General features: G+C 38.9%; 2 protein-coding genes across 5 annotated transcripts in view; one reads left to right on the forward strand and one right to left on the reverse strand.

The window, feature by feature from the left end:
- Window positions 1–14017: 14017 nt before the first annotated feature.
- Window positions 14018–54859, forward strand: LOC142839754 (zinc finger protein 431-like). Of its 4 annotated transcripts, XM_075956041.1 has the most exons (8): window positions 14018–14134; window positions 17675–17837; window positions 35642–35765; window positions 35963–36023; window positions 37290–37591; window positions 41716–43380; window positions 45693–45882; window positions 54778–54859. In XM_075956041.1, exons 2-6 carry the CDS (start codon window positions 17820–17822, stop codon window positions 41787–41789), a joined length of 579 nt encoding a protein of 192 aa, XP_075812156.1. In that variant the 5' UTR covers window positions 14018–14134; window positions 17675–17819; the 3' UTR covers window positions 41790–43380; window positions 45693–45882; window positions 54778–54859. The 4 variants fall into 4 exon arrangements, with proteins under 4 accessions (XP_075812156.1, XP_075812154.1, XP_075812155.1 ...); XM_075956042.1 differs by lacking the exons at window positions 37290–37591; window positions 41716–43380 and having other exon boundaries at window positions 14030–14134; XM_075956039.1 differs by lacking the exons at window positions 41716–43380; window positions 45693–45882; window positions 54778–54859 and having other exon boundaries at window positions 37290–41184.
- Window positions 54860–68272: 13413 nt separating this feature from the next.
- The window catches only part of LOC142839759 (uncharacterized), a 16165-nt gene continuing 12348 nt past the window's right edge, over window positions 68273–72089 (reverse strand). Inside the window, exons 2-6 of the mRNA XM_075956051.1 lie at window positions 71158–71284; window positions 70895–70955; window positions 68693–69419; window positions 68482–68608; window positions 68273–68313 (exon numbers count right to left, since the gene is read on the reverse strand). Coding sequence (XP_075812166.1) covers window positions 68273–68313; window positions 68482–68608; window positions 68693–69419; window positions 70895–70955; window positions 71158–71284 — 1083 coding nt within the window. The remainder of the gene's footprint in view (window positions 68314–68481; window positions 68609–68692; window positions 69420–70894; window positions 70956–71157; window positions 71285–72089) is intronic.

The following is a 72089-nucleotide window of genomic DNA, read 5'->3' on the forward strand; positions in this document are numbered from 1 at the left end:
ATTGTCTAACTTGCAGGGATTAGTGCATAAAAATAAGGTCCAATCTTCAGCAAAATTTTGCAACCAAGTTATTTCTGCCTGGGTATATGGTGTAATAACCTTATCAGGTAACATTCCAAAAGTTTGCAAACTAAGCTTATACCCTTTCTGAATAACACGTAGCACAGCTGACGGATATGTGATAACAATTTTTACAGGTGACACATGTTCATGTACCCACAGGATGGGTCCTTGCTGCCAAAAAACTCCAGTAGGACTATGCTTGGAGGGGGAAATTATCAACAGCAGTGGCTGACTATAGTCAATATAATTAATATGAGCAGAGGCAACCTTTTCTTCAATTAAAGTAATACATTGCCTTGCTTGAGGTGTTAACTCACCAAAGGAGGTTGGGTCTGGATTCCCCTGCAGAATGTCAAAAAGTGGTTTTAAGTCTCCAGTAGTAATTCCCAGACTGGGCCAGACCCAATTTATGGCTCCAAGCAATTTTTGAAAATCATTCAAAGTTTGTAGTTTATCTAGGTGAAGAGTAACTTTCTGCGGTTTTACTCCTGTCTGCAACAGCTGATGCCCCAAGTATTGCTATGGAAACTGTTGTTGTACTTTTTCAGAAGCAATAATTAACCCAGCATGTGCTAGGCATTCTTGCAAGTCAGCAAAAGCCTCAAGGACTATTTCTGGGTCCTGTCCAGCTAACAGGATGTCATCCAAATAATGACTTATATACAGTTGAGAATATTTATACCTTATAGGGGCAATAACCTGTACCACAAACATTTGGCAAATTACATAACTATTGGCCATACCCTGGGGCAATGTTACCCATTGGTAGCACTTGTATGGTTCTTTGAAATTTATAGACAGTACACTGAAAGCAAATTTATCAGAGTCTTTTGGATGCAAGGGAATGGTGAAAAAACAATCCTTCAGGTCAATAACTAAAAGATGATATCCTGCAGGAATACCCACAGGCTGAGGCAACCCAGGTTGAGTTGTCCCTATAATTTCCATACAATCATTTACTGCTCTAAGATCTTGTAGCAACCTCCATTTACCAGACTTTTTCTTAATACCAAAGATAGGAGTATTCCAGGGAGAAGTGGATGGCACTATGTGTCCTGCCTCTAGCTGTTCCTGGACTAGAGTACAAGCAGCCTGTAATTTCTCCTTAGTCAGGGGCCATTGTTCTATCCAAACAGGCTTTTCAGTTTTCCATTTTATAGGAATGCTTTCTGGCTGCTCTGCAATGGTCCCTAGGAAAAGTTTCCTAACCCTGCATGCTGTCCAGGTGACTGTTGTATTATTTTCTTGTCTGCTAAAATCTGCACATCCCCCTGCAGATTTTTGCCCAAACCCTGACCAGGGACAAAGCCCTGCTTTGATAGCATACACTGCACAGGTTCAGTGGTCAGAACTGCTCCCATAGCTTGCAAAACATCTCTTCCCCACAAATTAAGAGGAAGGTGTTCCAGGACAAATGGTTTAAAAATGCCCTTATGGCCATCTTCGTCCTCCCAATCTAAATATTGAGTACCGCACTCTGGAGAACTGGCCGTTCCTACTCCCTGCAAGGTCGTTGAGGCTGGCTGTAGAGCCCAGGTTGCAGGCCAGTGCTTTTTAGCAATCACTGAAGAATCAGCCCCTGTATCAGGAAGGCCTTGGAACCTTTTCCCATTGACTGTTAAAGTAAGTGTGGGGCGGTTCTCTAAACTAGAAACCCAAAAAGCTCCAGGGGATCCTGTGGAGCCAAATCCCTTGTCCCCTCGTTCTTCTTTAAAGAAAGGATTAGTAGAGAGAAACATGGGCAAAAGCACTAATTGAGCTATTCTTGCTCCTTGAGGGATGAGAAGGACTCCCATACCAGCTTCAATCATACTTTTAATTTCTCCGGTATAATCACAGTCTATAATTCCTGGTAAAATTTTGATTCCTTTGAGCGCAGAACTACTTCACTGCTCAGACTGTAACACTGAGGAACATAGTCAATGTTCTAGAAAACCTGCAAGGTAATTTTCTTGTGCAAGTTCATAACAATGTGCCTCTGAGTAGTTTGTAATATGTCCTGGAACAATTAATCAGAAGCAACAGTGTAAATAAGCACAGCTTTAAATGCATTGATGGTTATTAAATTCTCACAAATTCATATACCTCAATTTCTCGATTGTGAATTGCATTTGCATGGCATTAATTTAAGAAAAAGTCAAGGAAACAATGACTAAACAGATATCACCACATGAGAGCTATGTAGTAGATCTGCCAGTCCATTTGTTTCTTGCTACTTATGACAAAAATGTATACACATTTCAGTGATGAGTATAGCTGCAAACTTTCTCCTAAATCAATAGCCCATGGTAAGACTTGGATTACTCATAGACTTGTTGTGACTTGCTAAGTTTAGTGAAAGTGGCAGTTAGAGTCAAGGGTCAAGGGGCAGTTGTTGTGGAGAAGACTTAATATCTATACCACAAGTCTATGAGGAACAGCAAGTCAAACCATGAGGATTCAATGTGGAAATCTTTTATTCACTATTCTTTCTTTACTATGTATATCATGTTACTCTTGACACAAGCGTATGAGAATATGGATATGGAAAAATGTAGCATACATCTCATTAAGAACAATTAGAAGGTAAGCTATAGTTCCCATGTAGAGTATACTTGTTCAATTAAATCCAAGTATACAAGTAATTGATTTTCTACCTTCATTGTTAATACATAAACAAACTCACATTACAAAAAAGCCCCATGAGTTCTATTTCTGTGAAAATACTTCTTGGTGTCTTAGTTCACTTAGCCAATGTATTGAATGCAGTGAAGTTGGTAAAGCACTCAGTGTATGCAGTTCTTTTAAAAAATGTGAAAAATATCATAGAAAAAATTATAGGGATAGGTATAGATGAAATGGTAAACCATGACACAAAGGAATTTATCATCATAAATATTTTAACCAAAAGCAGTTATTGTATAGAAAAGAATTTTATAGTGTCAACAATTTGTTCAAGCAGCATGGTACCTCTTTTTATTTTAGTTTGATGTAGCAAACTAATGGACAAACATTTTATGAAGCATTATTGGTTGGAGAAAGGGTATTCAAAGAAATATACATTGCTCCTGAAACCAGAGCTAAAAGAAAGCACCTTGTCTCTGAATCTAGAAGTAATTAAAGAAACAACATCTCTCTGAAAAGAGCTAACACATTACAAGGGGCCAACAAAGAAACAATTTGGCTCTCAAACCAGAACCATAAAAAAAACTCTATCTTTCTCCATCTGAGCACAAAAACAACCAATCCCTCAGCATAAAACCAAGCCCATAGCTGAGCTTTTTCAGGATCAGGGATTGAAATCCAGCAAATTCCCACCATCAAAATCTCCTTTGCTCTCTGTTATTAAGAAGTCCTATTTGAGCCATATGCTCATTCAGTATACATCTGCCCCTTTCCACACTTTGCAGAGGTATTCATACTCATGTTTTCTTCCTTCTCAAATAAATCTGATTCAAGATCTATGTGAATACCTCTTTTACTGGAATGTTTCAGAAACTCCTGGAGTTGAGCCAAGATACAATTGATACCTCTGTTTGGGAACTTACTTAGTTCAGAAGATGACAGAAGAATTGGACATATATTATGAAATGTTCCCTTGGGAGTGGAGGAGATCAGCACCAGATATTTCTACTGGGAAACTTTCTTTTTTTCATTTTTGTTTTTGTTTTTTTTTTCTTCTGTTTTTTTTTTTTTTAACAGGGTTTCTCTGTAGCTTTGGGGCCTGTCCTGGAACTAGCTCTTGTAGACCAGGCTGATCTCTAACTCACAGAGATCCACCTGCCTCTGCCTCTGCCTCCCAAGTGCTGGGATTAAAGGTGTGCACCACAACTACCGGGCCTGGAAAACTTTCTTAGAAGAATTAATTTCTTTTACTTCAAGTCTAAGTTTGTTTTATCTTTACAAGAACCAATTTACTGTGTAAGTAAGCTGTAAAATGACTATCTGCTCCTCTTTTACAGAAATGAACGTTTACAGGAGAAAAGTGTTCATGGGTGAAAAACTGTCTTAAAAGTTGTTTTAATTGTAATTATGTCATGTATGTGTGTGTCTCTGTCTCTGTGTGTATTTGAATGTGCATTCTGTATCCACATAAAGATAATACCTTGGATATTATTGCAGAAGAAATTACAGGAAGCTGTCAAGCATCTGACATTAGTTCTCACCTAGGCATGACTCTAGTGCCTTAAATATTTTAAGTCTATTTATATCTTTTTGTAGTCTGGAAATAGGAACACACTCTTAGAAAAAAGAAAGTTCAATTCATGACAACAATTGGTTAATTTCTTTATACATCTCAGTTTTCTTTAGCTTTAAGTAAAATTTTTTTATCATAGCCTTGAAGGAAGTAAATTACATACCATGATTAATCAAGACTGATGATCATTGCATTGTGGTTTCTACATTGAAATATTTGAGGTACATACTAAAGTGAGCTATATGTGCGGCAAATCCATTTAGTGAATTCTATTTTGTAGTCTTTATATTACTTCTATGGATTTTGTTCATCATTTATTGTGCCTTTACCAAGTGATGGGTATTTTTCTGCTATAATGTGTAGAATGGTAAACCCATCATACTTGTGTCCCATTGGTTATTGAAGTGTCAGGCCATGTGGGAACATACTTTTCAAGTAAATGTTTTGGGTTGTTTCTGGTTTTGATTTTTATCTTTTAAAAAATTCCCTTCAGCTTTTGTTTGTTATTAATCCTAGCGTGGATGTCAGTAAAAATTCAGGGATTATTTTGAACTCATGATGCTCATATGTCTGTCCCCTGTATAGAAGTCGATGATGAACTCCAAATGTGTGTGGTTTTTCAACAGAATTTGACAATATTCACATTAAAATGACCGATAAAATAAATAATAAGAAACATTAAATACCTTATGTGTATTCACAGAAGTATTTTCATTTATCTTTTATAGATGTAATGAAGTCATATAATCAGCAATCAACTGTTTATCTGACACTATAACTTAATGTTCTTTTCTTTTAAATTTTTTTGATCTTTATTGAGCTCTACATTTTTCGCTGCTTCCCTCCTGCCTCTTTCCTTCCCTTCAGACCTCCCACAAGGTCCCATGCACCCAATTTACTCAGAAGATCTTGTCTTTTTCCAATTCCCATGTATATTAGAACTTCATATGTCTCCTTAATGTCCTCATGTTGTCTAAGTTCTCTGGTACTGTGATTTGTAGGCTGGTTTTCTTTGCTTTATGATTAAAACCCACTTAATGACTGAGTACATGTGATAATTGTCTTCTGTGTCTGGGTTACCTCACTCAAAATGATGTTTTCTAGCTCCATCCATTTTCCTGAAAAATTCAAGATGTAATTGAGGTTGGGATTCTAGTCTTGCCCATAAGAGTCCTTTCCCACTGAGTCATCTCATTGGTGCTCAAATTCAATTAGAAGAAGTATTACATGAAAGTCTTGTTTTCTTTTCAAATTGTAAGTGTAATTTCATACAAGAATAGAGGACTATGGGACAATTTGAATAGTCAATCCGCAATGCATGTGAAAATATTCTTACCAGCACAGATTTTTTAATTTCTTCATTCTGAGAACAAGACATGTATTTATACTTTCTCAGAACCAAAATCACATGCCAGAAAATTGCATCATTTATTAAAGTTCATTGCCTCTAAGTCTGATAACCTGGTTTCTATATCTTGTTTACCCTAATACTCTTACAAATTTTTTCATATTTGTTGACTTCATCAGTTACTTATACACACTCCTACATCATCTCATTCACAAATAATTTTTAAACCAAAGGACGTGTCTTTGAGTGTATTTACAGTCAAATGACTCCCTAGGTTTAAGGACTAAAACTCACAAAGTGGAAGTAGATCACAGACCCCTGTTAGTTTTCCTGTCTGTGCTACATACACAGCATGGCACAGGTGTATTCACAAAAACACACTTCAAACATTTTTAAATGGATGGAATTGACAATGCAATAAAAAACTCATTATTGTGAACATATGAAATGATTTTTTCATTTAAATTATACAATTTGAAGAAATATTGTTATTTATCAAAACAATGATGTTCCCTTTTAAGTCTTTCATTATGGTTTTTTGACTCAATAAGTCCTTTACAAACATTTCAGCTCAACATAGAGGTGCATGTCTCTAATCACAGAACACGGGAGTGTGAGTGGGTCTAATCTCAGTGAGTTTGAGGCCAGTTGTACCACATAATGCATAACTGGCATCAATGGCTATATGGACACATCCTATCTCAAAAAGATTACAAAAGACAGCCTATCCCAGGTTAAGGAAATTTTCCTAATTAAATCTAGCTGGAGTCAAATGGATTTCAACTAACCTTTAAATGTTCCCTCACATAGAAAGAGCTCTCTTAACAATGAAAATAAGAAGCAATATACAAATTCCATTCACATTCTATCCATGGAATCTTTGACAACCATCTAGAATGGACTTTGTCCTTCAAGTGATAAGAGACAGAAGGAACAGTGTGACTCCTCTACCTTAAGAATTATGACACATGTGGGACCTGGAGAGTTGTCTCAGGAGTACTGCTCCTCTTGGGTACCCAAGTTTGATTCATAGCACCATATCTGATAAGACAGAACTCCCTGTAATTGGAGGTTCTGAAGATTGGGTGCATCCTTCTGGCCTTTTAGCGTGCAAAATGTGCAAATACTGAAAAGACAGATCTGTATTTGATTCTATATTTTAACTAGGCTTTCTTCATGTGTCTGTTACCTTAAAAAGGAATGAAATCCAATTTAGATGTAGGAATTTGACCAGTGAGTGTAGCAAGTGTATCTCAGGTACAAGTGATGACCAGAAGACAGTGTCTACTCTCCTGTGACTGGAGGTACAGACAGCTGTGAACTGTCTTGTGGGTGCTGGGTATCAAAGATTCTCTGGATGAGTCACCAATGTTCTAAGTGCTGAGCCTTCTTTTCAGCCTCATGAACCTGTCATTAATAGCAGTAAGGTATAAAAGGCTGATCTAAGTTTATCTTAACTCAGCCTTGACCCAGAAGAAATAAAGGATTGATAGTATTGGAAACTAACATAGTCTTGGTTCTTAAAGAATTCCTGAGCCCAAATCTTCCTCAAATGAGGGAAAAGTACAAAAAAAAATCAGGAAACAAGCTGAAAATGTAAGTCTTTAACAGATATTTTGCTATTTAACCAAAGCAATTGACCATAATTGGAACATAAAAACTCACTTATCAGGTGTACCCTTGATTGAGTTAATTCTACAAGGTTGTGGATCATTCTTGGCTGGCCAGAAAGAGCAATCATGTTGTTTTCATTTATTGGTGGCACCTGCTACTAATGACAGTAAACACATCACTTTTGTATTCACAGTTTAAAATTTTCTCTTATCCTTACTTTTGTTTGTATACCATAATCAATCATCATGCATTTAGATAACTCAAAAATCTGAACTATCAAGGAATTGGACACAGAATTAAAAATGGGGAAAATACCATTCCGCAGTAGAAGTCAGCAATCATATCTTTGAACACAGAACTTTATGGTAAATTTCTATATGATATAGTGCACAGTAGCAAAGGAGATCAGTGTACTGACTAAGAAAGGACATTTCTGTGAAGGTGTTGAAGGTAATTCCCAATAATGCTGTCTAGAAATTATTCAAGATGTAGTCATGTCGAATAAAAGACCAAAGGTGGGCTTCAGCCACAAACACTTGACCTTAACACCTGAGCATGTCTGTCCTGGAGAATCAAGTCAGGGCTCCACACATTCTTTGATTTTCTTTTTATTTGCAGAAATACAGAGGTGTGGCCAACAGGTTCATAACCTAGGCTCTCAGGTCAGCAAGCGAAAGACGACACCGTATGAGTAAACTTGATGTCTCTTTAAAGAACTGCCTATTTTCTGCAAACGCTGATTCAGAAAGCCATCTGTAACAGGAGGCAAGCCTCTGATCACTGATCTCTAACATAGCCCACCAAAGAAAAGGCAGTTACCAAGAAGCTGCATTTGCCTATGTAGTTTTGTGTTTGATTACTTTTCCATGGTATTTCAGATTTTATGTGAAAATTTCGGCCACACATAGGAATGCCAATTCTAAACAGTCATTTCTTTCCTACATACCAGTTCAGAGTAACTACATCGAGGCTTTTAATAATTGAAAATACTTGACCAATATATCAGGCTTATTACTAACTGCCTGTGACATTTTTAAGTTAACACATATTCTCCACATAGTAGAACATTTATTAGCATTACACAATCTAGACATGCTCCCTCTGTCTCATGCCTATCTGCTGGCCAGTCATTGTTTTATTAAAGCAAATTGAGTGACAAATCTTCAGAGTATACAACAGAATAATCACTCCACCACAGATGTTCCTTGTACATGGGATTTGCTTTGCAAAATATTCAAAACCTGTCACGAAGCTGATATCTTTTTTACATCAGACCTACTCAATAGCTGAGAATGTGTGTGTTACAAATATAAACCAGCATAAATAACCATAGAAAGACACAATCAGAGCTAGCAATGAATTGTATGTACTATTGTATGAATTTGTATTGCTATTGTACAACTGTGTGTGTATGTTTGGGCATTCTGTATGTATATACTTGTGGAAATATAAGTATGTGATTGTATATATGTGTGTGTGTATATTTGAAGGACAGAAGTAAATCTCTGGTTTCAGGCCTTTGATTTCACCAAACTTTTATTTTCTATTTCTTTTCAGATCGGGTCTCTGATTGCTTTGTAACTTTCCAAGTAGACTAGGCTAGCTGACCAACAAGCCCCAGGTACTCATTTGTCTCCATGTCCCTTTCCCATTACTGGTGTGAAAAGTCCTTGTGACCATACCTTTTTTCGTTTTCTCTTCAGCATGGATTCCTGGGCTCAACCTGAGTTCCTTCTTCTCACAAGAAAAGCTCACCTGTCTTCTCAGGCCCTCTCAACTACAGATATTCTGTCAGCATTGTTTAGTTTTGGTTTAGTTTGCCAGATAGTTCCATGTAGTCTTTAGATTGGACCCCAAGTGCTTTATCTACCTACCTATCTGTGTACCTATCAGTCTGTCTTTCTAATTTTTTTGAGACAGTATTTCAAAGTGGAGCGCTCAAATTCTCCTACTCTAGCTAATCAAATAAATCCCAGGAATCTTCTTGTCTGCTTCTTCCCCTGACCTGGAATTACAGGCATAGGCATCCAGAACCTGACATTTTATGTGGGTGCTGGGAACCAAAATCAGGTATCTAATTCTTGCACTAAGGACTTTAACATCCCCCCATGCCCCACTGCCATCTCCTAGAAAGCAGGTTATGAAAATAGTGTGAACAGATAGATAGATATTAGATAAACAGATGACACAGAATGTCTATCAATTGTGAAGTCTAGCTTTAGTGTTTAGGAGTTCATTGCCATGGTTAGAGTTTGAAAATGAAATGAGCCCATAGTTCATATGCTTATTGACTTGTTTCCCAGATGGTGGCACCATTTGGGGTTAGTGTGATCTTTAGAGTATAGTTGGAGGAAGTAGGTCACAGGAGATGTGTCGTGACACTTAAGGTCACGCTCAACCTCCTTAGTGATCAGGGGAATGCAAATCAAAACAACTTTGAGATACCATCTTACACCTGTCAGAATGGCTAAAATCAAAAACACCAATGATAGCCTATGCTGGAGAGAATGTGGAGTAAGGGAAACACTCATCCATTGCTGGTGGGAATGTAAACTTGTGCAACCACTTTGGAAATCAGTGTGGCAGTTTCTCAGGAAATTCAGGATCAACCTACCCCAGGACCTAGCAATACCACTCTTGGGAATATACCCAAGAAAGGCCCTATCATATGACAAAAGCATTTGTTCAACTATTTCATAGCAGCATTATTTGTAATAACCAGAACCTGGAAACAATCCAGATGCCTCTCAATGGAAGAATGGATGAAGAAAGTGTGGAATATATACATATTAGAGTAATACTCAGGGGTGAAAACAATGACATCTTGAAAAAAAACAATGACATCTTGAATATTGCATGCAAATGGATGGAAATAGAAAACACTATCCTGAGTGAGGTAACCCAGATCCAAATGATGAACATGGGATGTACTCACTCATAATTGGTTTCTAGCCATAAATAAAAGACATTGAGCCTATAATAATTTGTGATCCTATAGAAGCTAAATAAGAAGGTGAACCCAAATAAAAACATAAAATTATCTTCCTGGATATTAGAAGTAGACAAGATTGCTGGGCAAAAATTGAAAACTTGGGGGTAGGGTGGAATGGGGGTAAGGGGAAATGGGGAGAGAAAAGTGAGAGGGGGAGCATAGGGAGAGCTTGGGCAAATGGGATGGTTGGGATAAAGGAAGGGTTGATACAGGAGCAGGGAAGTATATATCTTATATAAGGGAGCCATTTTAGGGTTGGTAAGAGACTTGACTCTAGAGGGGTTCCCAGGTGTCCAGGGAGATGTCCCCAGCTAGTTCCTTTGGCAGCTGAGGATAGGGAACCTGAAATGGCCCTGTCCTGTAGCCATACTGATGAATATCTTGCATATCACCATAGAACCTTCATCTGGTGATGGATGGAAATAGAGACAGAGACCCACATTGGAGAACCGGACTGAACTCCCAAGGTCCAAATGAGGAGCAGAAGGAGGGAGAACATGAGCAAGGGAGTCAGGACTGCGAGGGGCGCACCCACCCACTGAGACAGTGGGGCCGATCTATTGGGAGCTCACCAAGGCCAGCTGGACTGGGACTGAAAAAGCATGGGATAAAATGGGACTATCTGAGCATGGTGGACAAGGAGGGCTGATTAGAAGCCAAGGACAATGGCACTGGGTTTTGATCCTGCTGCATGTACTGGCTTTGTGGGAGCCTAGCCTGTTTGGATGCTCACCTTACTAGACCTGGATGGAGTAGTGAGGTCCTTGAACTTCCCACAGGGTGGGGAACCCTGACTGCTCTTTGGTTGGTGAGGGAGGAGGAGGTGAGTGGGGGGAGGGGGAGGGAGGTGGGAAGTGGGGAGGAAGCAGAAATTTTTTCAATAAAAAAAGGAAAAAAAATACTAGTTAATAACCAATCATCCTCAAAGTACTAATATAATTGCAGGGATAAGCCTTATTTAGTCCCCTATATATGTTTCAAAGCTTAAAACAAGTAATTTAAAATAAAGTCTGTCTAATCAGAGATACCTAAACAGCCCTAAATACTTCAGAGATCTATAAAAGTGGCATTTAAAATAAAATTTAAAAAGCTTGTATCAGACAGAAACCCTGAGATCCTAACCGTGATCCAACGTCTCCAAAGAAGACTATGGGACACCACAATATCTCCACCTGGGTAACAACAATGCTGACCACTGGGAACGATAACCCCAGTACAGCACTGGCTGCCAGGACCTAGCCCAGATTGTGAACAAACACTAGGATCTTGGAGAATTGATTGCACTTTTGGCTAGACAAAATAAGGTCAGTCTTTTCCACGTCCCTCTTCCACAGAAACCAATCACCTTATAGGTCTGGTAAAGCCTGCTGTTCTGATACTTCTGCTTCCAATGCTATGATGACCTGGGTATGACTGTATATGGGCTGGTCTCTGTCATTTTTCTGTTTTGTCTGAACTTAAGTATAAATTATTTATCCTTCTAAGATTTCTGTATTAATGGCTAGGCCAGCTATAATACCAATTTAAGAGCAAAAACGATATCCAGATCCTTACACAAAGCTATAGCCAGCTTGTTAGCTCATTATATATAAAATCTGAGGATATAAAAGTTCAAAAACAATAAAACAATGACTATATACTACTTAGGTTACAAGCTCAGGATTTTCTGTGTTTTTGCTGGGACTCAAAGTCTATTTTTACTGTTTTATAGTTATGTGTTATTTGCTATTTCTATAATATGAATTTTAATATGGGCCTAAAAGTTTCAAACGTATTAACTTCTGTTCCTAGTTTAAATTTGTTTTAACAGGTTTTGCCTTGGTTGGTGGATAAAAACAAGCATCAATTGCTGACTACAACCTGCTCCAAATAACTGTGGACCATGAACTTGTTAAAAACTGATGTGGACCAGTCTAGTCAAAGTAAATGCTCCCTGGCTCTTCAACAAAGTCCACAAACCAAACGTTCTTAAAATTTTCTCTTTTTGATTAGCATTTTATCTTTGTTAGCCATTGACAACAATGCCCTAAAATCAGCTAGAAGCAGTTAAAAGAATATATCATCCAATCATCTCTGGTAAAAATGCTAAGTTAAAAAAACATAAAAATGATTCTGTAATTGTAAAAGACAATTTGGCCAATGTTAGCAAAGCCAGCTCATGATTGAGCTTAGGACAAAAAGGAATGGGGAATGTGGAACCCTCACCCCTCATTCTCAAAGGGGAAAGAAGAAATTTCCTAGCAGAATGTTTTCCCAGGAAGATAGTGGCCTTCCCCTCTCCCACCCAGGAGATTCTGAGCACAAGGTCACTTAGGTCAGCCCAGCCAGCCTCCTGGTACAGGCTGTTAAAGATGGCCTAACTCAAGGACAGTGACCTTGCTCTAAGAACAAGGAGAAAGCTGACTTAACAGAATGGGAGGGAGCAAAAGTCCTTGTACCCTTGCCAAAGCAGCATCAAAGATTCTCTTTGTAGTTATTTCTTTAAAAGCTTACCCCACAGAGGAGATACAACTCCTCTCTACCTTGCTGTAAGGGGGATAGAGATGAGTTCCAAACATGTTTGCATTATGCTGATTAAACCTTGCTTATTACAGTCTGGACCTATCTGGTGGTCTCTCTCTGGTGGTCATAATCTGGGCACAAGAGTCACTGGGATTTTCTGAGTTTGAGACCAGTCTGGCCTACCGAATGAGTTTCAAACCTACACAGAAAAATTCTGTCTTGAAATCACCAAAACAAGAAAATCTGAATCAAACAAGACTATGATCTAGCTTTAACCTTCTCACCTTCTGGTAGCAGCAGTTACACAGAAAGTATATTGAAGTAGAAAAGTCTCTTTTTTATCAACTTGCTCTGGCTACCAAGCTCATTCCTTTACTAGTACTAGAGACTACTTCTTTGAAATTTTTGGTGAATACTTAAAGCCAGCGAAGACATAAAGCCTCATGGGCTGAACAACTATTGGATTCTTCACTTGATCTTTGGGAAAAGGGTGAGAAGCAATTTACTGGATTCTTCAATTGTCATTTATAAGTAGCTATTTTTAGACAACCTGAAACACAGCTTGTGAGACATTCTAATAAGCCCACTTTTTACATACATGTTGGAATTTATTCTACCTTTCCTGTTCATGTAGAGAATCTTGAATACTACAGTTGTATATTTTATCCACCTGACCATGGAGGAAGATGTGCTTGCTAACAATAGTACTCATGAAGACATTCCTTCTAGCTCCATTATTCTCTATGTATTCACATTACCATGAACACTACTCTTTTTATTATCATTCATTTTTCTGGAGTTTGGTTTGAATTTCAGTAATAAAACCCGTAAAGCAATGGAGCCATCATCCAGCCTTCTGATGGGGGAAAGACCAGTCATCTTGTTTGAGATCTGGCTCCTGCTTTTCTCTTTTCTGTTGTGTGAATCCCTGTGAAAACCATGTAAAAAGTACCTTCAGTTCATCTGACCTCAGCATGAAGCCAAACATCTCCTTTTGTGACCTTAAAATTCTCCTTAGCTGTTTATATTCTGGGCATTCTTCCCGCTGTAGGACAGGAAATCCCTGGACCCACCTAGCACAGCACAGTGCACTGTACAAGCTAACTGGCCAGGTCGTATTCTGGAGGTAAAATGGAAAGTTCCTATGGAGTGCAAGATTATGATGACTCAGGTGGATGGAATGTCCCCAAATCTCTGTTCTGTCTCTTTAAGCACACTTCAGTCTTGTGGGAGGTGTTCTTGTCACTCAGGCCTCGCTAGCCAATCAGGCCCTCCAGGAGACCTGCCTGTCAGCTGTTGCAGGGCTCTTCCGGGCTTCCGCATTCAGTCTCGACTTTGCAGAGGAGCTGGCACCATTGGTTTCCTGTGCTGCGGTAAAGTTGCTGCTGCAGGGAGTTGATAAACTGAGAGCTTTGGCGAGCTGAGAAATGACAACATGGTGAGCGGGGGAATGTTGTCTCCAGATGGGGAGGAGCAGAGGGTGACGTGCGGGAGACAGGACGTTGTGTCCTTTCGGGATCCGGGTGGAAACCTGACGCCATATTTCCTGTGTTGTGAAGTCCCATGCTGTCCTGTTAATTCCTAGACCTAGGGACAGACCTCTGAATAGCTGTGCACTTTGGGTTTAATCCGCTTAGAGAATTGGGAGCAGGGTTCTGTGTGTACAAACTTGTCAACTTCAATATGCCAAAGTCAGGGAAGCCTCGTTTCTTCAGCATCTACATATTGAGCACTTTGCATATAATCTTTACATACAATCTCCATTTATATTTAACTATGTGGACGGTATCAAGGCATCTCACCTATTGGGTAGCACTGCACTTCCAAGCTGCAACCTAGAAGAGGAGAATTGCTGATACAAAGGATTCGCCAATGCCTTGGAAATAGTTCAGCCTCCCAAAGTAGAATTTAGCTGAGGGAGGACTGCCTCTAAATCACCCAAAAGATAAATGTATTTTAATCAGGGCTGTTAGAGTTTAGGATGCTAGGGTACACATTGTTCAACTGGATTGTCCAGATATTTGGCTACAAACCATTACAAAAAATCCACTGTTGATTTAAAACCAGACACCAGGCACATCCCCATATCAAAAAACAACCTCTATCAAGCGTTTCAAGGAGGCATTACAGTTTGGCACCGTCAGTGTTCGAAGTGATTTCTCAATGAAAGTTATATTAATTCTAGAACAGCTGTATTTCCATCCTCTTAGAAAAATAGTTTCTGAGACAAGTTCTCTTATGTTGACTCAGGTGGCCTTGGTCTGCTGCTGTCCAGGGCAATGACCTTGCTGTCCTGTACACTAGACTTTCAAAGCTCCTTTAAAAATGATTGTACAACCTCACCGTTTTAAAATTATGCATGTGAGTCATGTAGTTGACTCTGCATTGCAGTTGCAGGGAAAGATTTGCATGTGGAGCATTCCTTCTGTCCTCAGACTACAGTAGGAGGAAGAGTTTATTGAAGCTGGTGGAGACACAGTGCAGAAAAGGAGAGGCTGGACTGAGGCTGAAAACTTTCCCCCTTCATAAGTGGTTGAGATTAGCTCTGTGTTTTCAGGTAGGCAATTGTAAATGCTCTATGAATGTCCTGATTGACCATTGTTTGCAGTCCACAGACCAATGCAAAAAGGAATCTGGGAAAGGGACTGACCTTATCTTTAAACCTAATTGCTATATTTACAGTAGTTCATCTACAATAGAAGATCTGGGTAAAATGTTGTGGCCCTACTTAACAGGACTTTTCTCTATTAATACATTTATCTTTAGAGAAAATACATGAAAAATTTTTACTTGCTCTAATACAAATCCCTTGTCTCTGGAGTACATGACCATAAAGTCTGTCTCACGTTTTCAAAATAGTTTTTGAGATGACAACTTCATCATATTTACATTCTCCTTGCTGCCTCCAAGCCCTAAGATCCCTGGATTGTTTTCTAATTCCTGGTCTGTTCTTCTTTAACAACAGTTACAAAGTAACCACAGTTACACAGTAACAGTAGTTACTTTATCAATGTGACCTGTTTGTCTGCAGGATTTCCCATCTCTGAGGCAATGGGATGCTGAACTGGAAAGTGAGTATGTAATGGAATGTGCACACAGAGGACCCTGTGCTTTAGATGAGGAAGAGGATGTGCTCTAGTAGAGTGGGAAAATGTGTACTAAATACAAACTGTCTGAACTGGGGCCCTGTCTGCTGGGCTGGGAGGGCAGCACTGGAAGGATTGTGCTGTCTGAGTCATTTGATCTCTGATCCTCCTATATAGGAGCTGCTAATATTGAGAGGCCCAGCTGGGTGGCCCTAGCTAGTGAGGGATTCTGGGAAGGGTTAGAAATCAAGAGTACTAGTGGCAGACAGTTTGTGAGTTCTTTTCATGATTCTCTTCTGTCTCTGCTGTAGGGGGTGGTAAGGAAGACCATAAGCTATCCCATAATGAGTGGGGGGTGTTCAGAGCAGGTCTGTTGAAATGTCATTTCTGCTGATACTTGGAAGTACCATGAGCTAGACTTTAGTTATGTTGGTCCATGTGGTTCATGTAGGCAGTGGCCCTTGTTCTCTGAGCCTCTTTTTGTATGGAAATACTGGGAAGGGGAGACTCTGCAGCCCTGCAATGGAAGGAAATGATGCTGCTTCTATCTCTGTCCAGAGTACACACATGGGCACTGCTTTTGTTGTACAGTGGGAAGAGAGATTAGAAAACTGGGGGTTAAGTTTCTAGAAGTTCTGAATATTGCATTCCAATTTCAGGTTTTAAACCCACTGCCATTGTTCTTGAGTTCTCAGTAGTCCTCATTGTCCGCTATGTTCAGAGAGTCCGGTTTTATCCCATGCTTTTTCAGACCCAGGCCAGCTGGCCTTGGTGAGTTCCCGATAAAACATCCCCATTGTCTCAGTGTGTGGGTGTACCCCTCGTGGTCCTGAGTTCCTTGCTCGTGCTCCCTCTCCTTCTGCTCCTGATTCGGACCTTGAGATTTCTGTCCGGTGCTCCAATGTGGGTCTCTGTCTCTGTCTCATTTCATCGCCTGATGAAGGTTAATATTCAGGAGGATGACTATATGTTTGTCTTTGGATTCACCTTCCTATTTAGCTTCTCTAGGAACATGACTTATAAGCTCAATGTCCTTTATTTATGGCTAGAAACCAAATATGAGTGAGTACATCCCATGTTCCTCTTTTTGGGTCTGGCTTACCTCACTCAGGATAGTGTTTTCTATTTCCATCCATTTGTATGCAAAATTCAAGAAGTCCTTGTTTTTTACTGCTGAGTAATACTTTAATATGTATATATTCCATACTTTATTCATCCATTCTTCCATTGAAGGGCATCTAGGTTGTTTCCAGGTTCTGGCTATTACAAACAATGCTGCTATGAACATAGTTGAGCATATACTTTTGTTGTATGATAGGGCCTCTCTTGGGTATATTCCCAAGAGTGGTATTGCTGGGTCCAGGGGTAGGTTGATCCCGAATTTCCTGAGAAACCGCCACACTGCTTTCCAGAGTGGTTGCACAGGACCAGATGGTTTCAATGCAGAATTCTACCAGAACCTCCAAGAAGAACTAATACCTATACTCCTTAATGTATTTCACAATATAGAAACAGAAGAGTCATTGCCAAATTCCTTATATGAAGCTACATTTTGTAACTTTAAAACTCTCTTTAGTTGTTAGTGTTCTAGGCATCCTTACCCCTGTGGCACAGGAAATTGCTCCACCTACCTTGCACAGTGCACCATACAAATCACCTTAGTGTGATGGAAAAAAAGAGAAAGTTCCTCTGGAGTACAAGAAGATAACATTGACTGCTTTTGTAGCCAGGGGCAAGTGCTATTGAAATGTATATATTCTCAGATCTGGAGAAGTTCTCTGTTGGGGTGAATGGATTGGACAGGAACCAGTATTCTGTCTCTTTAAGCACACTATAGCCCTATGTGAGGTGCTCTTGTCACTCAGGACTCACTAGCCAATCATGCACTCCAGGTGACCTGCCATTCAGAAGCAGTGCAGGCCTCTTCCGGGCATCTGCCTTCAGTCTTGGCTTTGAAGAGGAGCCGGCACCAGTGGATTCCTGTTCTTGGGTGCAGTTGCTGTTGCAGGGAGGCGATGAGCTGAGAACTTTGGCAAAATGGAGAAGCACAACATGGTGAGTGAGGGAACGCTGTCTCCTGATGTGGAGGAGCAGAGGGTGAGGTGCGGAAAACACTATAGTGTTTTCTCCATGGGTCTGGGTGGGAACCTGTCACCATATTCCCTGTATGTGAAGTCCCTCATTGTCCCTGCTAACTCCGGAACCTAGGGGCAGGCCTCTGAATAACTTTGCTCTGTGGCTTCATCTCCTTAGAGTATTGGGCACGGGAAGCTGTGTTTAAAAACACTTTCCTAGTCAACTTCAACAGGGTTGATGCATTCATGGAAATAAGTTGCCGAACTCAGAGAAACCTAATTTCTCCAATATCTTCTCGATATGGAGCACTTTGCATTTAAGCTTTAAATATAATCTGAATCTATATTTAAATTTGTGGAGGTTATCAAAGGCATCTCACGTGTTGTGTAGCTTTCCACTATTGTACCATAATGTTGAAGAGTAGAATTGGTGATACAATAGATTGACCAATGCTTAAAAAATAATTAAGTCTCACAAAGTAGAATTTAGCGGAGGGAGAACTGCATCTAAAACACCCAGACTTTAAGCATATGCTAATTAGGGCTGGAAGAGATTAGACTGCCCGGGTACACATTGTTCACCAGGATTGTCCAGATATTTGACTCCAAACCATTTCAAAGAAGCCACCACTGATTTAAAAATAAAAACTCACTGCCGGGTGGTGGTGGTGCATGCCTTTAATTCCCACACTCTAGAGGCAGAAGCTGGTGGATTTCTTTGAATTCAAGGCCAACCTGATATATGAGAGTTCGAGGACTGGCTCCAAAGCTACTGAGAAACCCAGTCTCAAAAAATCCCGTGTGATCTTCACCTTAGAACCCTGTCAGTGAAGAATGACCTGCTGTAACTGGTCACTGGCGTACTTAAGACAATATTCTGAGAATAATTTTGCCTAAATATTTAGACTCTCAAGTTGCCTGTTTCTATTTCAATTGTTCAAAGTTTAATCTTGACCATTATCCTAAGGGATACTTATGGATAAGAGCATATATTGAATGCAAAATCTGTCTAACCTAGCTCCCCTTGAGCATTGAACAGAGATCAATGCATAACATCATTTTAGAGACTTCTCTTTATTAATCTTCTAAATGTGGATTGTGATTTCTCAGTGGAAAGGCATATTAATTCTAGAAGAGCTGCATTTCCATCCCAATAGAAATATTTTTTCTGAGACAACTTCTGTTATGTTGACTCAGGTGGCCTTGGTCCCTGTCTGTTGCTTTCCTGGGCAACCTTGAGTGTCCTCTATATTATACCTGCAAAATTCTTAAATGACTGTACCAATTCACAGTTTTAAAATTATGTATTTTCCTGGCAGTGGTGGTGCACACCTTTAATCCAAGCACTCAGAAGGTAGAGGCATGCAGGTCTCTATGAGTTTGAAGCCAGCATAGTCTACAAGAACTAGTTCCTGGACAGGCACCAAAGCTACAGAGATACCATGTCTCAAACAAAACCAATAAATTAAAATAAGACAATGCATTTGAGCCATGTAGTTGATTGCCCAATGCAGTTGCAGGAAAAAGATTTGCATATGGAGCATTTCTTCTGTCCTCAGACCACAATAGGAAGAATAGATTATTGTGTGCACTGCGGGAGCACAGCATAGGCAATCAGCTGTTGCAGCCACCACTATGAAAAAGGGCCTGACTGTGGTAGCAGGAGAGATTTGTAATTGCCCAGCATGTGTAAATTAATGTCATGTGAATGAACACAGACCAGATTGTGTGGGTGTCCAGATTAGGAAGGTTATCTTGAGTCAAGGAACATTGAATTTGCAATTAGGGAACTATCCTCTGCAGATATGATTGATCTTTTTTTTTTATCGATATTTACTGAGCTCTACAATTTCTTTGCTTCACTCCCTGCCTCTCCACTCCCCATTCAACCCTATCCCAAGGTCCCCATGCACCCAATTTACTCAGGAGATTCTGTCTTTTTATACTTTATACTTCCCATGTAGATTAGAACTCTGTAAGTCTCTCTTAGCATCCTCATTTTTGTCTAAGATCTGGGATTGTGGTTTGTAGGCTAGCTTTCTTTGCTTTATGCTTGTAAACCACCTATGAGTGAGTACATGTGATAATTATCTTTCTGGGTCTGGTTTACCTCACTCAAAATAATGTTTTCTAGCTCCACCCATTTTCCTGCAAAATTCAAGATGTCATTATTTTTTTTATGCTGTGTAGTACTCCATTGTGTAAATGTACCACACTTTTCTTATTCATTCTACTATGGAGGGGCATTTAGGTTGTTTCCACATTCTGGCTATGACAAACAAAGCTGCTATGAACATAGTTGAGCACATGTTCTTGATTATATATGAAAGTGGTATTACTGAGTCTTGAGAAAGGCTGTTTCCTAATTTTCTGAGAAATTGCCACACTGACATCCAAAGGGACTGTATCAGCTTGTATTCCCACCAGCAATGCAGAAGTGTTTCCATTTCCCTACAACTTCTCCAGCATAAGTTGTCATCAGTGTTTTTAATCCTGGCCATTCTTTCAGGTGTTAGATGGACTCTCAGAGTTGTTTTGATTTGCATTTCTGATTAACGATATTGAACATTTCCTTAACTGTCTTTCAGGTATTTTAGATTCCTCTGTTGAAAGTTCTCTGTTTAGGTCTTTACTCCAATTTTTTTATTGGATTATGAGTTCTTCTTGTGTCTAATATCTTGAGTTCTTTGTATATTTTGGAGATCAGACCTTTGTCTGATATGGGGTTAGTGATGATATTTTCCCATTCTGAAGGCTGTCGTTTTGCCTTGCTGATCATGTCCTTTGCTTTACAGAAGCTTTTTAGTTTCAGGGCATACCACTTAATTGTTTCTCTCAGTGTCTGTGCTACTGCAGTTATATTTAGGAAGTGGTTCCTTGTGTCAGTGCCTTTAAGTGCACTTCCCACTTTTTCTTGTATAATTTTCACTGTGGCTAGCTTTATGTTGAGGTCTTTGATCCATTTGGACTTGAGTTTTGTGCATGGTGATAGATATGGATCTATTTTCATTTTTCTACATGCTGATATCCAGTTATGCCAGCACCACTAGTTCAATATGCTTTCTTTTTTCCATTTGATATTTTTTGCTTTCCTATCAAATATCAAGTGTTCAGAAATATGTGGATTAATATCCAGGTCTTCTATTCAGCTTCATTGGTCCTCCTGTCTGTTCTTATGACAATACCAGGCTGTTTTCAGTGCTGTAGCTCTGTAGTAAAGATTGAAGACAGGGATTCTGATGCTTCCAGAAGTTCTTTTATTGTATAGGATTGTTTTGGATATCCTGGGTTTTTTGTTTTTCAAATGAATTTGAGTGCTGTTCTTTCGAAGTCCTTGAAGAATTTTGCTGCAATTTTAATGGGCATTGTATTCAATCTGTAGATTGCTTTTGGTAAGAAATATGATCGATCTTGCTTGACAGAGTTATGTCAGCTCGGAGATTTGAAAAACAGGCCATTGACTAACTCTATGTATGCGGTTACAAATTTCAGCAGTCAACATTGTATATGGGTACTATCAATCTATCTCTTGTTAATGACATCCCCTCTCCTAGGGAAGGGCCTGCTCTTTTTTTAAGTCAATATATAAAATTTTATTTAATCTTAAAAGTGCATTTTTTGGTGTATTGAGACAGGGTTGGTTTCTCTGTAGCTTTGGAGCCTGTCCTGGACCTGTCATAGACCACGCTGGTCTCAAACTCACAAAGATCCAATTTCTTCTGCCTCCTGAGTGCTGGGATTAAAGGCGTGTACCCCCACTGCCCATCTAAAAGTGCATTATTATCATCACTTTAAAAATCACTTTTTGGTATCAGTTTCAAATACTTTCTTTAAGTGTATTGCTTCTGTTATTACTATTTGTTTCTGTTCTCCAATATTTCTAAGTCATTGAGAGTTTCATTTCATTTCTTTCAAGTTATGTTGATTTCTATGTAGAGCAATGTTTCCTATACTTTAGGCTTGCCTCATGTTATGTAATTGAGAATTATTTTGAACACCTAATCCTGCCTCTGCTGCCCAGTTCTGGAAAGACAGTCCTGCAACTCCTTCCAGGTTTGTCCTTCACTAGTCAGTGAAAAAGAAAAATAGAACAGTTAATGAGTGTCTGCTAATCATTCTGGCTTTTATTGAGGACTTAGAAATGAAGAGCGATTGGTATAAGAATTGAACACATTGACCACTTTGAAGCTGGTGGAGACACAGTGCAGGAAGTGAGAAGTTGGCTTGAGGGTAAGAGCTTTCCTCCTTCAACTGAGATTACTTATGTGTAATCAGGTAGTCAATTGTGATGCTGTATGATTTTCCTGATTGACCATTGTTTGCAGTCCCCAGAGAATGGCAATTTAGGTATGGGACTGACCTTATCTTGAAATCTAATTGCGATATTTACAGTAGTTCATCAAAAATAGATGATCTGGGTAAAATGTTGTGGCCCTGCTTAACAGGACTGTTACTTTTCTGGTATAAGATCTTCATCTTTAGGGAGAATCCATGAGTGATATTTATTGTGCTCTGATACAAATCCTTAGTCTCTGGAGCACATGACCATAAAGTGTGTTTCAAGTTTTCAAAATAATTTTTGAGATTTAAACTGCATCATATCCACATTTTTTATGGCTCCCTCCGAGCTATCACATGATCCTGATTGTTTTCTAATTCATGGTCTGTTTTTGTTTAACAACAGTTACAAATTAACCACAGTTACACAGGAACAGTGATTCCTTTATGAATGTGACCTGTGCTTGTCTTCAGGATTTCCCATCTCTGAGGCAATGGGATGGCTGCACTGGAAAGTGAGTGTGCAATGGAATGTGCACACAAAGGCCCCTGTGCTTTGGATGAGGAACAGGATGTGCTATAGGGGAGTGGAATAATGTGGACTAAATACAAACGTTCTAAACTGGGCCCCTGTCTGGTGGGCTGGGAGGGCAGAACTGGAAGGACTGTGCTGTCCGAGTCTTTTGATCTCTGATCCTCTTGTAGAGGAGCTGCAAATATTGTGAGGCCCAGCTAGGTGGCCCTAACCAGTGAGGAATTCTGGGAAGGGTTAGCCATGGGGAGTACTAGTAGCAGACAGTTCTTTCCATGGGTTCTTTCCATGATTCTCTTCTGCCTCTGCTGTAAGAAATAGTAAGGAAGATCACAAGCTATACCGTGGTGAGTGTTGGGTGTTGAGGTCTGTTGAACTGTCATTTCTGCTGTGACTTGGACTGATCATGAGCCACCCTGTAGTTGTGTTAGTCCATGTGGTTCATGTTGGCAGTGGCCCTTGTCTTCTGAGTCTCCCTATGTATGAATTTACTGGGGCAGGGGAGACTCTGGAACTGGAGGATATGATGCTGATTGTCCAGAGCACACACATGGACACTGCTCTAGGTGTGCAGTGGGAAGAGAGATTAGAAAACTGAAGGTCTAGATTCCAGAAGTTCTCAATATTGCATTTTAATTTCAGGTTTGTTTTATAAAGATTACAAATAGTTTAGGAACTGGAGGAAATGATGATATTGATCTTCTAGCAATGCATGTTCAGAATGCTTTTAATGTGATGCTGCCAGTAGCTGCAATGGTGTGATCCTTTAAAACTTAGTTCCAGGGGACAAAGGAGTTTCTGATCTGCAGACATTTCTCAGATGTGCCTTGTGTTAGGCAGGTAGATAGAGCATAGTCCACATCTTGGGCCGTAATCCATGTAGGAGAAAATAAATTTTAAATCATTTTTCTTTTTTTCATAAACAACTTTCCTCATGACACATTATTTTAAAAAACACATCCCTTGTGATTGAGTTTAAAAAATAAACAAAATCCAGCTCCCCCTCCTTATTCCCACTTCTTCCCATTACCTCCAAATAAAAGGGAAAAATATAAAGAAAATATAACACAAAAAAGAACACCTGATAAACAACAACAACGACAACAAAAAAAACTACAGTGCAAAACTTCCCAAAACAAAGTAGTGTATTTCCCCAGGGGTAAGTGGAATTTACACTGAATCCACTGGGAGTGAGTTCTTTCTGCTACAAAAATCTGCAAAGAAAGACATTCAAGACAGAAAAATAAACAAAAAGGAACCAAAAAAAATTCACCAGACAAACTGGAGAGGCAGGAGCCCCGAGGAAAGAAGGGTAGCGTGTGCCTAGACCTGGGAAATCAGGAGCAGGCAGAGACTGCAAAAGGCAGAGAGAAGATAATAGAGGAAGGAAACAAGCTGAACAGATTGGTGCCCTCCAGAGCTCTAGGTAAAAAAAAAAAAGGCCTCCTATCATCTGAGCCCACCTACACTTGAGCAGGCCCAAAGAGAGTTAAGTGGAGCAGGCAAACAGGGAGCAGCTTTTACATTTGAGAAGTGTCCACATCGAATCTCCAGAGGGAATGTGTCACTCCCTGGGCCTGCCCTACTGCCCAGAGCAGGTCCCTCCTTAGTATATCCCTTCCACAGTATATCTTTCTTAAAAAATAAATTTCCACCTTCTGTTTTTCTTTCTTTTTTTTAAATTCTTTTTTTGATCCAAGGGCCAGCTGTTTAAACCATTGTAGAATCAAGATTGGAAGCTGTTGTAATTGGTAGTCCAGGCACGGTATCAGGCACATGAGAAACCCATCTGTTGTGCTGATGGGAATCACCTTGATCTGTCTCTCCCTAAATGGGGAATTATCTAAAGCCAGGGAAGTCCTCACTGACTCTTTGTCTAAGAATTCTATATATACAAACCCTATGGCAGGACCACTGAATTTGACACAGACTGTAGTAACACAGTTGACTGAACCACATCCATGAACGTGAGCTTCCAGCTCTTCTGCTGTTGCACATAGTCCACATTGCCAACATAGATGGAACTGGCATCAGCCTCCATCTTCTCCTCAAGAGTCTTGATCACTGAGCCAGCATTGCCTGGGGTTGTACTCTTAGTCATCTGCTTCTCTATCTCATTTTGTAGCTCCTTTAATTTCTCATTCTCTTCTTCTATTTCCCTGAGTCCCTGAAGCTTTGATCACTTCTAGCAATCATACAGAGAATATCATACACAAAAATACACAAACATACACAAAAATAGCAGTAACCTTACTTTCAAAAGTGCTTGGAACTCCAAGTAGTTGGAGTAAATCAAGTTGATTTACATGTACACTGATTCTTTAAAAATCTGTTTTCTTGAAATTCCATTTAAAAATATTTCATTTCCTCACTGTGATGCTTACTTTGATTTTATCACCAATTGTAGGAAACAACATGGTAAGTGATCCTAACAGACATCGTTTTCAAAAAAGAATGAAATGCTTTCAGTAAACATCAGAAGACTTCAAATGAATATTTTAAATTTTGGTGAAACAGCCCTTCTCACCAAACCCATTTTCTATTATTGGTAAAGGAGAGAACAGGAGTGTACAGGATGTGTGATGGCCAGTTATTCAGTGATTTTGATTAGAACCTTGTTGTTCTTCTTTAAGAAACAGTAATATATATATATATATATATATATATATATATATATATACACACACACACACACACTCACACATATATGTGTGAGTGTGTGTGTGTGTGTGTAGATTTGTGTTTTTCCCTTGTTTTGTCAATGGTGTCATCTATATTGTTGATTTTGTGAACCATAATTTAATTATATCATTCATTGTTTGTGAAAACGATGGACCTTCTCCAGTTTGTACTCAGAATATTTTTTATATTCTTTGGTGATTAACAGTTTTACTTTTCTCTTCTAGATCTCAGATGCTTGCTTCTAATTATTTAATTTTATTTTTTCATTTATATTTTAACAATAAAGCTTGCCTGAAGATCATAAAGTAAACAGATGCCATGGTTGCCTTACACCCCAGGCAATACTGACACACACTTTTAATCCCAGTAGTCACACTAGTTTATTGTAGAGTCAATGCTGGTGTCTCACATCTTTAATCCTATCACTAAGGAGTTGCAGATAGGAAGTGGCGTGCCTGGGCAGAGAGAGGAATATAAGGTGGTAAGAGAGAGGAGCTGAGGATTGAGTGTTTTGTAGAAACAGCATTCACTCTGAGGACTTATAGAGACGGGATACCCCATTTGGTGAGTCTAACAACATTTATTTAGGGCTTCCCTTGGAGGGAATGCTGAGACTAAGGGAAAGTTAGATTAAGAGAAATGAAGACAGGATCATAGGTTGGACTTAGAGGATGAAAGGTCAATAGAAAGCAGCCTGAGTTTATTTCTCAGCCAGCATATATACTAAACACAGTCAAAAGGCAGATCAAAAAGCAGTACAGTCAGCTCTCCACCTTCCTGCACTGTGCTTGGAGGCAGCTCTAACTTGGGCATTATCTGATCCAGCTAAGCAGCTTCTAATCACTAACAAGGAGTGCCCCTGGCTGGCCTACACTAGCCCAAATCTTAATAGAAAAAATGGGCTCTTTGAGCTGGGAAAAATACTTTTTCTGTTGGCTAATGCAGATGTTATTCACAGCCCTCAAGGTTACTAGAAGAAGAACAGCAGGCATGCTTGGACTCAAATAGAATCTTTAAGCCTGAAATGACTCCAGATGGAAACTGAGTCACACGTGGGCTCCCACATTGGACTGGGAACTTTATAGAGCTAAGATCTAGTGGCTGGATGTTATGCTTCTCTGATCTTTCAGCTTTCAGCCCTACTAACTGACTACAGGATTTATGAATAAGATCAGTTTGCAGTACATCTAAAATCTAATTTCAATAAAAGGTTTCTTTTTAATTCCTGTTCATGATTTTGGGTCTAAATCTCTATCAAGTAACTTAAAATTAAGTTTTTGAATTCTGTATATAAATAAAAAACTATGCTCCTTTAACCGCTTTGTGCTTTACTACATATAGCACTTAAAAGGTTTTCTACATTTGAAAGACCCTCGGAGAGGACCTTCCCACCTACGAAGACCCCAGAACCAGGACACTCCAAGACCAGACCACAGGATGCAATTAGCAAGAGGTTTATTAAATAAACACAGGTACCTGTGGGCGGCAAAGTCTTTCAGAGGACTTGCGCACCTGCAGACTGGTGCAAAAGCAAATTACAGAAGCAGATACGTGGTTAGTGGTCGGTTGGAATGAGGCAAGGGGCATAAGTGGTTCTTCCTTTCCCAGTACAGATGTATGGCAACAGATATCCTGTTCCTATTTTTGGTTTTTCCTTTCCCAGCACAGATGTATGGCAACAGATATCCTGTTGTATAGATGTCCTATTTTATAGATATCCTGCTTTGCAGCCAGGTACCCTGACCTCACTCTGCATTTACATCTGTTTGTCAAAAGCCTTGCGAAATGACGTTACAGCAGCTAAGCTGGGATCTTTCATAGGGGGAATTGTTTCTTTTGTGAACTGCTGATATTCTAAGTTGGGCACATGTGCTGACTATAGGCATCCTGTTTCCCTAAGCAAACAGGATGTTCTCATGAGAGCCGGCTAGCTGCAGGTCCTGAGAGGGTCCTGAGGGTCTCAAGCGAACAGGATGTTCTCATGGGAGCAGGCCAGTTGTGGGTTCTGGGGTGGGGTGTCCAGACGGTCTTTCAGATATAGATGTAACTGTTGCTTGGTTGGCGTTTCAGTCCCAACATTGAATACTTCGCCTGGTTAGAAAAGACTCCACAGGCTTCTTATCCCTCTTTCCTAAAAATCCTTGCTAGTGGCATTTTCATACAATCTAATGAGTATTTACTGTATTGGTACCATACCAACTCCTAAATGTGCCCCAATTCCTGTAGTCTTTCCTTATTCTCCCTACATCCAAACACCCTGATCCTGATTTCTCCTGTTTCCATACCCTACTACCGCCATTCAATTCAGAAGACCTATTCTAGTGCCCCTTTCAGGGAGATCAATGTATCCCTCCCTTGATCCTTTGTTGTTAACTAACTCTCTCTGTGTCTGTGGATTGTAGCATGAATATCCTTTACTTTACAACCTATATTGATGTATAACGGAGTTCACACCATTGTCATTTGTATTGCTGGGTCTTTAGGTAGGTTGAATCCTAATTTTCAGAGAAACTGTTATACTGTTTTCCAGAGTGGTTGTACAATTTGCATTTCCACCAGCAATGGAAGAGTCTTCCCCTTACTCCCACATCCTCTCCAGCATAAGCAGTCATTGGTGTTTTTTATCTTAGCCATTCTGACAGGTGGAAGGTGGTATTGCAGAGTCATTTTGATTTGCATTTCCCTGATGGCTAAGGATGTTGAACATTTCCTTAAGTGTCTGTAGTAATAAGGAGCGGCGGGGCTGGGTCCCCAAATCCCCAGCCGCCTGGCTCGGCTAGCTTATGCCCCAAATAATTACACGGACACTGTATTCTTTTAAACACTGCTCTGGCCCATTTCTAATCATCTGTGTAGCGCCCCTAGGTGCGCTTACCGGGAAGATTCTAGCCTAAGTCCATCCTGGGTCGGAGCTGGGGCATGGTGTGCGTCTTCCCTGGAGCAGGCAGCATGGCGTCTCTCCTGCGTCTGCTCCGGAGAGCGGAGCTGTGGAGTCTGACCTCACTTCCTCTTCCTCCCAGCGTTCTGCTCTGTTTCCTCCACCCACCTAAGGGTGGGCCTATCAAATGGGCCTAGCAGCTTCTTTTATTGCTTAACCAATGAAATCAACAAATTGATATGACACTCCCCCATCACTTCCCCTTTTTCGGTTTAAACAAAAAAAAAAAAGGCTTTAACTTTAACATAGCAAAATTACATATAACAAAACAGTTATCAAGTAAAAGCTACATCAGAAACATTTATACATATAACAAAATTGACCTTAAATCTCTATCAATGCAAATTATTCATACCTATATCATTTCCCCCTTTAAATGTAAAAGAACATTTATAAACCATATTTGGGAACATGGGCGCAGTTTTTTCTCTCCAAACTGCTTCCTGCTGAATGGGGGCGTCGTTAATTAGGTCTTTCATGGTATAACCTGTGCGCTAGTTTCATCTCAGTTGGCAGTTGAGCAAAGCAATTTTCTGAAGATGTTCACAGCAACCCTTCAGGAGGACGTGGTCCATCATACCAAATCGGAATAGAAGAAATCCATAGAGTCTCATCCTCTGTGAAAACAAAAGAAGACTCTCTCCAAAGCATCATATCCTTAGACCCAAATTCTGAAATCGTAATACCCTTATATCCATTCTGGTTTAGCTTGGCAGCCCATGTAATGAAATGTCTCTTTGTACTTAGCTCCTTCACAGTCAAAAATTTTAAAGAAAACACAATGTACATAATCCAGACTCTCTGTGAATTTTCCATCTTTACGCGGCTTATTTTTATTTATATCTATAACTATCTGTACTCTGTCTCTTTAAAGACTTTACTTTTACTTTTTTCTTTTTAAACCATTAACTTTATTCTCTATATTCTTTTTCTTCTCTCTCCCAAGCCTACGTACATTCATCCAACAGTGTGACTCGTTTAGCGGTCTGAATCTGTCCTATTGTGAATCTGCAATTTTTTACTATCCAGGAGCACTTTTGATTTGCGCCTTTAAATCATTAGGCGCTTAAGAATCTAAGCTGAGACATTCCTAAGTTAACTTTTTGCTTTTTGAGCGCACATCTTTGACCAGGCTGTCTTTGAACTCTCAGAGATCCGCCTGTCTCTGCCTCCCAGGCATTGGGATTAAAGGCGTGTGCTACTACACCTTGAACTCACAGAGATCTGTTTATCTCTGCCTTCTAAGCACTGGGATTAAAGGCGTGTGCTACCACACCTTGAAGTCACAGAAGTTTGCTTTAAGAATTTTAACTTTTAGTCTGCATATATTTTCAACACACTTTAAACCATTCAGAAATTTTCTGTCTTTGAATCTCTCTTTACTGTATATCTCTCTTTTTCTGATGACAAGAGCCTTTAATTTGCCAAGCAATATCAGTAGGACTAAAGGCGTGGCTTTGCCAGCTAGATCCAGTCCATTCCTTAGCTTTCCAGCCTCATGGCTGAGGTACAGGCTGCAAGGTCCCTGCCAGCCAGCGAGCTACAACAGACAACACTCAAATCCTCTCTCGGTAGCCGGCCCTCCTGCCTCAAACAGTCAGAGTTTGCCCTGGCAGGACAGCCCAGAAAGCCGGCATTTTTAAACGGCACAGCTTTTTTCCTGCAACGGCTGAAAACCGAAAAGCATGTGTTCAGCTTTTCATCAACACTGTTTAAGTGTTTTGTGGCAGGACCTCTTAATGAGCTGCAGGGTTTTGCAGCTGAAGCTGAGTCAGGAAGCCTCTTGGGGCTACCAGGTAGGAGCGGCACTCAGCACTTTAATTCTGAGACTGAGCGTGCAGCACAGAAATTCTTTTCATCCAAGTAACATCCAAATCTGACAGGCAGAGCACTGCGCAGTCTGAAAACACGTCCCTGTATGGCGGCAGGAATCCGCCATGCTCTTCTGCCTGCCTAAGCCTGATTTTGCCTTCTGCCCAGGAGCAGGCGGGGAGCTCTGAGTCATCATCACAGTCTCAGAGCACTCTCCTTCTGATCCCAAGCGGGAACACAAACATAAAGCCAGAGTTTGCACTGGCGGCACAGCCCCAGGAAGCCACGCTTTGAAATGACACAGCGTTTTTTCTGCTGCTGTTGCCGAATCAGGAAATCTCTCTACAGCACGCCACCAACAAACAGCAAAAATCTGTGTTAAATGTTCTCTCCCTTATTTTTAAGCCTTCTCAGGTTTTTTAAGTGGGTTTAGTTAGCCACACGTCTGGGCGTCATTTGTAGTAATATGGGGCGGCAGGGTTGCGTCCCCAATACCCCAGCCGCCCGGCTCCGGATAGCTTACGCCCCGAAATAATTACACGGACACTGTATTCTTTTAAACACTGCTCTGGCCCATTTCTAATCATCTGTGTAGCGCCCCTAGGTGCGCTTACCGGGAAGATTCTAGCCTAAGTCCATCCTGGGTCGGAGCTGGGGCATGGTGTGCGTCTTCCCTGGAGCAGGCAGCATGGCGTCTCTCCTGCGTCTGCTCCGGAGAGCGGAGCTGTGGAGTCTGACCTCACTTCCTCTTCCTCCCAGCGTTCTGCTCTGTTTCCTCCACCCACCTAAGGGTGGGCCTATCAAATGGGCCTAGCAGCTTCTTTTATTGCTTAACCAATGAAATCAACAAATTGATATGACACTCCCCCATCAAGTGTCTTTTGGCCATTTGAGATTATTCTATAGAAAATTCTCTGTTTAGTTATGTACCCCATTTTTAATTGAATTATTTGAAATTTTGATGTTTAATTTCTTGAGTTCTTTATATATTTTGGAGATCAGTCCTCTATATTATATGGGATTGGAAATTTATTTTCCCATTCAATAAGCTGCCTTATTGTGTTATTGACTGTGTCCTTTGCTTTGCAGAAGCTTCTCATTTTCAGAAGGTCCCATTTATTTATTTTTCCTCTAAGACTCTGTGTTACATGTGTTATATTTAGGAAGTGGTCTCCTGTTCCATGCTTGGAAGGCTGCTTTTCAGTTTCTCTCCTATCAGTTTCAGTGTGGTCCAAGTTATATTAAGGCCTTAAATATTGTGCATGGTGATAGATAGATAGATAGATAGATAGATAGATAGATAGATAGATAGATAGATATGGATCTATTTGTATTCCTTTACATGTTGATATCCAATTATGCCATAACCATTTGTTGCAGATGCTTTCTTTTTTCATTGTATAACTTTAGCTTATTTGTCAAAAATCAGGTGTTCATAGCTGTGAGGATTAATATCTGGGTCTTTGATTCAATTCCGTCATTCAACCTGTCTGTGTTTTTGCCCATCATCTCTTCCTCAAACCTCCAAAATGAACTGTTTGCTTAATTAAAACATATGTTCCCAGCAGTCTCAATCATCTCAATGTACCATTTTAATATTGTCCCGAACAGTTTGTAGTCCAAACCTGATGTTTAGATGGTGAAACAATTACACAGTGCAGTTGAAATCTTCCTTGCGTGACTCACACTTCTTTTGGAGACCTCAAAGTCACTGTAATGCATGCTCATATTTCATTGCAAAAAACTTAATCGTTTTAATTGTCATATGCAGCCGATCTGTAAGAGGTTAAAGGATGAGTATTTGTTATGTATGCGTAGATATCAGATAGAGACTCAAACCCAAAATTAAATACAGGAAACTAGATGAAACCTTTCCCTAGAATTAGTTATTTCCCTATATGATCATTAATATTATGGCTAAAGAGATATTTGTTGTTAATTTCTCCCAAGAAATTACTATAAACTTCTTGCCAATGTTCATTTCCTATCCATAATGATTCAATTTCAACATTAGTAAAACATGCTACAATTTAACCTTGGTAAATTTTTGCTAATAGATGAAGTTTCAGTTTTCCTTTTAAAAACAACTCAGTTTTTTTCCCACATAACTTTTTAGTTTTTTAGTATGTTTATATGTTTAAAATATCGATTATAAGATAATATCTTTTCTCTGCAGTAAAATTCCTATAGGGAATGCATAGAGCATAAAATGTCTAGAATGAAGTCCAGGAGGTGGTGGCCCAAGCCTTTAATCCCAGCATGTGGGAGGCAGAGGCAGGTGGAGTTCAAGTCCAGCCTGGACTAGAAAAGGTAGTTCAAGGACACATTCCAAAGCTACAGAGAAACCTGTATTAAAAAAAAAGTCTTGAATGTAAGCAAACTCCAGATTCAAACAATCCATAAGTGCCTCCTATAATTTTATTTCTACTAAACCATTTTTTTTCTGCTTTAGATGATAATTCTCTTTGACTTGTCACCTTTTATGGTTTGGTTCTAATTACTATTTTCAATTTTTTACTCCAATAATGGGATATAGATGGTCAATGTCTTACAACAATTTCTGAAAATTATTAAGATTCCACAAATAACCTCTCCTAATTTTTAACTTTTGGGCTCAAATTTTTTTTTTTTTGGTTTTTCGAGACAGGGTTTCTCTGTAGTTTTGGAGCCTGTCCTGGAACTAGCTCTTGTAGACCAGGCTGGTTTCAAACTCACAAAGATCCGCCTGCCTCTGCCTCCCAAGTGCTGGGATTAAAGGCATGCGCCACCACCGCCCGGCTTGGGCTCAAATTTTTATAAAAGTATTTTATATGCTGAATAATTAATAGAATCACATTTTGTATATTTTCAGAAGTAATTCCCAGGGCACAAAGTTTGCTTTACTTCACCAACCATTTTCTCTAAAGTATTTACATTTGAATCAGCTATTGAAATTCCATATAATGTTGAAAACATACCTAACTTGAGTATAATTTCCAGTGTAATAAATAACAAAGTACTAATATGCAGTACTTTATATCCTAATTGGTTTATAATAATAACTTTCAAGGACTAGAAATTTTCATTACATGTTTAAGTGAGTTAAAGTAGATAAAATGGTTTGAGTAAGAATATAAAAATCATAGACAGTATGTTTTGATAAAATGTCAAGTTTATGTCAAAATGGAGCATCCATATCTATATCAGTATAAAATATAAAAATAAGTAGTTGCCTTTTTAAATTAATTTTAATGATCTACACTTTTACATCATACACATATATGCCCCTTTATTCTTTTTAGATTCAGTAATCTACACTTTTATCCTATCATTTCATTGGGTGCCTTTTGTAAGTGGATGTATATTTATGGAGATATAGAGCTGGTTTTGGAGATGGACACTGGCTCTGTCCCTCTATAAATCCAAGCATGTCATTAAAATACAAATTCAGAGTTTCTCTCTCATGTCAGGAGCATGGGACAGAAAGAAAAAAGAATTTAGAAAAATTTTCACTTTTCTACTTTTGAGTCTATTGTACATGTCATTGAATATATATGTCTGTATATGACTATAAATAATGTTTAAGTTTTCCACAATGAACAATGAATTTTCCTGCAGTAATTTTGAAGTTTCCAGGAAGAAGTTGGGGCCCCACAACAACAACTCAACCTGGTTGATACGATGGCATGATGATGATAGCGCTACTACCAGACCTGTTTTGCATACCAGCTGCTCAAGATGGTTCCAACTTGGTTAGCAGAACTGGTCCACTTTTTACAATGTTCTGGACAGACCTTATAAGAGGAAGATCAAAAAAACTTTACAAAATACTCAGAGACTATTTGCAATTATACCAGACAGTAATCTTGGAACTTAACCATCATTTTACTTTCACAGGATCCCATAGAAAGATCATTGCCCCCATGATAGCTGGAAGTAATTCTAAAAGACTTCCAACAAAGTTTGTCCTAGGGTTAGGGACATCATTTAGGGGTTGATTATAATTGGTATAGGGTTGTGGGTTATAAGAGAAATTTTATGGGCTCAGGGATTTCTTTTTTTTTCTTCTTCTTAAATTTTATTTATTTATGTATGTGTGTATGTATACAGTATTCTACCTGCATATATGCTTGCGGGCCAGAAGAGGGCACCAGATCTCATTACAGGTGGTTGTGAGCCACCATGTGGTTGCTGGGAATTGAACTCATGACCTTTGGAAGAGCAGGCAGTGCTCTTAACCACTGAGCTATCTCTCCAGTCCCAGGGATTTCTTTGAAAAAAAGGGAAAATTGGATGGAATAATAGATTAGTGTGAGTTTACATACATTAATAATAATAGTGAGTAATAGAGTGAATGCTTGTGAGTTATAATTTATAGGCAATTGCTTTGATATAGATTTTTGTATATTGATATAATGTTAAATATTGAATATTACATGCATTCATGCTTCTACCAATGGTTAAAACATTTTATATATTGATAAATATATTTATCAAATTGCAATGTACATTTCTTCCATTAATCAAGATACTTATTTATTGGTTACATTTTGAGCCCATTGTCCTCATTTGTTGTACAGTTGTTCGTTGTACAATATTCTAATATGAAGTCTTAGTCTTTAAGTTATATAGGTATTAGAATTATAGATCAATAGTCATCTATGTTTGTCATACGTATAGTTAGAATAATCAGGGTTTTTAGACACATAAAGAATATATTTTGGCCGGGCGATGGTGGCGCACGCCTTTAATCCCAGCACTCAGGAGGCAGAGGTAGGCGGATCTCTGTGAGTTCGAGACAAGCCTGGTCTATAGAGCTAGTTCCACGACAGGCTCCAAAGCCACAGAGAAACCCTATCTCGAAAAACCAAAATATATATATATATATATATATATATATATATATATATATATATATATATATATATTGCATAGATAGGTAATTTTCAGCCACTTCAAAGAGTTGTAAAATGTGAAATTTAAATAAACTAGGGTACTGTTGAAGTGAGACACGATTACTACTGGTAGCATTGTCTATTTTCCAGAGAATGTTGAGCACTGGAGACACTCAAAGCTTGTTTTCTTGTTGTCAAAACTGGCCTTTGCGCAAAGACATGCTCATGCCTCAACCTCTGACAAGATACATGGTATCCAAAAATGGATAAGCAGTTCTGTTAAATCTTGACTGGCATTCATTTCACAGACAAATATACACACCTCTGTTTGCTGAGTGTGGTGGTAAAGGCAAAATACACCAATATGCCCAGTTTGTCCATCTTTTTTTTTCCTTTCTGTAGTCATTAATTTTCTCATGCATACAATGTACTGTTGATCTTTTCTCTTTTTCTTCCCTGTGAATAGATACTGCTCTTATAAGGTGGTATCTTATACAAAGGACACAGAAATAACAGAATTGATTCTCCTTTTCAATTTCCTTCTAAAGTGACTGTCTATGTCATGGAACAAGAATGGGGAACACCAGAATCATAAAACTATACTTTCAAAGAAGTATGCATTTTATTGTCATACTTACATTGTACTCATGTATGTTATATTTTTGAAGGAAGTGACCTATGATGATGTGCACATCAACTTCACTAAGGAAGAGTGGGATTTACTGAATCCTTCCCAGAAGAATCTCTACAAAGATGTGATGCTGGAGACCTACAGGAACCTAACTACTATAGGTGAAAATGAATTTCTTTCATGTTTCAAAATGTGGATACAACTTTTCCTTGGTTTATGATTTTGTTCTATAATTTGATTTAGAGAAAGAAGAATGAGATGAATAACACAGTCACAGTTCTTAGGTGCACTTAAGATAATAAGCTAATTGTTGCACATTCTTAAATAATATAACATATATTCTGGTACTGTATTTTAGGATACATTTGGGAAGACCTTAACACTGAAGAGCATTGTCAATGTTCTAGAAGACATGCAAGGTAATTTTCTTGGGCAAGTTCATAACAATTTCCCTTGAATAGTTTGTAATGTGTTCTGGAACTTTAAAACAAAAGCAACAGTGTAAATGACCACAGCTTTAAATGTATTGATGGTTATTAAGTTCTCACAAATCGATATACCTCAATTTCATGTATGTGAATTGCATCTGTAAAGCCTTCATTTAAGAAAAAGTCTAGGTAGCAATGCCTGAACAGATATCACCATTTGATTAATAGCACCACGAGAGCTATGTTGCAGAACTGCTGCTTCATTTGCTTCTTGCTATTCATGGGAGAAAATGTATACATATTTCGGTGATGATGAGTATAGCTGCAAAACTTTCTACTAATCCAATAGCCCATGGTAAGCCTTGTATCACTCATATACTTTTTGTGCTAAGTTTAGTGAAATCAGATCAGTCAAGGGCCAAGGGGCAGTTGTCATGGAGAAACCTTAATATCTATACCACAAGTCTGTGAAAGTCGAACCTTGTGGATTCATTTTTGAAATCTTTTATACACTATTCTTTTTTCATATATATGTACATATATACATATATATGTATATATATATGATATGTCACTCTTGACACAAGTCTATGAGCATAGGAATATGGAACGATTTATCATACCTCTCCTTAAGAACAATTAAGAAGATAAACTGTAGTTCCTATGTAGAGTGTACATGTTTAATTTGATCCAAAAATACAAAGTTAATTTATTTTCTATCATCATGGTTAATACATAAATACAAACTCACATTACAACAAAAACAAACAAACATGAGTTCTAGGTCTATGCAAATACTTCTGCCTGTCTTAGTTCACTTACCAAATGTATAATAATTCACAATATAGTAAAATTATGAACGGAGTAAAGTTGGTAAAGCACTCAGTATATGCAGTTCTCTTCAAAAATGTAAAAAATATCCTAGAAAAATATAGGTATAGTTATAGATAAAAAGATAAACTATGGCACAATGGAATTTACCATCACAAATATTTTTCTAGATGTAAATGGCCCCTAATGATAGAACAAAACATGATTTTAAATAAAGCTATAAAACCTTGACATTTGGTTCCTTTTTACAATTTGAAAAAATATAAAATTTATTCATAAAGGTATGAAGTTCAACTGCATTGAATGTGGTAAAGCTTTTACATGTGTAAATTATCCTTGCAGTATTGAAAGAAATCAAACTGGAGAGAAGTTTTCAGTATATTCTCACTGTGGTAAAGTCTTGTCTTATAACTCTTATCTTCTAAGGAATGAAAAAATACATAGCGGAGAAAAATGCTTTGAAATTAAGCAATGTGATGAAGTCTTTTCTTATCACAATCATTTTGAAATGCATAAAAGAACACACACTGGAGAGAAAGCCAATGAGTATGGTCAAGATGATGAAGACTTTCTTCTTTATGAAAATCATCAAAGTCATAAACGAACACATACTGGAGAGAAACCCTATGAATATGGTCAAGATGATAAAGACTTTCTTCTTTATGCAACTCATCAAAGTCATAAACGAATATATACTGGAGACAAACATTATGAAAGTAATGAGTATGGTAAGGCATTTACACAGACCATTGCTCTTCAATACCATAAAGTAATACATACTGGAGAAATACCCTATGAATGTAATCAGTGTGCTAAGGCCTTTGCATGTCACAGTGATCTTCAAAGGCATAATAGAACACATATTGGAGAGAAACCCTATGAATGTAATCAGTGTGGCAAGGCCTTTACACGTCATGGTCATCTTCGAGTGCATAAAAGAACACATACTGGAGAGAAACCCTATGAATGTGACCAGTGTGGTAAGGTCTTTGCACGACATAATAATCTTCAATTGCATCAAAGAACACATACTGGAGAGAAACCCTATGAATGTAATCAGTGTGGTAAGGCCTTTGCACGACATAATAATCTTCAATTGCATCAAAGAACACATACTGGAGAGAAACCCTATGAATGTAATCAGTGTGGTAAAGCCTTTGCACACCACAGTCATCTTCAAAGCCATAAAAGAACACATACTGGAGAGAAACCTTTTGAATGTAATCAGTGTGGTAAGGCCTTTGCACAACACAGTACTCTTCAAAGCCATGAAAGATCACATACTGGAGAGAAACCTTATGAATGTAATCAGTGTGGTAAGGCCTTTGTATGTAACAGTCATCTTCAAAGGCATAAAAGAACACATACTGTAGAGAAACCCTATGAATGTAATCAGTGTGGTAAGGCCTTTGCTCAACACAGTAATCTTCAATTGCATAAAAGAACACATACTGGAGAGAAACCTTATGAATGTAATCATTGTGGTAAGACCTATGCATGGCACGGTGATCTTCAAAGGCATAAAAGAACACATACTGGAGAGAAACCCTATGAATGTAATCACTGTGGTAAGACCTTTGTTCAACACAGTAATCTTCAAACGCATAAAAGAACACATACTGGAGAGAAACCCTATGAATGTAATCACTGTGGTAAGGCCTTTGCAGCTCAGAGTAGTCTTCAAAATCATAAAAGAACACATACTGGAGAGAAACCCTATGGATGTAATCATTGTGGTAAGGCCTTTGCACGTCATGGTCATCTTCGAGTGCATAAAAGAACACATGCTGGAGAGAAACCCTATGATATAAGCAGTATGGTAAGGCCATTGCACGACATAATCATCTTTAATTGCATAAAAGAACACATACTGTAGAGAAACCCTATAAATGTAATAAGTGTGGTAAGGCCTTTGCACACCACAATAATCTTCAAAGCTACAAAAGAACACATACTTGAGAGAAACCCTATGATTGTAAGCAGTGTGGTTTCGCCTTTGCTCAATGTGGTGCTCTTTAAATGCATAAAAGAACACATACTTGAGAGAAACTGAATGATATCAGTGTGAGAAGGCCTTTGTAGACCCCAGTAATCTTAAAAGGCTTAAAATGTAATATACTTTAGAGATACCTGTTAATGGAATGTGGTAAATTCTTTTTCATAATCATCTCCAAATACGTAATATGAGCCCTTCTGTAGAGAAACCCTGAAGTTAATTTGTATACTTTTCAAAAACATGGAAAAAAATCATACTGTAGTGAAACTCTATAAATGAATTTAGTGTCATAATGTTTTGTGCTTCACAGAATCATAAGACTTTGTGTGTAGTCATCTGAGAAAGCTTGTGGATATTATCATAATCTTTTGGACCTCAGGAAAAAACTGGGGGCTTATTTTAAATTGTTCTTTCATATGTTAAGCCACTTATAGTCAGTTAACCAAAATCAGTTATTGTGTAGAAAAAAGTTTGATAATGTCAACAATTTGTTTATGCATCATTATACCTCTCTTTATTTTAGTTTAAACCAGCTAATTAATGGATAAAACCTTATTGGTTACAGGAAGGGTATTCCAACTTTGGTCTTCAAACCAGAGCCAAAGGAAAGAACTTTGTCTCTAAATCTAGAACTAGATAAAGAAACAACATCTCCCTGAAAACAGCCAAAATATTAAAAAGGCCCAGTGAAAGAAACACAAGTTGGCTCTCAAACCAGAACCATAAAATCCTAAAGGTTTCAACAATGTTTTTAAGCTCAAAGGATACCATTTGCTGAAATGTGAGAGGCATGAAGAGTCAAATCTCTCATATATTTACTTGTATGTTTTGTATAAAAGTATCCTTAGAAGTTGGGGATAAATTTATGGTTATCAGAAGATTGGCAGTGGTCATCAAGAAGGTAGATAGAAGGCGGTTACAAGGAATATTTTCTGAAAAATAAAGATGGCTTGAAGTAATAAATGATGGAAAAATCACCCTTAACAGTGGCCGCAAATAATATAAAATATTATGGAATTACCAAGTAAAAAAGTGAAAGGACTGTAGGAAAAGAACATTAAATCTTTGAAGAAGACACCAGAGAATGGGAAGATGTCCCTTGCCCTTGTTAGGTAGAAATCAACATAGCAATCTACAGGCTCACTACCATTCCCATGTAAATATCAGAAAAATTCTTCACATATCTCAAAATAAAAACACTTAACTTTATATAGAAAAGCCAAAAAATTGCAGGATAGCCAAAACTATCCTATATAAAAATAATTTCTGGAGGCATCACATTCCTTGATTTAGTCAGATGAATACAGAGCTACAGTACTGAAGAGAGCCTGGTGTTGGCACAAAAACAGATAGGACTAATGGAACTGATTCTAAGACCCAGATATCAATCCACTTGCCTACTACACCTGATTTTTGACAAAGCACCAAAAAATATAAAATGGATAAAACATATTTAACTAATGGTGCTGGCATAACTGAATATCAATGTGGGGAAGAATGAAAGTAGATCCACATCTATCATCATGAACAAAACTCAAGTCCCAATGGATCAAAGACTACAATATAAAGACAAACACACTGAACTACATAAAACAGAATGTTGGAAGTACACTGGAACACATTGGTAAAGAGGACCACTTTCAAATTATAACCCCAGGCATCACAGACACTGAGAAAAATAATAAATGAGATCTCCTGAAGCAAAAGTTTCTGTAAAATAAAAAACATGATCAACAACACAAAAAGGCAGTCTGTAGTATGGGAAAAGATATTCACCTACCCCACATTGGACAAAAGACTGATCTTCAAAACATACAAAGAACTTAAATAATTGGTCATCAAATAAAAAATGGAGTACTCCAATTAAAAATGGAGTACAGATCTAAATAAAAAACTTTTTTAACATATGAATCTAAAATGACTGAGAGACACTTAAGGAAATTTCCAAACTCCTTAGTCATTAGAGAAATGATAATCAAAACAAATCTGAGATTCCCTCTTAACATCTATAACAATAGGCAAGATCAAAACACTGATGACAACTTAAGCTGGAGAGGGTGTGGAATTAAGGGAACATTCCTTCATTGCTGATGGGGTTACAAACTGAGTCAGCTACTTTGGATATCAGTATGGTTATTCCATAGAAAATTAGAAAGCTACCTGCCTGGTTGTGAGGCATGGCTTTAATCTCTGCACTTGGGAGCCAGAGATAGATCTCTGTGACTTCAAGGCCAACCTGGTCTACAAAGGTAGTTCCAGTACAGGCTCCAAAGTTAAAGAGAAACCCTGTTTTGGAGAACCGAAAATTAAAAAAAAAAAAAAGACTGAAAGGAAATTAGGAAACAGCTTATTTTAAGACCCAGCCATGCCCTTTGGATATGTACTCAATGGATGCTTGTTGGGTGTGGTAGTACACACCTTTAATCCCAACACTTGGGAGGCAGAGGGAGATTGACCTCTGTGACTTCTAGGTGTGGTAGCACAGGCCTTTAATCCCAATGCCTGGGAGGCAGAGACGGGAGGATCTCTGAGAGTTCAAGGACAGCCTTGTCTACAGAGTTATTCCAGGACAAAGATATATGGAAAAACTGTCTCAAAAAGTAAAAATAAACAAAATAGAGTTAAAATAAAGCTGTACAAAGATGGGAAACAAACAGAGAATTTTGATACTGTATGCTATTATGCTCTCTTTGAATTGTTTGAATGCTGACGAAGGAGCAACAGATGCCAAAAGATATTTGTTTATAAATGCTGCTGAACTAATCCAATGTAGAGATTTTGAAAATACCTTGACTTTAGAATTTGGATCTAAGGATATGATACTTTGCAAAGGAGTTTCTTCTTTTGTTTTCACAGAGGATGAAACCCTGTGGATTGCTTCTATCCCAATATGGTATGATGGACCACCCCCTCCTGAAAGGTTGCTGTGAACACCCTCAAAAAATCACTTCACTCAACTGCCAACTGAGATGACCCTTGCACACAGGTTACCCCGTGAAAGATATGATTAACAGCGCCCCAATGCAGCAGGAAGCAGTTTGGAGAGAAATAACTACGCCCATATTCCCAAATATTGTTTATAAATGTTCTTTTATGTTTAAAGGGGGATATGATATAGATATGAATAATTTGCATTGATATGGATTTTGTTTTAGTGGTTTAAATTTAAGGTCAATTTTGTTATATGTATATGTATTATGTATATGATTAAGGTATTGTAATTGTGTATTTCATTTAAAAATGTAATGTCTATAGGTTGTTAATGGATAATCAACAATAGTCAAGTTTGTAGTCATGTTAGTTAGATTTTCTAGATATATAGAGATATATTTCAGTTAGATAGGCATTCTTCATATCTTTTAAAGACTATGGAATATGCTATTTAATGTTTTAATAACTTAGGGTTTTTCGTGACAATGAGACACATCTCCTCCTGGCAGCACCAGCTACTTCAAGAGGAAGATGGGCATCGAAGAGGCTCCTTATGGAGTTTAATAACCATTTGGGCAAGAAACTGCTCTTGCCTGGACTGTTGCATAAAATGGACACAGAGAACCCACAGAGAGAGGACTGCTGAACTTGCCTAAAAGTGAGATGGTCTTTCAGGGTTCCTGATTCATGAGAGTCTGCAAGACATTCTGCAGGACACAGCAGAAAGTGACTGAACTGTCTTTGAAATTTCCTGCTTTATGGAAATGTCTCCTGGAAACCATGGGTCTGTAGGCCGAAGATGGATGCCCCAACAGTACAGAGAAACTTTGTAGACTGTCCAGGCAGCGAGATGTCTCTGTCATTTCTAGAGTTTGGAAGTTGCTTATTTCTTGTTTGCTTAGGTAATATTGTATCTTTCTGGAGTCTTTGATGGAGTTGAAGAATAATTAGTTATAGTTATAATTTTCCTTAGTTATGATAAAGATAAAATAGATGTAAATATTGTAATTTTTACTTGATAACCATTTTGTTATATGTAATTTTGCTATGTTAAAGTTAAAGCCTTCCTTTTTTTGTTTAAACAGAAAAGGGAAATGATGGAGGAAGGTCATTGGTTAAAAAAATAAAGAAACTGCTTGGCTGGCCCTCATAGGTTAAAACATAGGTGGGAGAAGTAAACAGAACAGAATGCTGGGAGGAAGAGGAAGTGAGCTCAGAGGCCATGCTCCCCTCTCCTGGGCAGACGCGATCGATTAAGCTCCGACCCAGGATGGACGTAGGCTAGAATGTTCCCGGGTGCTACACACATTATTAGAAATGGGATAGTCCAGGTGCGAGAGTTAGCCGAGAAGAGGCTAGATATAATGGGCCAAGCAGTGTTTAAAAGAATACAGTTTGTGTGTTGTTATTTCTGGTGTAAAGCTAGCTGTGCGGGAGCCGGGCGGGATGAAAAGCAGGCCCGCAGCTCCTACAACAGATGCTCAATCATACCACAAGGAATAATGCTCAACTGTCTTCACAACAACATTATTTGTCAGAGCCAGAACCTGAAAACAACCCCTCCACTGAAGAATGGACAAAGAAATTGCGGTATGTTTACACAATGGAGTATTACACAGTGGATGAAAACAATTACATCTTGAAATTTATGTGCAAATTTATGGATCTAGAAAACATCCTAAAAGAGTGAGTTAACCTTGAGCCAGAAAGAAAAATATATGTACTCACTTGTAAATGGCTTTTAGACATAAAACAGAGGACAGTCAGCCTACAATTCACAATTCCCAGAACATATACAACAAAGAGGAAACAGAGACATACATAAATCTATTCTATATAGGCCATAGAGAAAGACAAGATCTTAGTAAATTTGGAACATGTGAATCATGGGAGAAGGGGAGGGGGGAGGAAGGGTGAGTATTGGATAGTTATATACTTGAATAAAAAACAATTAAAAAATCCTTGATACACAGCTGTTTGTGGGTGAATTATACAAAGTGATAGTATAAAATGAATAGCTGAAATATGGAACTTTGCTTCATTTTGTAGCGGAAAAAATACTTCCTCTTGCTAAGGCAGACTGATTTATGATATTTAATTAAAAACAATCCACACATTTTCCAAAAGAAAATTAAAGATTTGTACCATATCTCCCAATCTTCCCAAACCTATAATCACACATACAAACACATGAGACAGAAGTGTTTGATTTTACTTAATATAGCTACATTCATTCTAAGTTCATCATGTAACACTGAGTTCATGTTTTAATGATGAATTTTGAAAGCTGTACAAGTCAGAGTGACAGACTCTGAACTATATGAGTACTAATTGAATCTTTGACTTTTGAAAACACCAAGTTAGAGTGTAAGAATATCTTGGGCTTTTATAGGTCAAATGAGGACCTACAGAGCAATGGATCTTATATACAATATAGCTAGCATCCAGAATCAAGAGCTGGATTCAAGAAAGCAACCACACACTTTACAGATTCATTTATACTGTAAGAGACCATGCCCAAGTGGATTGATATCTTAAAGCTATTGAGTGGAGGAGCTCTCACAGCACCTACCCATTTAACTTAATAAGAAATTCCAAACCCTATACAAAACTATGCACACAAGAAACAGATGTCAAAAGTAAAGTTAGAATTACAATAAGCAGCCAGGCAGTGGTGGTGCACGCCTTTAATTCCAGCACTTGGGAGGCAGAGGCAGGCTGGTCTACAAGAGCTAGTTCCAGGACAGGCTCCAAAACCACAGAGAAACCCTGTCTCGGAAAAAAAAAAGAATTATGATAAGCATAATCAATATTAAGGAAGGAATACATCCTAATGGTTTGATAAGCATTCTATCCTAAGGAATCCATGTTGCAGTAAAAATGGCTTAACTAGATTATAAGAGGGTGGTAAGTATGATTATCTCATCTTCAACTGCATCAAAGGCCTGAGAAGAGCAATAATATTGCTTGAGTAGGCAGGTAGTGCAGTCTAGCAGCTTCCAAAAAGTGTAGTAGATGACAGAGAAAACTGACTGAGCAATCAACCAAAGTCTCATCACAGTGTTGAAGAATAAGACTTCATATCAGAATATAAAACAATCTTTAAACAAGTATGCAGTAAAGCAGGACAATGACCTCAAGATGTAAACAATGTATAAAAATCTTGATCAGAGGTAGAGTTATATAATGCAATATGATCAATATATCATAAAATTGCATCAATAAAAATATGTTTTAAACAGAGGTAGAATGATGCATTTATACAATCTGAGAAAATATCCTTTTATAGTTGTTACAAATATTGTAAACAAAAACAAACATTCTATATAATAAATATAATTAGAATATGTGTCAATATACAATAGTTTATACCAATGTAAATCCATAAATAACAGTTCACAAGTATTCCTTTTATTACAAACTGTTATTATTAGTGTGAGTAAGTAATCTACCTATTATCCAATTCCATTTTCCCTCTTTTTGAGATCTCTGGGTGTACATAATTTCACCCAATCATATGACCTGCCCAGCAGGTCCTAAGTTACTTCAGGGTCTTGAAGAGGCACTATCTGAAAGACATGGGAGGAAAGTGAAAGGGACGCCAAGCAGTATTTTGTCAAGACATCCGTTTATCAAAGCAAGTTTCATGTTTTAAATACTTCTCAGGTAGGAGCTCGGGCAGGGGGAACTGATGAAAGGGGGAAGGGAAGGAGGGGCTAGGTAGCTAGGCAACTAAGTGGGGCAGTTTGACAGCTAAGCAGGACAGTTGCAAGGCCAGTGGCTAGAAAACCTGCTGTTAGTGATAAGCAGCAAGCTTTGAAGACACTCTGGTGCTTTCCAGAGCTTGAGTCGCCACGATCAGCACATAATGTTTTGGCTAACTTTATGTTTTCTGTCTCAAGATTTTTACTTCAAGGCCCTGTGAGATGTGAGAAAGGAGAAGGCTGAAATGGCTCCTGACAAACCTATATGAGTAATAATCAACTCTTAAATGTTGTCCCTGACCGTGAAGACAAACTTTGTTGGGAGAGAGAATGGCATCTTCTAGAATTGCTTCCAGGGACGATGTTCTTTCTATGGGATAGTATAAAGGTAAAATGATGATTAAATTTCAAGATTGTTGTTTTGGATAATTGCAAATGGTTTCTGAGTATTCGATAGGGTTCTTCTGAAGTTCTTATTTGGAATTCTGGCTAGAACGTTGTAACAAGGTGCACCATATCTGCAGCTTGAACCCATAAATCGGTCTCATAGTGCTATCAGCATCATGCCGTCACATCAACCAGGTAGAGACACTGTGGGGCCCCAATGTCTTCTTCTTGGAAGCTGTTCTTTGTTGAAAATGTAAGCATTATTCATGTAGACATATTTTCAGTGAAAGATAAGATATAGACAAAATGGGCATGAAGGAAAGTAAAATGTTCCTTTAAAATGGATCTTCTTTCTGTCCCATACCAGAAAGCTGTTGACATGAGACTGAGTTTTGAATTTTTCTTTTAACATCATGCTTGGATTTTGAGAAGGATAGACATTGTCTAATTCTAAAACCATTTCTGATTCTGAAGTAGAGATGTAAACACAAAAAGACATCTTCTAAAGCTGTAGCCCATACAAAGCACCTAACAGATTATCTCTCTGGGGGTGTGCCTCCCCACAGGTTTACAGGTCAGTATCTGCCCCCTTCCTGAGATACAAAGCATACAGTGTGACAAACCGAACCAGAAGAGACAGATCAGCTACTACAGGTGAGGGAAAAATGAAAAATATTCCAGATAGTGAGAATAGTGCAAGCCATGGCTTAGAGCTGCAGCAAAGTCAGCAGGACCTTTAGAGCCATTCATCCCTGTGCCATCAGAGCAGCAAGATCACACATCTGCCCTAAGCCAGAAACTCTGGAAGGAAAACACACTGTTTTAACAGTCTTACAAATAATTCCAGTATGTGTGTAAGTTTTAGGACCTCTGATCCAGGCTACCAGCTCTCAAAGGCTGTTTTCAGGTCACTTCTCTGTGATAGGATAGAAGTTGAAGTGGGTGTAAGTTCAGATAAGTTTGGAAGTGCATAGTCTACATTGTCTTTGGAGAGCTTCCAATAAACATTAGCCATTTAGAGGTTTCAAGAAGTCCTACAGTAAAGACCTTTATTTCTCATTTAGCTTTGGCTCTCTCTGATTCTGCCTATTCATACTTCCATAAATACCCTCTTAGGAAAATTATCCGCACTAGTCACATGGATGCGATGTAACCTACAGAAGATGAGGAGACTGTCCCCAAGTCACAGAACATGTATCCATGTTGGAAAAGACCTTAAAAATTTTTTTGTTCTCAATACACTGCATCCTCTGTCCTTCCACTGTACTGTGTATCCAGGCATAACTCTGCATTATGTAGGCCAGAATCAGGACAAAAGTCCCTGCATTTATCTTGAAGCAAATTTCTGACTACTCATCCCTGGAAGACCTATTCTTTTCTCTGTGCTCAGTTATGTACCTAGTGACCCTGCTCAAGACACTGCCTTCATGGCTGTGTGCATGTTGGATCCCTGCCTACACACACCCATATACAATTTCTGAGTAATATTTCCACTTAGACAATCTGCTACACATCTCTTTTGTGTCTCTGATGCTGTTGCACCTACTATCATCCCAGAAGAACATCTCTCTGATGGCTGTGACATCCAGATGCATTTGAGACATTCCACAGGCTCCACAGAGTACCTGCTGCTTGTCATCATGGCCTGTGATCACTGCCTTGCTATTCGTCAGCAACTGAGGTACCCGTGCACATGAGCCACAGCTCTTTCTTCATGCCTCCAAGAGTCTTCTCGGTACTCTACCTCTTCCGGTTGTTGACACAAACAGTTGTTGCCATTAGACTGTCATTGTTTGGCCACCAAGTTTTCAGAAAGTTCACCTGCAAGGTCCTGGGTGTGCTGAAGCTGGCCTTTGGTGACACATCAGTTAGTAATGACTTTGTCTCTGTGGGTGCCATCCTTCTGCTGCCTCTACTCAAGTACCTCATTTGCCTTTCCAACCTGCCAATCCTGGTCACTTTGCTAAAGGTGCTCTCAGCCAGCAGGCCCTGAAAATGCCTTTCTACCTGCTTGGAGCACCTTGCTGTGGTCCTATTTTCTATGGTATCATCATGTTCATGTACCGGAAACCTGTGAACACAAAGAGCTAGATCTCTAACATGGTCTTTACAGTGTTCTGCATTGTGGACTTCACACCCATGAAGCAGGCAGTCATCTGCAAAGATAGGGATCTTGACTTTATGTCTGTGTCATCAAATGCCAATACCAATGCAGGGCAGATTATAGAACTATGGGGACCTCCACTCTAGAGACACAGTCTGTCTAACTAAGTCTGTCAATCTAACTCCCCAGTTTTCTCCTGTCTTGAACTTGTGTGAGCTAGTGCCCAGCATTTTAATGCGATCTAATCTCAAGACTTCAGCCTTCGCTAGTTTCCTTCATTCACAACTATAATACAAACATTTGTAGGGCTAATGCAGATTGATGGTTAAATTAATGCCATCCTGTGCTATGTAGTGTGACCAGTACCAAGAAAATAAATAGATACTAGACATTAGTATTTCCTTTCTTAATGTGTCCTCAGTGGGGCACTGGGAGTACCATTTCAAGTACTACTTCAGAGTGCATCATTTCCTGCCTGACAGTCACAAATGGCTCCTCACTGCTCTCAAAAAGATGTTCATCAGCAGGACCTCACAGCTCCCTACGTGCCTGCCTGCCTGCCTACTTCCTAGCCTTCTCTCAGACATTTCAGTCACACACAATTGCCTAAACTTGTTTACTGCCACAGCTCTATGGCATTTCAAGGTCCCTGCCAGCAAGTAAGTTGCAACATTATGTCCACAGACAACACTCAAGTCCTCTCTCTGTAGTCAGCCCTCCTGCCTCAAACAGTCAGAGTTTGCCCTGGCAGGATGGCCCAGAAAGCCGGCATTTTAAAACAGCACAACATTTTCCTGCTATGGCTGAAAACAAGCGTGCAGTCAGTTTTTCAATACCATTTAAGTGTTTCGTGGCAGGACCTCTTAACGAGCTGCAGGGTTTTGCAGCTAAAGCTGAGTCAGGAAGCCTCTCTTAGATGAGAGCGCTTGCTTGCCTCTAGCAAGTAGAGTTGACCCGAGAAATTGTTGCTACCAAGAAAACATGCTTTACTCTTTCCCAAGCTTTCTCAGGCTTTCAGTGGATTTAGCTGTCCACACATCTGGGCGCCATTCTGTTGCAGGAGCTGGAGGCCTGCTTTTCGTCCCACCAGGCTCCCACATGGCTAGCTTTACACCAGAAATAACAACATACAAACTGTATTCATTTAAACACTGCTTGGACCACTAGCTCTAGCCTCTTATGGGCTAATTCTCATATTTTGCCTAACCCATTTTTAGTAATCTGTGTAGCACCCCTAGGTGTGCTTACCGGGAAGATTCTAGCCTACGTCCATCCTGGGTCGGAGCTTCATTGATCGCATCTGCACGGGAGAGGGGAGCATGGCCTCTCTTTTCTTTTGAATGGAATATTATATAGATGTATGTTAAGACCATTTGAGTCATAATATCTGTTAGTTCTCTTATTTCACTGTTCATTTTTTTTTTGTCTGATTGACCTGGCCAGTGGTGAGAGGGGAATATTGATATTTTCCACTATTAGTGTGTGGAGTTTAATGTATGTTTGATGCTTTAGAAGTGTTTCTCTTAAATATCAGGGTGCCCTTGCATTTGGGGCATAGATGTTCAGTAATATTTCTCTTGATGGATTTTTCCTGTGACTAATATGAAATGACCTTCTTTGTCTCTTTTGATTGATTTTTGCTTGAATTATATTTTGTTAGATATTAGGATAGCTACACCTGATGTTTCTTAGGTCCATTTAATTGGAATCCTTTTTCCTAACCCTTTACTCTGAGACAATGTCTGTCTTTGAGGTTGAGATGTGTGTGTGTTTTTTTTTTTTGTATGCAGAAGAAGGATGGATTGTGTATTCATATGCAATCTGTTAGCTTGTGTTTTTTTATAGGTGAGTTGAATCCATTTACATCAAGGGATATTAATGACCAGTGATTGCTATCTCCTGTTAATTTAGTATTCATTGTTGGTGATATTAACTTGTGCATTTTTCTCTTCTTTGGAATTTGCCTCTATGTGACCATCAATTGTCTGTGTTTTTGTGGGTTAAGCCAGGTTTCTTCAGTTGGAGTTTTCCTTTTAGTATTTTGTGCAGGGGTGAGTTTGTGTCTAGGTACTAGTTAAATCTAGTTTTTTCATGGAATGTCTTTTTTTTTCCTTCTATGGTAATTGAAAGTTTTGTTGGGTGTAATAGTCTGGGCTGGCATTCCTGGTCTCTTAATGTCTGCATAATGCTTGATCATGACCTTCTGGCTTTCATTGTCTCCAATGAGGAGTCAGGTATAATTCTGTTAGGTCTACCTTTATACGGTACTTTGTCACATACCACCCTCGACCTGCAAGGAATGACGTGACCACCGGAGTTCTTCTCACTGCAGTTTCTTCCAGGACTTTATTTACAGCAATCTATCACCTTCTCCTTCTCTTTCCCTCTCTCTTCTCTCTCTCTCTCTCTCTCTCTCTCTCTCTCTCTCTCTCTCTCTCTTCTCTCTCTTTCTCTCTCTTTCCCCTCTCTCCCCGGGCAAACCTCTCCCAGCCCTTAATTAGGCATGGGCTGCCAACCCCGAACTGCCAGGTGGGCACTGCCCATAGGTTCACGCATATGCAGGCAGCTGATAATCATTGCGTTATCATAGCATAAGTCAGGTCTTGGCTATCTCAGGAGTTGATTATACATCTCCATCAGGTGTGATTTCATGCAGCTGCTACAGTTCTCCCTGTTGTTTTGTAAAGCCACAGGCAAGAGTAGAGGTCTGATCTCTGTTAAAAATGAAACATGTACTAGTGTTTGTCCAGGTGTCATCCACTCAGAGAACACTACACCTGCCTGGTGCCTTTTTACAGAGGTGGGAGTTAGATACCAACCCATATGCAATCAGACTTGCTCTTCTTGAAGTTGATGTATGCTTACCTCAAGTGCAGTGCGCAAGCCTCGCATGCTGTGCTCGCTTACATCTCTAGCCAAACTTGGGGAGACTGTCCTGCTTCAATGACCGTGAAAGCCTGTATGATCATAACTGCCTTGCAATGCTGTGAAACCCTTATGTGACAAATGCACCATAGGCATACCAGGGAGGCAAGCACCATTAAGCTTGCCAGGGCTCTTATTCCTGCCCACTCCCTCAGATGATCCATGGAGTGATCCAGGAAGATAGTTCTTCTGCCAAGCTGGTATCCATGTGTGTGGAATTTGCAGTCACCATCACCACCTGCAGCTTTTCCAGTTGTTGTTCGAATTCACCAGACCAATTACCTAAAAGACAGCTAGACAATTCTTTAAATTTTTCATATGCCTGAGCTGTTGACAAAATAGTGTTGTAATTAATATAGTTTTGTGTGATTATTCAGGTCTGGGAGGTCAGGAAACAAAAGTATAGTCTCTATTTACACATCATCCACACCATATGGAGTGAGGTCTGACCTCCAACAGTGGTCTGCTGTTGTGGAAAATTATTTTCACTGTGTAAAGGTGCGCTACATTTTTTTATGCCTTTTTAATGATGCAAACATGTTTTACATTTTTTTTTTTTGGTTTTTTGAGACAGGGTTTCTCTGTGGCTTTGGAGCCTGTCCTGGAACTAGCTCTGTAGACCAGGCTGGTCTCAAACTCACAGAGATCCGCCTGCCTCTGCCTCCCGAGTGCTGGGATTATAGGCGTGCGCCACCATCGCCTGGCTTGTTTTTCATTTTTTGATTAAATAAAATTAACCTGTGATCAACAGGCTGCATCACCAACCATCTGACAGGAAGCTGTAGGGAGAAACTAAGTGTAGTGAGTTTTTAAGTGGGGGGCTGAGTAGAAGGACACTCCTCTTTTCATAAATGCAAGCAACAAGGACACATTAGGAACTTGATATTCAACCTCTCTGAGCTAGCAGGAATTTCCCTCAACATTTAAATACTGACTTCCATAGAAGGATAGAGATTTAGATATAGATTTTCTTAGTGTCTTGACAGGATCCCCTATCTCATATCTCTGTGAGTCTGAGGTCAGTTCCTGAGGGAACACAATTCCTTCATTGCTGTATCCCATAGGACAAACTGCTGCTGGTAAATGCGGAGATGCAATTGCTGTTTGGGACAGAAGCTGCTTGAGGTGCAGTCAGTGTATTGAATGCAAAACATCAGTGTGGCCCTCCTGCTAGCTGACTCCAGGCCACCACAGCCCCTCAAAAGCACTCTGTCTGCCCTTTTGGCTTGCCCCTGTCTACTGGGACTCAGTGAGGCAGGCTAGAAAGAGCAAGGAAATAATGGAGCAGAACAAGGAATGAATGCTACCCCCCCCATGGAGTCTAGTTGGTATATTTTCCTCACTAAGAGTCAAGAAACTTCAACACAAGTGATAAAACACGTAGTTTCTGCAGAGGCAGGATGCATCATTCTAAAGATATCTCAAAGAAAATGTTCAAGACGATCAATAACTCAAGATGGCCGATGAGGTTGTATGCCTCCAATCCCTGCATTCAGGAGGGAGAGGCATGAAGATCACCATGAGTTTGAGGCCAGACTGGTCTACAAAGAAAGTTTCAGGACAACCAGAATGGTTACACAGAGAAACCTTGTTGCCTGGGTAAAAATAAATATATAAACACCTAACCACAAAACAATCAATACCTCTCTTTAATTAAGGCCAGAATGTCTATGCCTTGCATTTAATTGTGTTAACATACCATACTCATTCCTATATCTAATTAATACACCTTACAATTTCATTTACAAAAGAAATACCTGAGGATGAGGAATAACACCTGGAAGCATGACTCAGCAGTTAAGAGCACTTACTGTTCTGCAGAGGATTCACACCACATAGCAGATCACAGCATAGATCCAGGTGACCCGATGCCCTCTTTTGGCCTCCATGGACTCTGCAAAATTATGATGCACATATAGATAAGCAGGCAAATATTAATATACATAAAATAAAATAATCAATTTTTAAATTCATATACTTCTACTTTCAATTTGTACTAAATCTTTAAGTTTTATAAATTACATTATTTGATTTTATTTCTTATTTTTTAAGACAAGGACTTATGTAGCCCATTGTTGGTCTGGAACTCACTATGTAGACCAGTGTCTGCCTGCCTTTGTCGTATGGGAAGTCCCTCAATATACAGTTGCTTTTATTTGTTAATGAATTAATATATAGAAAAAGTAGACAGAGTCAGAGGAGAAGCCATGTAGCTGCCACCAGAGACAGATGCCTCAAACTTCTGGGATTAAAGGCATATACCACTATATCCAACTATGAATTACATCCATTAAGCTATCTGACAAATATTTAAACATCTATTGTAAGGACACCTAAGCACAGTGTCTCTCTCTATGTTGTATCTATCTTGTTATACATACTTTTCCCCTCTATGTCTTTTTGAATTTTGCCGAAAATGGTTTTCTCTTGTGTAGCCAAGGATTTAATTTTACCCAAGTGGTGGTTCCTAAGTAGAGATCTCCCCAAGGGATTGGTAGCAATGCTGGACTGAATCTCCCCCACTGTAGTTGATATACACAGAGTCCCAAGGGGAAGTTGCCACTGCTCATAGATATTTTCTGAGTATGTACAATTCAGGGCTGGCAGCAGTGTGGCTATGCTACATTTTATTCAATCTCTGACAAGATACCATCTTCCCTTACACACTTAGTGAATCAGCTTATATTGATCATGTGCCTATTGTTAACTAAGAAGTGGGAGGGGTAATAAATCAATATAAACTTCTTGGGATATGAACAGAAGGCCTTAAAATGTCAGATCTTTTACTCCTTCCCTGCCATCACTAGGAATCTAGTTTAAGAAAAAGTGAAGGGCACATGTATAGCATGGTGGTGCATAACTATAATTCTCATACTTAGGAGACAGAGATGGAGAGATTAGAATTTAAAGAAACTCCACAAGCACAAAGTAAGGTTGAGATCAGCCTGGAATACATGAAATACATTCGCACATACACATGCGTGCACATGTGCACATATGCACACACTCAGAGAGACATAGAAAAAAGATATTGTTAATTCAATGATTAATATGTACAAATTTTACTTACAGCACAAAATATGTTAATCCACATTACAAAAAATAATGAAACGTTGATGTTTGATGTGCAATTTGAAAAGAATGTTAAAATAAATTTCTGTGACATTCAGTGGTGGTTTTCAACAGATATGAAAAAACATTTTAAAAGAAATATTGGATTATAGAAAATTATCATAGCATAATCAATGGGAGGGGGAAAAGACAAATCATCAAATATTGCATTAGCTTCTGTCCTAATCTTATTTTATAAATTATCTCTCCCATGAAAAGTCTGTAGAAAATTCTTAAAAATTGTGGTGAGATGCTAACAGTTGCTTCCACTCTGCACAAAGATAACTACTCTTCTTTTTTTTTCAATACTGTTAGATATTTCTCTCTGGTTCATGTATTGAAGAGCTACTAGGCTCTATTCCAAAGCAGCTGCCTAATTTTCCAACTCAGTAGCTGTGTGTAAGATGTCTGGTCCCTTGGAAGTCATAAAGACATCTTTAAATGTTCCTTGGCATCTTTCTTTTTAATATTTTGAGCAGTTTATGAACAATTGGTATTGTTGCTTTAAATGTTGGGTAAATTGACCAGAAAAGTAACTTGGCTTCTGCTTTTTATTATTGCCAATTCAACCTTTTTATTGTGGATAAGTTAACCTAGTTTGCTCCTAACTGCTTTGAGGAAACAACATGCCCACAAAGCACATGGGGAAGAAACAACTTATTCCATGTTCTCGAGACAGGAGCTGATGCAGGGGCCATGGTAGGGTGCTGCTTACTGGATTGCTCCTCAGGGCTTGTTCAATCTGATTTCTTACAGCACCCAGGGACACCAGACCCAGAATGAAACCACCCACAATGGACTGGGCCCTCCCATATGAATCATTAATCAAGAAAATGCTCTACAGAATTGTCTTCTGTCTATCTGATGGAGGTGTTTTCTCAATTAGGTTTCTCTACCGAGATAACCCTAGCTTGTGCCAAGCTAATGTACAATTAATCAGAAGAAAGTCTACTCAGAATTTCTATTTCTTCTGGGTGAGTTTGGCTGTGTGTAACAAGCATATGCATGAGTATGATTGTATTTGTATGAACGCTGGTGTGTGTGCACTGCAAGTGTTACAGCTCCACAAGAAACGTGTCCTAACTTGTCAGGATGTCAGGTTATCCCTGAAAGTGTTATAACTCTGGAGAAAAAGGTATCCTAACTTGTTGGAAAGTCCAGATATACTTGCAAGTGTTATAGACATGGAACTAAAGGTATCTTAACATTTCAGCCAGTCATGCTGTACCTACAGCTGTAAGTGAAGGTGTCCTGGGTAATTATGGGGATGAATATAAATCCAATTTAAACTATCGTTATGCTCTGGACCTCTATTATCTTAACCTCACCACAATTACTAAGGTTCTAATCAATTAATTAGTCTTATAGAAGGTACGGTATAGGTGTGGCTACCTCCTGGGACATCTGTTCACAGTTCCTTAGTCCTGTGCCCTTGGGTAGAAAATCACAGAGGCTGAAACAAGTTATTCTGGAATTTCTTATGATATGGTCATTAGAAAGCAGAGGGAAAAATACAGGAAAGGCCAAAATCTGAAGATGCCACAACCCCCAGATGCTGTCACCATCTGGAAAATGAAGAATTGAGCACATGAACTGTGGGGACATCTCATGGTCAAACTGTAACAATGGTGATACACTCCTACACTCCACACATAGACTTCACAATTGATAGCCATTTAATAAGTGTATCTTATCACATATCAATCTGTTTATATAGCAAGTATTCATCTGTTCACATTATGTTTTTATAGCCTGCTTTTTAGGAGGTGTCTGTGGGGCCCGAGGGGTTGTTAAAGTGCTGTGTGCAATAATTGGGTACCTGATTCTGGATTTCCAAAATCCACATAAAATATCAGGTTGTGGGTCTCTAGCCCCGTAATCCAAGCTAAGGGGGAAATGTAGACAAGAGAATCCCTGGAATGTGTTGATTAGCTACAGTAGGAGAATCTTAGAGCTGCAGTGTGAGTTCCTGTCACAAACAAATAAATAGGGGAGAGAGATTGAGGAAGAACCTTTATATCAACATCTGGCTTTCAGACAGACATGTTACACTGCACTTGAGGGACCAGTATCTAGGTGGCTACATAGAACTGTCTTAAAAACTAAATCAAAACCACACAGAGACAAGAAAATTGCTGGAGTTGTGAATGACTGAGAAGACAGGTGAGCTTGTCTTGTGAGCTTAAGGATCTCAATTTGAGCCCCCCCCCCCTCCAGAATCCATGCTGTAGAGAAAAAGAAAAAAAGTATGGTCACAAGGAATTTTAACACCAGTGATGGAACTGGGACATGCAGACAAATAGGTACTGGGTGCTTGTTACCCAGCAAGTCTTTTATACTTAGGAAGTTACAGAGCAATTAAAGACCCCATCTCAAAAAAATAAAAATTCAGTGAGAGTACTTACACCAATGGTTGGCCTCTATCTTCCACACATAAATACACAATGCACACCCACACATACACAATCCTATATGTATACACATCTCCACAAGTATACACACTCATGCACACATATACTCACATATATGCACATAGAGACCTGCACTGACACCTGCAAACAAATGTACATAAAAATCATTGTGAACATTGCTTGTGTGGTTTTTATTCTTTTTTCTTTTCTTTTCTTTCTTTCTTTCATTTTTTTTTTTTGAGACAGGGTTTCTTTGTAGATGTGGAGGCTGTCCTGGAACTACCTTTTGCAGACTAAGATGATTTCAAATTCACAGAGATCTGCCTCTGACTCCCAAGTGCTGGTATTAAGGGCATGCACCCCAACTTCCCAGCTGCATGTGTAGTTTTCTAAATGTTTATCCATGCCTGTGATGATATGAAAGCAGTGATAAGAGGGAAGTTCATAGCACTAAGTGCCCACATAAAATGGAGAAAGCTCACATGAGAGACTTAACAGCATACCTAAAAGCTCTAAATAAAAAGAAGCAAACTCATCCAGGAGGAGGAGAAGACTGGAAATAATCAAACTGAGGGCTGAAATCAACAAAATAGAAACTCAGAAAACAATCCAAATCATCAATGAAACAAAGAGCTGGTTCTTTGAGAAAATCAACAAGATTGAAAAACCCCTATCCAAACTAATCAAAAGGCAGAGAGAGAACACTCAAATTAACAAGATCAGAAATGAAAAGCAGGAACAACAACAGACACTGAGGAAATTCAGAGAATCATTAGGTCTTACTACAATAGCCTGTATGCCACAAAATTGGAAAGTGTAAAATAATGGACACTTTTTTAGATAAATATCATATGACAAAATTAAATCAAGACTAGGTTAACAATTTAAATAAACCTATAAGTCATGAGGAAATAAAAGCTGTCATCAAAAGCCTCCCAACCAAAAAAGCTCAGGACCAGATGGGTTTACTGCAGTATTCTACAAGAACTTTCAAGAAGAACTAATACCTATACTCCTTAATGTGTTCCACATAATAGAAATAGAAGAGTCATTGCCAAATTCTTTTTATGAAGATACAGTCACCCTGATACCAAAACCACACAAAGACTCAACCAAGAAAGAGAGTTACTGACCAATCTCACTCATGAACATTGATGAAAAATACTCAATAAAGTACTGGCAAACCGAATCCAAGAACACATAAAAAAGTCATCCATTATGATCAAGTAGGCTTCCTGCCAGAGATGCAGGGCTAGTTCAACATACAAAATTCTGTCAATGTAATCCATCATATAAATAAACTGAAAGAAAGAAAAACATATGATCATTTCATTAGATGCTGAAAAAGTATTTGACAAAATTCAACACCCCATTGTAATAAAGGTCTTGGAGAGTTTAGGGATACAAGGATCATATCTAAATATAATAGAAGCAATATACACTAAGCTGATAGCTAACATTAAGTTCAATGGAGAGAAACTCAAAGCTATTCTATTAAAATCATGAACAAGACAAGGCTGTCCACTCTCTCCATAGCTCTTCAAAATATTGATTGAAGTTCTAGCAATATGCTGTCATTGTGAAGTCTCTTTTGGATTCAAGCCCAAGTTTATATAGTAAACAGCTTTATAAAGGACAAGATTAGACAGGCAGTGGTGGTGCATGCATTTAAAACCAACACTTGGGAGGCAGAGGTAGGTGAACCTCTGTGAGTTCAAGTCCAGCCTGGTGTACAAGAGCTACTTCCAGGAAAGGCTCCAAAGCTACAGAGAAACTCTGTTGCAAAAAACAAACAAACTAACAAATAAAACAGAACAATGCAAAAAAGAAGCCAGGAGAAGGGGTGTTTAACCACTGAAGCAGATAAAGATTTACAGAGCAAAACTATCCTTCTGATTATGCATGATAATCTAAATATCTCATAATGTAGGGTTAAAAGATACATCATAATGTATAATGTAAAAGATATATTTGAAAAATTTATCAACATTTAAACTAAATAGAACAAGAGTACAAAATAAAATGGAAAACTGCTATCCACATTGTAAAATTTGTTTTTAAATAAACAGCTACTCTGACCTATTCTGACTTCAGAATAAGCTTTCTTATGACACCGAACATGCTGGCTCAGACAAAGCCTAGAGATCCTTCTGCGAAGGACCCAAAAGAGTTCATTTGAACTAGTCCTGACTACTGCCTGTCTCAAGGCTTTTGAATTACTCTACAGGATTTCATTCTTTAAGCTTCATTTTATGCATATGGATGTTTGCTCACCTGTGTCTTTGTGCAGCACCTGCTGAGCCCAGAAGAGTTACAGAAGTTCAAGCAACCTAACCTCTGTCTTTTCAAAAACACCCACTGCTCTGAATTGGTAAGCTATCTCTCAAGCCACATTTTTATTAAAATCTATTTTTATACATTTAAGTAAGATATATGCCATCGCTTTATCCCTTCCTTGTTCTCTTTCCATCCCTTCCCAAATTCTTCTCTTACAGTTTCTTCCTTGTTAAGTATGAGTGAATAGTGTATGAAAATTAGTGAGTTAAATCTGCCGGGTCTGTTGGCTGTGTGTTATGGTTTCAGTCCTAGACATACTGTTTTGAATACACAAATATGGAAATCATCCATGAATGTGGCTAATTTGTCCACTCCCTGTAGAATTTTAGTCTTTATCGAGCAACATGAGTCTGACCTTTAAGTGACCTAAACTGCCTTTGACAGAAAACATTAGTAAGAATAGGAAACTTGGAGTGGTAAATACCTAAGCCAACACTTCCTGGTGCCATGGCCTTGAAGTTCTACAGCTACAGGGAAGACTATGGACACTGTCCACCAATCACAGTATCCCCATGTCCCAATGGTCTCCAAACATACATACCCCATTGACCATCCTCAACTTGAATGACTTTGAAATGATAAAATCCCCTGCTTCCTAAGTATCATGGCCATATGCCTGTGCTACTATGACTGACTTAGCTGACTTCAGCTTCATTTAGTGAGTCATTTGGGTCATTAAAATTTTGGAATGGCTAAGATGATTGGTTATACTTAAGTATATCCAAAATCACTTATCTCTGTGTGCTTGCATTTCACCATCTGTAGAATAAGGACATCACACTGCCCTAGTCCCTTGATGAATTATAGCACACTCAAAGATAAAGAAAAGCAATATTGCTCAGACTTGAAAGTCAAGGGACTTTATGGCAAGAGGGCAGCATTTGATGGGAGTCTTCTGTTACTGAAGGTAGGACCCATCCTGTTTCCTGGATACCATAACCAGCAGGCTTAGCAACTTGTCTTTATTAAGTCAATTAAAAGAACAACTTACACTGGATGTTGGTGGTGCATATCTTTGATCCTAACACTTGGGCAGCATAGACAGGTGCATCTCTGTAAATCCAAGGCCAGTCTGGTCTAGAAAGATAGTTCCAGAACATCCAAGGCTAAAAAATAATCCCTGTCATGAAAACCTTTAAAACATTACAAATTGGTTGTCTGTAATGCATCCACCTACAATTCTGATACACTGGAAACAAGGTGGGCAAATCTCTCTGATCTTGTAGAAAGTACAAGTCTATATAGTGAGTTCCAGGCCAGCCACAGATTCATGGTGAGACTATTCTTTAAAACAAAAGGAAACAATAAAAAATACAAAAGAGTGAATTATTAATGAAAAATTATAAACATGACATTTGTTTCAGTTTGACTTATTTGGAACAGTGAGGATGCTAAGAAAATTAATGCATCCTTGCAGTCCTAAAAGGTGAAGATACCTGGCAAGAGATAAACACAATTAACTTCTATAATTAAACCAAATAATGAAAGTCTTCCCATCTCTGAAACCCTCATCCATGCTCCACTCCTGCAAGGTCGTCAGATAAATAGTAAATGGGAGCAAATTTCAGAGAGACATTCTCATCTGGAGAAGTCAGTCTTTTCCTGCAGTGAAACTCCCAGGGAAATTAGAACTTCATGGTGTCTACTCTTTCTCTATTTGTTGGCCAAAGGGAGATATATAAATGTCTCCTAGAATATCCTTATTCCTTCCAGGCAGGCAGGTACCAGGTATTGACAAGGTGGAGAGTGAGGAGTTTTTAATTCCCAGTGGGGCCCTCAAAGTGGGGGCTGCAGGACACTCTCACTGACCACTACATGAGCTGCTAAAGAAGTAAAGAGTGGAAGAACAAGAGGAGGAAGACCCAGCACAGCTGAGTGGAGGAACAGAACAGTTCATGCCAGCTTGTCCACAGGTGCCCCCTAAACACTGCTCTCTGGCATTTGATCCTCGGGCTTTCACAAACCTCCATTCCTATCAGTCCACTCAAATTCCACAGCTCTTTGTCGATGCCTGATCACCTTAACCTTATAGTGACTTCAGTTTTATGTCTCTGGAAGTACTTGCAACCTGGATGTCATCTTGAGTCATCACTGCTTACTGCTCCTAACTGGATGTTTTTCAGGCACCTGGGAAACAGAATATGATACCATTCATACAAGGCAGGCTTCATGCCTACAAGTTATGATTCTCTCTTTTTGTGAGGAATGAACTCCAGCATGGTTACACTTGGTTTGTGAGCTTCTAGGCTCCAATTGTGGCCAATTGCTTTGATTAAATGGTTAATTACTTTTCAAAGACTTTTACTGTCAGTTTGTATCCTGATTACTTTTTGTACATTTCCTTCATTTGGGGGAGACTTGGGCTCTGAAACTCTTTAAGAAGAAAGCCAGTCCAGGCACCCTCTCCTACGCTGCCCAAGGACCCAGCTGGGGACATCCCCAAGGACACCTGGAATCCTCCTTAGAGCCAAGTCTCCTGCCAACCCCATAATTGTTCCCCTAATCAAGATATCTTCTTTCTTGCTCCCATGTCCGCCCCTCCTCCATCTCCACCCTCCCACTCCCCCAAGCTCTCCCCAATCCTCCTGTTCTCCCCTCTCTCTCCCCCTCTCCCTCTCTCCACACACCAACTCCCTCCCTATGCTCCCAACCCTGCCTGACAATTTCCAGGTTCAATTTCCAGGAGGATCTATATCTGTCTTTGGGTTCACCTCATTATCTGCCCTCTCCAGGCTCCTGAACTATAGGCACAATGTCCTCTGTTTATGTCTAGAGTCTACCAACGAGTGAGTACATACCATATTCATCTCCCTGGGTCTGGGTTTTCTCATTCAGGACAGTGTCCTCCATTTCTATTCATGCATGCAAAATTCAAGATGTCACTGTTTTTTTACCACTGAACAGCACTCCAATGTGTCCATGTTGCACACCTTCTTTTTTATTTTTACCATTCAAAAATTTACACTTCCTCCCCTCCTCTCATTCCCCTCCTGTTCCCCCACTCATCCTCCTCTCTCCCCTCCCTCCTTAAGAGAGGGCAGGGAACCCTGCCCTGTGGGATGTCCAAGGCCCTCCCCACTACATCCAGGACCAGGAAGCTTTGCATCCAAATAGACTAGGGTCCTAAATAGCCAGTACATGCAGTAGAAACAAGTCCCAGTGCCTTTATCAATGGCTTCTCAGTCAGCCCCCAGTGTCAGCCACATTCAGACAGTCCAGTTTGATTGCATGCTCATTCAGTCCTGGTCCAGCTGGATTTGGTCGGCTTCCATTAGAACAGGCACAGTGTCTCAGTTGTGGACAAACCCCTCGTGGTCTAGACTTTATTGCTCATCTCTCCCTCTTCTGCTCTTCAATTGGACCTTGGGAGCTCAGTCCGTTGCTCTGATGAGGGTCTCTGTCTCTATCTCCATCCATTGCCGGATGAAGATTCTATGGCGATATTCGAGATAAACAGTGTGATAGTGGGGCAAGGCCAGTTCAGGCTCCCTCCGCACTGCTGCCCAAGGACTTAACTGGGGACATCCCCATGGACATCTGGGATCACTTCAAGAGCCAAGTATCTTGTCAACCCTAACATGGCTCCCTTAATATAGATTTCTTGTTCCCTGCTCCTATATCCGCCCTTCCTCCATCTCTACCTCCCCACTCCCCCAAGCTCTCCAGTCTTTCCTTTCTCCCTTCTCTCTCTCCCTCTCCAAGTCCCAGACCCCCACCCCCATGCTCCCACGTTTTGCCCGTCAATCTTTACTTACAATTTCCAGGAGGATTTATTTATGGTTTTCTTTGGGTTCACCTTGTTATTTGGCTTCTCCAGGCTTGCGAACTATAGGCTTAATGTCCTTTGTCTATGGGAAGAGTCTACTAATGAGTGAGTACATATCATAATCATCTTTTCGGGTCTGGGTTATCTCACTCAGGATAATGTTTTCTATGTCCATCCATTTGCACGCAATATTCAAGATGTCATTGGTTTTTTTTCCCTGCTGAGTAGTACTCTAATGTGGATATATTCCACACCTACTTTATCCATCCTTCCATTAAAGGACATCTAGGTTGTTTCCAGGTTCTGTCCATCACAAACAATGCCACTACAATCATTGTTGAACAAATGCCTCTGTAATATGACTGGGCATCTCCTGGTTACACCCCCAAGAGTGGTATTGCTGGACCCTGAGGCAGGCCGACCCCCGACCCCCTGAAAAACCACCACACTAATTTCCAAAGTGGCTGCATATGCCCATACTCCCTCCAACAATGGATGAGTGCTCCCCTTTCTCCACAATCTCCCTAGTCTTATCCCATGGTCACACTGAGGTATCTCGCATGTTGCCATGGTTCCTTCATCTGGGGATGGATGGAGATGGAGATAGGGACCCACATCGGAGCACTGGAGTGAACTCCCAGGGTCCAATTGAGGGACAGAGGGAAAGAAAGGATGAGCAAGAAGGTCAGGGCAGAGAGGGGTTGGTCCACTCACTGATACAAAGTTCCTGATCTAATGGGAGCTCACCAAATCCAGCTGGACTGGGACTGAGCGGGCCTGTGGTATGGCTGGACTCTCTGGGCGTGGCTGATGTTGGGGGCTGGCATAGAAGCCACTGATAATGGCACTGGGACTGGTTCCTGCTGGATGTACTGGCTTTTTGGGATTCTGGTCTGTTTGGATGCTTGCCTTCCGGGCCTGGATGGAGGGGGAGGGCCTTGGACTTCCAACAGGGCAGGGTATCCTGGGACTGGAGGGGGAGGAAGGAGGATAGGTCAGGAAGTAGGGGGAGGAGGGAGGTGGAAATTTTTGAATGGAGAAAACAAAAATAAATAAATAAATAAAATAATAAAATAAATATCAAACAGAAAAAAAAGAAAGCCTAAGTTAGTTCCCCATGCTACTCCTCTTTTATTTCTTCCAGGTCATCAAGGCTGTGGTAAAGAACTTAGATCAGCCATTCATACCACACTGTTTGACATGTTGGTGAGACTCAGCACTTAGAACATTGGTGAATCATTCACAAGGACCAACATTGATACCCAGCACCCACAACTGTGTGTACTTCCAGTCAGAGGGGATTAGACACTGTCTTCTTATCTACATCTAAATTAAACTTCATTCTTTTTTTAAGATAACAGGCACACGAAGAAAACCTATTATAAATATAGGATCACATACAGATATTTCTGTTCAGCATTTGCATATCTTGTGCCAAAAGAAGCCAGAACAATGTACCACATATTCAGGACCTACAATTACAGGGAGTTCAGACCAATCTCAAGTGTGGGCTAGGAATCAGACTTGGGTACCCAAGAGGACCAGTACTCCTGAGACCACTCTCCAGTTCCCACATGTCATAATGCTGAAGGTGAAGGTGTCCCAGTTTCCTTCTGTCTCTTGTCACTTGAAAGATAACGTCACCTCCAGATGGTTGTCAAAGGATCTAATGGATTGAATGTGAATGGAATTTCTATATTGCTGTTTATCTTCATTGTTAAAACAGATCTCTTTATGTGAATAAAGATAAAAAAAATCTTGGTTAAAATAAACCTGAGTCAAGCCAGATTTAATTAGGAAAAGTCCACATAGCCAGGGATTTCAAGAATTCATGATGGGGAACAAGTTGACCTCAAACTTACCGAGATGGTCCCCACGCATACTCCTATGTGCTATGATAATAGCCATGCACCTCTAAGTCCAGCTGAAATAGGTGTTTTGAAAGCACTTATCATTGAATCAGAGAAAAAATAAAATAAGATTTAGAGGGAGCACCATTGTTTTCATAAATAGCAATATTTCTTGAAATTCTATAATTTGAACAGCCAAATCATTTTATATGTTCTCAATAATAGGTTATATTCTTTCCATTGTTAATTCCATCCATGTGAAAATGTTTGAAGTGTGTTTGTGTGAATGCACCTGTGCCATGATGTGTATGTAGCACTGACAGGAAAACTAACAGGGGTCTATGATCTACTTCCACTTCATGAGTTCTAGTGATGATACCTAGGGAATTATTTGGCTGCAAGTGACCTCAACGGCACTTCTTTGTATTTCAAAATTATTCACCAAGGAGCTCATATAAAAGTATGCACATGGAACCACCCAAGTGAAAATATGAGAAACAACTGGAGAAGTCTTATCGGTAACCCAGAGATAGAACTCAGGTTCTCAGAATTAGCAGCAATGAACATTACTAAATGAGGCAATTCTCTGAAGAATTCTCTGAAGAATTCAATTCTTATGTTTTAAGAAAGTGTTATAATTAAATATTTAGCCCTTGGGATGAACAAATTAGATATGTATGATGGTGTAAATGTTTTTATATGCAAAGAAGATTTATTATTCAAGATGTTCTGGGTCCTTATACCTTTGAATGAATTTACATTTACAATCTGAAAAAAGACAATAATTTACTGATGTACTATTTCTTCAAACCAAATTTGATCATCACTGATATAGGTCTGTGGGAAGAAACTGTTGTATATTAGGCAAGAAACCCAACCTTAATCTCTGTAGAACATCAAGCTATGGTATGAGATACACAACTGATTGCTGATTATGTTACTTTATTACATTAATATCACATAAATGAAAATATTTTTTGAATACATACATGAAGTATTTAATGTTTCTTATAATCACATTTTTCAGTCACTTTAACATTAACATTGTTAAATTGTGTTGAGAAAACAGAACACATTGGGAGTTCATCATCTACCCTTGAACTTGTGCTCAGGTGGCAGACATGAGCATCATGAGTTCAAATGTATCTCTGAATCATTACTGACATCCAAGCCAGGATGAATAACAAACAACAAAACAACAAGGGATTTTGTGAAACGATAAAAATCAAAACCATGAACAACAACTGACCACCCTTTCACTGACACCCTTACTTGAAAAGTATGATCAGACATGTTCTAATATTTTAATAACCAAGGGGACACTTCAATGATGGGAAGGCCATTCTATATATTACATCAGAAAAATACCTATTACTAGGTAAAGGCACAATAGAAGCTGAAAAAAACCATAGGAGGAATAAAATAACTACAAAATAAATTTTAGTAAATGGAGTTGCCACAATATACAACACTTTAGTACCTACCTCAAATGTTTCAAAATAGAAACCAAAATGCAATGATTTCCAGAATAAATCTTGAATGAACATGTTACATAATTTACTTCCTTCAAGGCTATGATGAAAAATAATTTTTCTTCAAGCTGAAGACAACTTTGATGGCAAAAGTCACTAAAAATTGTTTTCATGAATAGGGCTTTCTGCTTTTATGAGTTTGTTCCTATTTCCAAAATTCAATGAGATATAAATGGACATTAAAATATTTATAGCACTAGAGTCATGGCTAGGTGACTAAGAAATCTTCATTCCAAGGACTCAGGTCAGATTTTTAACAGCTATCTGTAATTTCTGCTACAAGAAGATCTAAGGTGTTTAACTTTTCCAGGATACAGAATGCACATTTACATTCCCCCCACCACAAACACACATCACATCATTACAATAAAAGGAAATTTTTAAACATTTTTTTCACTCATGAAAATTTTTCTACTGTGAGCATTTACTAATGTAAAATAGGAGTCCAATCATCTCACAGCTCACTTACAGAGTTTTTCTTCATAAAGAATTGGTTCATGTAAAGAGAAAGCAAATTTAAACTTGAAGAAAAATTAATACTTGTAAGTTGAAGGTATCATGTGGGAAGATTTAGGCTACCAGAATTTACATCCATACACCAGTTCCAACACTGTTTCACGTGGAAGACTACAGCTGTGAATTCTTAAGTTCCAGCTTTAGTGCCATCTCTGACACTTTTTGTCATGGCTCTTTCATGGTGATCCTGTTATCCTCTAGAAGCATGGCCTGAATTAGATGCTTTTATATGTGAAATAGACATCATATCACAACCAAAATGGAGACAGTACACATCCATAAATATTTACACCTGAATTAAATATTCCATGCATTTGAAGAGAGTATAAAATCCAAAAGGGTACATTATTCAAATTCATCTTGCAAGAGTTAAAATTCTGGAAGGATACGCTGACTACCAAAAGTTAGGTAATACCAACAGCTGTGAAAAGAAGTTTGCCCCACTAGATGTAGCAATTCTCTTCCTCTCTGAGAGAGAGTCATTACAGCTGGGCTCTGCTCCATTCTTCTATGAAAGCTTCCCAGCAGAAATGTCAGTTTCTGATCTGCTCCACTTTCCTAAGGGAGTCTCCCATAAGAGGTGTCCATTGCTTCTGTGCTCTTCTGGGCTAAGTGAGTTTCCAAACAGTTATGTCAACTGTATCTCAGTTCAACTCCACTAGGGATTTCCTGATCTATTCCAGTGAAAGAAGGTGTTCATATGAATCTCAGTCAAGAGATTTATTTGGGAGGGAAGAATACATTGTGACTTCTTCTGCAAGGCTGGAAAGGGGCAGCTGCCAACTGAAGGAGCATATGGCTCATATAGGGCTTCTTGGAGCCAGAGCGCTTCTAAGGAGATTTAGAATGTGAGAATTGGTCAGATTTAAATACCTGGGTTTGAACAAACTCAGAGATGGGCTGGATTTTGTGCTCTGGAGTTGGTTGGTTTTGAGCTCAGAGAGACAAGGGTAGATTGTATTTCTTAGGCTCTGGTTTGAGAGCCAAAGCAGATTCCTTTCATTATCCATTTTTAATGTTTGACTGTGTTTTCAGGGTGATGTTGTATCTTTCACTAGTTCTGGATTTAGGGGCAAAGGGTTTTCCTTTGTATCTCATTTCAGTAGCAGGTTGTGATTCTTATCCTGGCTCTATCTCCTTCCCATAAGACTTCATAAAATCACAAAGTAGGTTTTGTCCATCAGTTTCCTTGTGCAAATAATATAAAAGCTGGTATCATAATGCTTGAAGACATTGTTGACACTATCATTTTTTTTATAGAATGAATACTGTTGGTTAATAGACTGTAAGTGGGATGGCTTCAGGTACCTAAAAACTATCAGATTGATTACACACAAAAAGTTTTACTGCTGTAAAAACTGCAAAACATATACCACACTAAGTTTATTTTTTCACTACAGTATGATTATTCTCATGTTTTTGAAGCGTACACACCTTAAGTTTACAATTTCTCTCCAGGATGGTTTGTTTCATGTATTTGGAGATTATTGTGACAAAGGATTTGCCATACAAATTCCATTCACAAGTTTCTCTCCAATCTATGTTCTTTTCTGCTTTTGAAGATGAATAAGACATGAAAAGACTTTTCCAAACTCAATTCATGCATACTGTTTCACAACCATGTATGTTCTTTTATGCAACTGCAGATGACTGTGACATGCAAAGGCCTTACCACACTGTTTACATTCATAGGGTTTCTCTCCAGTATGTGTTCTTTGATGTATCTAAAGAGTATTGTGTTGACCAAAGGCCTTACCACACTGACTACATGCATAGGGTTTCTCTCCAGTATATGTTTGTTCTTTGATGTGTCTGAAGATTACTGTGTTGAGCAAGGCTTTACCCACACTGACTACATTCATAGGGTTTCTCTCCAGTATGTGTTCTTTTATGCAATTGAAGATGACTGTGATGAGCAAAGGCTTTACCACACTGTTTATATTCAAAGGGTTTCTTTCTAGTATGTGTTCTTTGATATATCTGAAGAGTACTGTGTTGACCAGAGGCCTTACCACACTGACTACATGCATTGGGTTTCTCTCCAGTATGTATTCTTTTATGCTTTTGAAGAGTACTGTTTTCAGCAAAGGCCTTACCACATTGATTACATTCATAGGGTTTCTCTCCAGTATGTGTCCTTTTATGCCTTTGAAGTTGACTATGACTTGCAAAGGCCTTGCCACAATGATTATATTCATAGGGTTTCTATCCAGTATGTGATCTTTTATGCCTTTGGAGATTACAGTGTTGAGCAAAGGCCTTACCACACTGACTACATACATAGGGTTTCTCTCCAGTATGTGTTCTTTTATGCAATTTTAGAGTACTGTGTTGAGCAAAGGCCTTACCACACTTATTACATGCATAGGGTTTCTCTCCAGTATGTGTTCTTTTATGGTTTTGAAGAGCACTGTGGTGAGCAAAGGCCTTACCACACTGACTACAGGCATAGGGTTTCTCTCCAGTATGTGTTCTTTTATGCAGTTGAAGATGACCATGACGTGCAAAGGCCTTACCACACTGATTACATTCGTAGGGTTTCTCTCCAGTATGTGTTCTTTTATGCAATTGAAGAACACTGTATTGAGCAAAGGACTTACAACACTGACTACATGAATAGGGTTTCTCTCCAGTATGTGTTCTTTCATGAATTTGAAGAGCACTGCAGTAAGCAAAGGCCTTACCACACTGATTACATGCATAGGGTTTCTCTCCAGTATGTGTTCTTTTATGCGTTTGAAGAGTACCGTGATGAGCAAAGGCCTTACCACACTGACTACAGGCATAGGGTTTCTCTCCAGTATGTGTTCTTTCATGTGTTTGAAGAGCACTGTGTTGAGTAAAGACCTTACCACACTGATTACATGCATAGGGTTTCTCTCCAGTATGTGTTCTTTTATGCAATTGAAGATGATCGTGACGTGCAAAGGCCTTACCACACTGACTACAGGCATATGGTTTCTCTCCAGTATGTGTTCTTTCATGTATTTGAAGAGCACTGTGGTGAGCAAAGGCCTTACCACACTGATTACATACAAAGGGTTTCTCTCCAGTATGTGTTATTTTATGTGATTGAATATTACAGGGCTGAGCAAATGCTTTACCACACTGATTACATTCACAGGGTTTCTCTTCAGTATGTATTCTTTTGTGCATTTGAAGAGCATTGTGATGAACCAAGGCTTTATGACGCAGATTAGATTCATTCTCAATATCATGTTTTCTTCTATTCCTCTGAAGCTGACTGTCATATGCCAAGGCTATAACACATGAAGGATGCACTGAAAGTTTCTTTCCAGAATTATTTCTTTCAATCCTGCAAGCATAATTGGAACATATGAAAGCTTTACCACATTCAATACACTCTTGAACCTACATATCTCTATGTATTACTTTTATAATTTAGTTCAATTGTAAACAGAAATCAGATATTAAAGTTTTATAACGGTTTAAACTCATGCTTTCTTTTTTAATTAAGGGTTGTTTTGCATTTTTAAGACACCTGTCATGGTAAATTCCTTTATTATGTGGTTTGCCTTTTCACATTTACAGAAACATTTTTCTATTAGACATATTTCTCATATTTGAAGAGAACTGGATAACCTCAGAACAACTTTATTACATTCATAAACTGTCCTATACTATGAATCATACTACATTTGCTAACTGAACCAGGACAATCAGAAGTAGTTGCACAATTATAGAACTCATGTGGCTTCTCTGTACTGTGAGTTTGTTTATGTATTAACAGTAATGTGTGAAAACCAATTATATATATAGTTAAATCAATTTCAGCAAGGGTACTCAACATGGGGACAAAAGCTTTCTTCTAATTGTTTATAGGGAGAGGTATGCTGCATTTTCCCATATTCCTATGCTCATAGGCTTGTATCAAGAGTAATATGTGGTATACCCAGTAAAGGAAGAATCACAAACAAAAAATTTCCACAGTGAATTATCACGGCGTGACTTTCTGTTCCTCGTAGATGTGTGGTAGAGGTATTAAAGTTTCTTCACAACAACTGCCACTTAACTCTAACTGCTTCTGTCACCAATCTTAGTATAGTAATAAGAAGTGTATGAGTAATACAAGATTTACTATGTGCTCTCGGTTTAGTAGAAAGTCTTGCAGATATACTTATCATCACTTCAATGTATACACATTTTGTATTATGAGTAGCAAGAAATAAATAGATTGGCAGAACTACAGCACAGCTCTCATGGTGCTATGATTCAAATGCTGATATCTGTTTAGCCATTTCTCACTTGTCTTTTTAATTAAAAGAATGCCTGAAAATGCAATTCACCTACATGAAATTGTATATGGATTTTTCAGAAGTTAATAATCATAAATGCACTTAAAGCTGTGCTTATTCACACTGTTGCTTTTATTTAAATCTTCTAGGAAACATTATCATTTCATCAGAGGCTCTTTGTTTTCAGCATGCACAAGAAAATTACCTTTCATGTCTTTTAGTACGTTGACAATGTTCTTTACTATTATGTTCTTCCCAAATGTATCCTAAAATGCAGTACCAGAAAATGTATGTTATAATATTGAATACTGTGCAACATTTAAGTAGCTATTTTAAGTAAACCTTAGAACCATGCCTGCGTTATTCACCTCATTCTTCTTCTCCTTTCTAAATCAAATTATTGAAGAACATCATTAAACAAGGAAAAGTTGCCCTTTATTTTGAAATATGAAGGAAATTCATTTTTACCTATAGTAGTGAGGTTCTTGTAGGTCTCCAGCATCACATCTTTGTAGAGATTCTTCTGGGAAGGATCCAGCAAATTCCACTCTTCCTCAGTGAAGTTGATATGCACATCATCATAGGTCACTGCCTTCTAAAATATGCCATATATGATAGTGACATGATAGTGACAACATTGTAAATGTATACTTCTTTGATAGTATAGTCATATAATTCTGGTGTTCCCTAATCATATTACAAGACATAGACAGTCACGTTAGAAGGACATTGAATAGGAGAGTCTTCTCTGTCATTTCTGTACTCTTTGAATGAGATATCACCTTACAAGAGAAATATCTAATAGCAGAGAGAAACAAGGAAACAGATCAACAGTTCATAGTACAAATGAGAAATTTTTATGAAGATTAACTAACTACAAATAGAAAAATAATTTGTACAAATGGGGTGTGTTGACTCATGGCTTTAAGCTCAGACCTTCAAAAGCAGAGTCAGGTATATTTTTCTCTGAGTTAAATGCCAGACATGTCTATGCAATAAGGTCCAGAACAGGTGGAAGTATATAGTAAGACCCTATCATCCAGGAAGTGATGATGAGGCATGCCTTTAATCCCAGCAATCAGGAGGCAGAGGCAGGTGCGAGTCTGTGAGTTTGAGGACAGCCTGTTCTATGAGTGCTAGTTCTAGGACAGGCTCCAAAGCTACAGAGAAACCCTGTCTCAAAAATCAAATAAACAACAAACAAACAAAAAGACACTGTCTCCATTGCAAAGATCAGTGAATCAAGCAAGAAGAATAGAAGAACTCAGAGGTTTTTACTGAAATTCCTACAAAGAAGTATGCATTCACTCCACTTCTCTAATTATCTCCCAAACATGTGCCCTAATTTAAACTGCAATACCAATAACATTTTACAAATAGAGATTTATGTTTAAAACAGT

Source organism: Microtus pennsylvanicus, chromosome 22 (genome assembly GCF_037038515.1).
Source record: "Microtus pennsylvanicus isolate mMicPen1 chromosome 22, mMicPen1.hap1, whole genome shotgun sequence".
Lineage (NCBI taxonomy): Eukaryota > Metazoa > Chordata > Mammalia > Rodentia > Cricetidae > Microtus > Microtus pennsylvanicus.

What these genes read in the sequence shown, in the direction of transcription:
- LOC142839754 (XM_075956039.1), top strand. An exon ending in CAGGAACCTAACTACTATAG is followed by an intron (nt 35,766 to 35,962) that starts GTGAAAATGAAT and finishes ACTGTATTTTAG; the next exon opens with GATACATTTGGGAAGACCTT. An exon ending in TGTTCTAGAAGACATGCAAG is followed by an intron (nt 36,024 to 37,289) that starts GTAATTTTCTTG and finishes TTATCTTCTAAG; the next exon opens with GAATGAAAAAATACATAGCG.